This window comes from Narcine bancroftii, chromosome 6 (assembly GCF_036971445.1).
Source record: "Narcine bancroftii isolate sNarBan1 chromosome 6, sNarBan1.hap1, whole genome shotgun sequence".
Classification (NCBI taxonomy): Eukaryota; Metazoa; Chordata; class Chondrichthyes; order Torpediniformes; family Narcinidae; genus Narcine; species Narcine bancroftii.
The window spans coordinates 87308242-87380330 of NC_091474.1; positions in this window are offsets into that span (position 1 = coordinate 87308242).

The following is a 72089-nucleotide window of genomic DNA, read 5'->3' on the forward strand; positions in this document are numbered from 1 at the left end:
GATTTAACCCACACTGAGGGGTAATTCACCCTGCAGATTTAACCCAAACTGAGGGGTAATTCACCATGCAGATTTTACCCACACTGAGGGGTAAATCACCCTGCAGATTTAACTCACACTGAGGGGTAATTCACCCTGCAGATTTAACCCACACTGAGGGGTAAATCACGCTGCTGATTTAACCAACCCTGAGGGGTAATTCATGCCGCAGATTTAAGCCACACTGAGGGGTAATTCACCCTGCAGATTTAACTCACACTGTGGGGTAATTCACCCTGCAGATTTAACCCACAGTGAAGGGTAAATCATCCTGCAGATTTAACCCACACTGAGGGGTAATTAACCCTGCAGATTCAACCCACACTGAGGGGTAATTCACCCTGCATATTCAACCCACAGTGTGGGGTAATCCATCCTGCAGGTTTAACCCACACTGAGGGGTAATTCACGCTGCAGATTTAACCCACACTGAGGGGTAAATCACCCTGCAGATTTAACCCACACTGAGCGGCAATTCACCCTGCAGATTTAACCCACACTGAGGGGCAATTCACCCTGCAGATTTAACCCTCGGTGAGGGGTAATTCACTCTGCAGGTTTAACCCACACTGAGGGGTAAATCACGCTGCAAATTTTCCCCACACTGAGGGGTAATTCACGCTGCAGATTTAACCCACACTGATGGGTAAAACAAGCTGCAGATTTAACCCACACTGAGGGGTATTTCACCCTGCAGATTTAACCCACATTGAGGGGCAATTCACAGTGAAGATTTAACCCACACTGAGGGGTAATTCACCCTGCAGATTTAACCAACACTGAGGTGTAAATCACGCTGCAGATTTAACCCACACTGAGGGGTAAATCACCCTGCAGATTTAACCCACAGTGAGGGGTAATTCACCCTGAAGATTTAACCCACATTGAGAGGCAATTCACAGTGAAGATTTAACCCACACTTAGGGGTAATTCACCCTGCAGATTTAATCCACACTGAAGTGTAATTCACGCTGCAGATTTAACCCACACTGAGGGGTAAATCACGCTGCAGACTAAACCCACATTGAGGGGTAATTCACTCTGCAGATTTAACCCACACTGAGGGGTAATTCACCCTGCAGATTTAACCCACACAGAGGGGTAATTCACCCTGCAGATTTAACCCACGCTGAGGGACAATTCACCCTGCAGATTTAACCCACACTGAGGGACAATTCACCCTGCAGATTTAATCCACACTGAGGGACAATTCACCCTTCAGATTTACCCCACACTGAGGGGTAATTAACAGTGAAGATTTAACCCACACTGAGGGGTAATTCACCCTGCAGATTTAACCCACACTGAGGGGTAATTCACCCTGCAGATTTAACCCACACTGAGGTGTAATTCACCCTGCAGATTTAACCCACACTGAGGGGTAAATCAAGCTGCAGATTTAATCCACACTGAAGAGTAATTCACGCTGCAGATTTAACCCACACTGAGGGGTAAATGACGCTGCAGATTTAACCCACACTGAGGGGTAATTCACCCTGCAGATTTAACCCACACTGAAGGGTAATTCACCCAGCAGATTTAACCCAAACTGAGGGGTAATTCACCCTGCAGATTTAACCCACACTGAGGGGTAAATCAACCTGCAGATTTAACCCACACTGAGGGGTAATTCACCCTGCAGATTTAACCCACACTGAGGGGTAATTCACGCTGCAGATTTAACCCACACTGAGGGGTAATACACCCTGCAGATTTAACCCACACTGAGGGGTAATTCACCCTGCAGATTTAACCCACACTAAGCGTTAATTCACCCTGCAGATTTAACCCACACTGAGGGGTAATTCACCCTGTAGATTTAACCCACACTGAGGGGTATATCACCCTGCAGATTTAACCCACACTGAGGGGTAATTCACCCTGCAGATTTAACCCACACTGAGGGGTAATTCATGCTGCAGATTTAACCCACACTGAGGGGTAATTCACCCTGCAGATTTATCCCACACTGAGGGACAATTCACCATGCAGATTTAACCCACACTGAGGGACAATTCACCCTGCAGATTTAACACACACTGAGGGACAATTCACCCTTCAGATTTACCACACACTGAGGGGTAATTGACAGTGAAAATTTTACCCACATTGAGGGGCAATTCACAGTGAATATTTAACCCACACTGAGGAGTAAATCACCCTGCAGATTTAACCCACACTGAGGGGTATTTCGCCCTGCAGATTTAACCCACACAGAGGAGTAATTCACCCTGCAGATTTAACCTACAAAGTTGGGGTATTTCACCCTGCAGATTTAACCCACATTGAGGGGCAATTGACAGTGAAGATTTAACCCACACTGAGGGGTAATTCACCCTGCAGGTTTAACCCACACTGTGGGGTAATTCACCCTGCAGATTTAACCCACATTGAGGGGCAATTCACAGTGAAAATTTAACCCACACTGAGGGGCAAATCTCCCTGCAGATTTAAACCAAACTGAGGGGTAATTCCCCCTGCAGATTTAATCCACACTGAGGGGTAATTCACCCGGCAGATTTAACCCACACTGAGGGGTAATTCATGCTGCAGATTTAACCCACACTGAGGGACAATTCACCATGCAGATTTAACCCACACTGAGGGACAATTCACCCTGCAGATTTAACACACACTGAGGGACAATTCACCCTTCAGATTTACCACACACTGAGTGGTAATTGACAGTGAAGATTTAACCCACATTGAGGGGCAATTCACAGTGAATATTTAACCCACACTGAGGAGTAAATCACCCTGCAGATTTAACCCACACTGAGGGGTATTTCGCCCTGCAGATTTAACCCACACAGAGGAGTAATTCACCCTGCAGATTTAACCTACAAAGATGGGGTAATTCACCCTGCAGATTTAACCCACATTGAGGGGCAATTGACAGTGAAGATTTAACCCACACTGAGGGGTAATTCACCCTGCAGGTTTAACCCACACTGTGGGGTAATTCACCCTGCAGATTTAACCCACATTGAGGGGCAATTCACAGTGAAAATTTAACCACACTGAGGGGCAAATCTCCCTGCAGATTTAACCCAAACTGAGGGGTAATTTCCCCTGCAGATCTAACCCACATTGAGAGGCAATTCACTGTGAAGATTTAACCCACACTGAGGGGCAATTCACCCTGCAGATTTAAGCCACACTGAGGGGTCATTCACCCTACAGATTTAACCCATATTGAGGGGCAATTCACAGTGAAGATTTAACCCACACTGAGGGGTAATTCACCCTGCAGATTTAACCCACACTGAGGGGTAAATCACGCTGCAGATTTAACCCACACTGAGGGGTAATTCACCCTGCAGATTTAACCCACACTGAGGAGTTATTCACAGTGAAGATTTAACCCACACTGAGGGGTAATTCACCCTGCAGATTTAGCCCACATTGAGGGGCAATTCACTGTGAAGATTTAACCCACACTGAGGGGTAATTCACCCTGCAGATTTAACGCACAGTGAAGGGTAAATCATCCTGAAGATTTAACCCACACTGAGGGTTAATTAACCCTGCAGATTCAACCCACACTGAGGGGTAATTCACCCTGCAGATTTAACCCACACTGAAGGGTAATTCACCCAGCAGATTTAACCCAAACTGAGGGGTAATTCACCCTGCAGATTTAACCCACACTGAGGGGTAAATCAACCTGCAGATTTAACCCACACTGAGGGGTAATTCACCCTGCAGATTTAACCCACACTGAGGGGTAATTCACGCTGCAGATTTAACCCACACTGAGGGGTAATACACCCTGCAGATTTAACCCACACTGAGGGGTAATTCACCCTGCAGATTTAACCCACACTAAGCGTTAATTCACCCTGCAGATTTAACCCACACTGAGGGGTAATTCACCCTGTAGATTTAACCCACACTGAGGGGTATATCACCCTGCAGATTTAACCCACACTGAGGGGTAATTCACCCTGCAGATTTAACCCACACTGAGGGGTAATTCATGCTGCAGATTTAACCCACACTGAGGGGTAATTCACCCTGCAGATTTATCCCACACTGAGGGACAATTCACCATGCAGATTTAACCCACACTGAGGGACAATTCACCCTGCAGATTTAACACACACTGAGGGACAATTCACCCTTCAGATTTACCACACACTGAGGGGTAATTGACAGTGAAAATTTTACCCACATTGAGGGGCAATTCACAGTGAATATTTAACCCACACTGAGGAGTAAATCACCCTGCAGATTTAACCCACACTGAGGGGTATTTCGCCCTGCAGATTTAACCCACACAGAGGAGTAATTCACCCTGCAGATTTAACCTACAAAGTTGGGGTATTTCACCCTGCAGATTTAACCCACATTGAGGGGCAATTGACAGTGAAGATTTAACCCACACTGAGGGGTAATTCACCCTGCAGGTTTAACCCACACTGTGGGGTAATTCACCCTGCAGATTTAACCCACATTGAGGGGCAATTCACAGTGAAAATTTAACCCACACTGAGGGGCAAATCTCCCTGCAGATTTAAACCAAACTGAGGGGTAATTCCCCCTGCAGATTTAATCCACACTGAGGGGTAATTCACCCGGCAGATTTAACCCACACTGAGGGGTAATTCATGCTGCAGATTTAACCCACACTGAGGGACAATTCACCATGCAGATTTAACCCACACTGAGGGACAATTCACCCTGCAGATTTAACACACACTGAGGGACAATTCACCCTTCAGATTTACCACACACTGAGTGGTAATTGACAGTGAAGATTTAACCCACATTGAGGGGCAATTCACAGTGAATATTTAACCCACACTGAGGAGTAAATCACCCTGCAGATTTAACCCACACTGAGGGGTATTTCGCCCTGCAGATTTAACCCACACAGAGGAGTAATTCACCCTGCAGATTTAACCTACAAAGATGGGGTAATTCACCCTGCAGATTTAACCCACATTGAGGGGCAATTGACAGTGAAGATTTAACCCACACTGAGGGGTAATTCACCCTGCAGGTTTAACCCACACTGTGGGGTAATTCACCCTGCAGATTTAACCCACATTGAGGGGCAATTCACAGTGAAAATTTAACCCACACTGAGGGGCAAATCTCCCTGCAGATTTAACCCAAACTGAGGGGTAATTTCCCCTGCAGATCTAACCCACATTGAGAGGCAATTCACTGTGAAGATTTAACCCACACTGAGGGGCAATTCACCCTGCAGATTTAAGCCACACTGAGGGGTCATTCACCCTACAGATTTAACCCATATTGAGGGGCAATTCACAGTGAAGATTTAACCCACACTGAGGGGTAATTCACCCTGCAGATTTAACCCACACTGAGGGGTAAATCACGCTGCAGATTTAACCCACACTGAGGGGTAATTCACCCTGCAGATTTAACCCACACTGAGGAGTTATTCACAGTGAAGATTTAACCCACACTGAGGGGTAATTCACCCTGCAGATTTAGCCCACATTGAGGGGCAATTCACTGTGAAGATTTAACCCACACTGAGGGGTAATTCACCCTGCAGATTTAACGCACAGTGAAGGGTAAATCATCCTGCAGATTTAACCCACACTGAGGGTTAATTAACCCTGCAGATTCAACCCACACTGAGGGGTAATTCACCCTGCAGATTTAACCCACAGTGTGGGGTAATTCACCCTGCAGGTTTAACCCACACTGAGGGGTAATTCACGCTGCAGATTTAACCCACACTAAGGGGTAAATCACCCTGCAGATTTAACCCACACTGAGGGGTAAATCACCCTGCAGATTTAACCCACACTGAGGAGTAATTCACCCTGCAGATTTAACCCACACTGAGGGGTAATTCACCATGCAGATTTAACCCACACTGAGGGGTAATTCACCCTTCAGATTTAACCCACACTGAGGGGTAAATCACGCTGCAGTTTTAACCCACACTGAGGGGTAATTCACCTTGCAGATTTAACCCACACTGTGGGGTCAATCACACTGCAGATTTAATCCACACTGAGGGGTAATCACCCTGCAGATTTAACCCACATTGAGGGGTAATTCACCCTGCAGATTTAACCCACACTGAGGGGTAATTCACCCTGCAGATTTAACCCACACTGAGGGGTAATTCACTCTGCAGATTTAACCCACACTGAGGTGTAATTCACCCTGCAGATTTAACCCACACTGAGGGGTAAATCACCCTGCAGATTTAACCCACACTGAGGAGTAATTCACCCTGCAGATTTAACCCACACTGAGGGGTAATTCACCATGCAGATTTAACCCACACTGAGGGGTAATTCACCCTACAGATTTAACCCACACTGAGGGGTAAATCACGCTGCAGTTTTAACCCACACTGAGGGGTAATTCACCTTGCAGATTTAACCCACACTGTGGGGTCAATCACGCTGCAGATTTAATCCACACTGAGGGGTAATCACCTTGCAGATTTAACCCACATTGAGGGGTAATTCACCCTGCAGATTTAACCCACACTGAGGGGTAATTCACCCTGCAGATTTAACCCACATTGAGGGGCAATTCACAGTGAAGATTTAACCCACACTGAGGGGTAATTCACACTGCAGATTTAACCCACACTGAGGGGTAATTCACCCTGCAGATTTAACCCACACTGAGGGGTAATTCACCCTGCAGATTTAACCCACACTGAGGGGTAAATCACGCTGCAGATTTAACCCACACTGAGGGGTAAATCACCCTGCAGATTTAACCCACAGTGAGGGGTAATTCACCCTGAAGATTTATCCCACATTGATGGGCAATTCACAGTGAAGATTTAACCCACACTGAAGGGTAATTCACCCTGCAGATTTAATCCACACTGAAGAGTAATTCACGCTGCAGATTTAACCCACACTGAGGGGTAAATCACGCTGCAGATTTAACCCACATTGAGGGGTAATTCACCCTGCAGATTTAACCCACACTGAGGGGTAATTCACCCTGCAGATTTAACCCACACTGAGGGGTAATTCACCCTGCAGATTTAACCCACACTGAGGGACAATTCACCCTGCAGATTTAACCCACACTGAGGGACAATTAACCCTGCAGATTTAATCCACACTGAGGGACAATTCACCCTTCAGATTTACCCCACACTGAGGGGTAATTGACAGTGAAGATTTTACCCACACTGAGGGGTAATTCACCCTGCAGATTTAACCCACACTGAGGGGTAAATCACGCTGCAAATTTAACCCACACTGAGGGGTAAATCACCCTGCAGATATAACCAACAATGAGGGGTAAATCACGCTGCAGATTTAATCCACACTGAGGGGTAAATCACCCTGCAGACTTAACCCACACTGAGGGGCAATTCACCCTTCAGATTTAACCCTCAGTGAGGGGTAATTCACCCTACAGGTTTAACCCACACTGAGGGGTAATTCACGCTGCAGATTTAACCCACACGGAGGGGTAAATCACCCTGCAGATTTAACCCACACTGAGGAGTAATTCACCCTGCAGATTTAACCCACACTGAGGGGTAATTCACCATGCAGATTTAACCCACACTGAGGGGTAATTCACCCTACAGATTTAACCCACACTGAGGGGTCAATCACGCTGCAGATTTAATCCACACTGAGGGGTAATCACCTTGCAGATTTAACCCACATTGAGGGGTAATTCACCCTGCAGATTTATCCCACACTGAGGGGTAATTCACCCTGCAGATTTAACCCACATTGTGGGGCAATTCACAGTGAAGATTTAACCCACACTGAGGGGTAATTCACACTGCAGATTTAACCCTCACTGAGGGGTAATTCACCCTGCAGATTTAACCCACACTGAGGGGTAAATCACACTGCAGATTTTACCCACACTGAGGAGTAATTCACCCTGCAGATTTAACCCACACTGAGGGGTAATTCACCATGCAGATTTAACCCACACTGAGGGGTAATTCACCCTACAGATTTAACCCACACTGAGGGGTAAATCACGCTGCAGTTTTAACCCACACTGAGGGGTAATTCACCTTGCAGATTTAACCCACACTGTGGGGTCAATCACGCTGCAGATTTAATCCACACTGAGGGGTAATCACCTTGCAGATTTAACTCACATTGAGGGGTAATTCACCCTGCAGATTTAACCCACACTGAGGGGTAATTCACCCTGCAGATTTAACCCACACTGAGCGGTAATTCACCCTGCAGATTTAACCCACACTGTGGGTAATTCACCCTGCAGATTTAACCCACATTGAGGGGCAATTCACAGTGAAGATTTAACCCACACTGAGGGGTAATTCACACTGCAGATTTAACCCACACTGAGGGGTAATTCACCCTGCAGATTTAACCCACACTGAGGGGTAATTCACCCTGCAGATTTAACCCACACTGAGGGGTAAATCACCCTGCAGATTTAACCCACAGTGAGGGGTAATTCACCCTGAAGATTTAACCCACATTGATGGGCAATTCACAGTGAAGATTTAACCCACACTGAAGGGTAATTCACCCTGCAGATTTAATCCACACTGAAGAGTAATTCACGCTGCAGATTTAACCCACACTGAGGGGTAAATCACGCTGCAGATTTAACCCACATTGAGGGGTAATTCACCCTGCAGATTTAACCCACACTGAGGGGTAATTCACCCTGCAGATTTAACCCACACTGAGGGGTAATTCACCCTGCAGATTTAACCCACACTGAGGGACAATTCACACTGCAGATTTAACCCACACTGAGGGACAATTAACCCTGCAGATTTAATCCACACTGAGGGACAATTCACCCTTCAGATTTACCCCACACTGAGGGGTAATTGACAGTGAAGATTTTACACACACTGAGGGGTAATTCACCCTGCAGATTTAACCCACACTGAGGGGTAAATCACGCTGCAAATTTAACCCACACTGGGTAAATCACCCTGCAGATATAACCAACAATGAGGGGTAAATCACGCTGCAGATTTAATCCACACTGAGGGGTAAATCACGCTGCAGATTTAACCTACATTGAGGGGCAATTCACAGTGAAGATTTAACCCACACTGAGGAGTAATTCACCCTGCAGATTTAACCCACACTGAGGGGTAATTCACCCTGCAGATTTAACCCACGCTGAGGGACAATTCACCCTGCAGATTTAACCCACACTGAGGGACAATTCACCCTGCAGATTTAATCCACACTGAGGGACAATTCACCCTTCAGATTTACCCCACACTGAGGGGTAATTGACAGTGAAGATTTAACCCACACTGAGGGGTAATTCACCCTGCAGATTTAACCCACACTGAGGGGTAATTCACACTGCAGATTTAACCCACACTGAGGGGTAATTCACCCTGCAGATTTAACCCACACTGAGGGGTAATTCACCCTGCAGATTTAACCCACACTGAGGGGTAAATCACGCTGCAGATTTAACCCACACTGAGGGGTAAATCACCCTGCAGATTTAACCCACAGTGAGGGGTAATTCACCCTGAAGATTTAACCCACATTGATGGGCAATTCACAGTGAAGATTTAACCCACACTGAAGGGTAATTCACCCTGCAGATTTAATCCACACTGAAGAGTAATTCACGCTGCAGATTTAACCCACACTGAGGGGTAAATCACGCTGCAGATTTAACCCACATTGAGGGGTAATTCACCCTGCAGATTTAACCCACACTGAGGGGTAATTCACCCTGCAGATTTAACCCACACTGAGGGGTAATTCACCCTGCAGATTTAACCCACACTGAGGGACAATTCACCCTGCAGATTTAACCCACACTGAGGGACAATTAACCCTGCAGATTTAATCCACACTGAGGGACAATTCACCCTTCAGATTTACCCCACACTGAGGGGTAATTGACAGTGAAGATTTTACCCACACTGAGGGGTAATTCACCCTGCAGATTTAACCCACACTGAGGGGTAAATCACGCTGCAAATTTAACCCACACTGAGGGGTAAATCACCCTGCAGATATAACCAACAATGAGGGGTAAATCACGCTGCAGATTTAATCCACACTGAGGGGTAAATCACCCTGCAGATTTAACCCACACTGAGGGGCAATTCACCCTTCAGATTTAACCCTCAGTGAGGGGTAATTCACCCTACAGGTTTAACCCACACTGAGGGGTAATTCACGCTGCAGATTTAACCCACACGGAGGGGTAAATCACCCTGCAGATTTAACCCACACTGAGGAGTAATTCACCCTGCAGATTTAACCCACACTGAGGGGTAATTCACCATGCAGATTTAACCCACACTGAGGGGTAATTCACCCTACAGATTTAACCCACACTGAGGGGTCAATCACGCTGCAGATTTAATCCACACTGAGGGGGTAATCACCTTGCAGATTTAACCCACATTGAGGGGTAATTCACCCTGCAGATTTATCCCACACTGAGGGGTAATTCACCCTGCAGATTTAACCCACATTGAGGGGCAATTCACAGTGAAGATTTAACCCACACTGAGGGGTAATTCACACTGCAGATTTAACCCACACTGAGGGGTAATTCACCCTGCAGATTTAACCCACACTGAGGGGTAAATCACACTGCAGATTTTACCCACACTGAGGAGTAATTCACCCTGCAGATTTAACCCACACTGAGGGGTAATTCACCATGCAGATTTAACCCACACTGAGGGGTAATTCACCCTACAGATTTAACCCACACTGAGGGGTAAATCACGCTGCAGTTTTAACCCACACTGAGGGGTAATTCACCTTGCAGATTTAACCCACACTGTGGGGTCAATCACGCTGCAGATTTAATCCACACTGAGGGGTAATCACCTTGCAGATTTAACTCACATTGAGGGGTAATTCACCCAGCAGATTTAACCCACACTGAGGGGTAATTCACCCTGCAGATTTAACCCACACTGAGCGGTAATTCACCCTGCAGATTTAACCCACACTGTGGGTAATTCACCCTGCAGATTTAACCCACATTGAGGGGCAATTCACAGTGAAGATTTAACCCACACTGAGGGGTAATTCACACTGCAGATTTAACCCACACTGAGGGGTAATTCACCCTGCAGATTTAACCCACACTGAGGGGTAATTCGCCCTGCAGATTTAACCCACACTGAGGGGTAAATCACCCTGCAGATTTAACCCACAGTGAGGGGTAATTCACCCTGAAGATTTAACCCACATTGATGGGCAATTCACAGTGAAGATTTAACCCACACTGAAGGGTAATTCACCCTGCAGATTTAATCCACACTGAAGAGTAATTCACGCTGCAGATTTAACCCACACTGAGGGGTAAATCACCCTGCAGATTTAACCCACACTGAGGGGTAATTCACTCTGAAGATTTAACCAACATTGAGGGGCAATTCACAGTGAAGATTTAACCCACACTGAGGGGTAATTCACGCTGCAGATTTAACCCACACTGAGGGGTAATACACCCTGCAGATTTAACCCACACTGAGGGGTAATTCACCATGCAGATTTAACCCACACTGAGGGGTAAATCACGCTGCAGTTTTAACCCACACTGAGGGGTAATTCACCTTGCAGATTTAACCCACACTGTGGGGTCAATCACGCTGCAGATTTAATCCACACTGAGTGGTAATCACCCTGCAGATTTAACCCACATTGAGGGCTAATTCACCCTGCAGATTTAACCCACACTGAGGGACAATTAACCCTGCAGATTTAATACACACTGAGGGACAATTCACCCTTCAGATTTACCCCACACTGAGGGGTAATTGACAGTGAAGATTTTACCCACACTGAGGGGTAATTCACCCTGCAGATTTAACCCACACTGAGGGGTAAATCACGCTGCAGATTTAACCCACACTGAGGGGTAAATCACCCTGCAGATATAACCAACAATGAGGGGTAAATCACGCTGCAGATTTAACCCACACTGAGGGGTAAATCACGCTGCAGATTTAACCTACATTGAGGGGCAATTCACAGTGAAGATTTAACCCACACTGAGGAGTAATTCACCCTGCAGATTTAACCCACACTGAGCGGTAATTCACCCTGCAGATTTAACCCACACCGAGTTGTAAATCACGCTGCAGATTTAACCCACATTGAGGGGCAATTCACAGTGAGATTTAACCCACACTGAGGAGTAATTCACCCTGCAGATTTAACCCACACTGAGGGGTAATTCACCCTGCAGATTTAACCCACACTGAGGGGTAATTCACAATGCAGATTTAACCCACACTGAGGAGTAATTCACAGTGAAGATTTAACCCACACTGAGGGGTAATTCACCCTGCAGATTTAACCCACATTGAGGGGCAATTCACAGTGAAGATTTAACCAACACTGAGGGGTAATTCACCCTGCAGATTTAACCCAAACTGAGGGGTAATTCACCATGCAGATTTTACCCACACTGAGGGGTAAATCACCCTGCAGTTTTAACTCACACTGAGGGGTAATTCACCCTGCAGATTTAACCCACACTGAGGGGTAAATCACGCTGCTGATTTAACCAACACTGAGGGGTAATTCATGCCGCAGATTTAAGCCACACTGAGGGGTAATTCACCCTGCAGATTTAACTCACACTGTGGGGTAATTCACCCTGCAGATTTAACCCACAGTGAAGGGTAAATCATCCTGCAGATTTAACCCACACTGAGGGGTAATTAACCCTGCAGATTCAACCCACACTGAGGGGTAATTCACCCTGCAGATTCAACCCACAGTGTGGGGTAATTCATCCTGCAGGTTTAACCCACACTGAGGGGTAATTCACGCTGCAGATTTAACCCACACTGAGGGGTAAATCACCCTGCAGATTTAACCCACACTGAGGGGCAATTCACCCTGCAGATTTAACCCACACTGAGGGGCAATTCACCCTGCAGATTTAACCCTCGGTGAGGGGTAATTCACCCTGCAGGTTTAACCCACACTGAGGGGTAATTCACGCTGCAGATTTAACCCACACTGAGGGGTAAATCACCCTGCAGATTTAACCCACACTGAGGGGTAAATCACGCTGCAAATTTTCCCCACACTGAGGGGTAATTCACGCTGCAGATTTAACCCACACTGATGGGTAAAACAAGCTGCAGATTTAACCCACACTGAGGGGTATTTCACCCTGCAGATTTAACCCACATTGAGGGGCAATTCACAGTGAAGATTTAACCCACACTGAGGGGTAAATCACCCTGCAGATTTAACCCACAGTGAGGGGTAATTCACCCTGAAGATTTAACCCACATTGAGAGGCAATTCACAGTGAAGATTTAACCCACACTTAGGGGTAATTCACCCTGCAGATTTAATCAACACTGAAGAGTAATTCACGCTGCAGATTTAACCCACACTGAGGGGTAAATCACGCTGCAGACTAAACCCACATTGAGGGGTAATTCACTCTGCAGATTTAACCCACACTGAGGGGTAATTAACCCTGCAGATTTAACCCACACAGAGGGGTAATTCACCCTGCAGATTTAACCCACGCTGAGGGACAATTCACCCTGCAGATTTAACCCACACTGAGGGACAATTCACCCTGCAGATTTAATCCACACTGAGGGACAATTCACCCTTCAGATTTACCCCACACTGAGGGGTAATTGACAGTGAAGATTTAACCCACACTGAGGGGTAATTCACCCTGCAGATTTAACCCACACTGAGGGGTAATTCACCCTGCAGATTTAACCCACACTGAGGTGTAATTCACCATGCAGATTTAACCTACAATGAGGGGTAATTCACCCTGCAGATTTAACCCACACTGAGGGGTAAATCAAGCTGCAGATTTAATCCACACTGAGGGGTAAATCACCCTGCAGATTTAACCCAAACTGAGGGGTAATTCACTCTGAAGATTTAACCCACATTGAGGGGCAATTCACATTGAAGATTTAACCCACACTGAGGGGTAATTCACGCTGCAGATTTAACCCACACTGAGGGGTAATACACCCTGCAGATTTAACCCACACTGAGGGGTAATTCACCATGCAGATTTAACCCACACTGAGGGGTAAATCACGCTGCAGTTTTAACCCACACTGAGGGGTAATTCACCTTGCAGATTTAACCCACACTGTGGGGTCAATCACGCTGCAGATTTAATCCACACTGAGTGGTAATCACCCTGCAGATTTAACCCACATTGAGGGCTAATTCACCCTGCAGATTTAACCCACACTGAGGTGTAATTCACCCTGCAGATTTAACCCACACTGAGGGGTAATTCACCCTGCAGATTTAACCCACACTGTGGGTAATTCACCCTGCAGATTTAACCCACATTGAGGGGCAATTCACAGTGAAGATTTAGCCCACACTGAGGGGTAATTCACACTGCAGATTTAACCCACACGGAGGGGTAATATCCCCTGCAGATCTAACCCACATTGAGGGGCAATTCACTGTGAAGATTTAACCCACACTGAGGGGCAATTCACCCTGCAGATTTAACCCACACTGAGGGGTAATTCACCCTGCAGATTTAACCCCTATTGAGGGGCAATTCGCCCTGCAGTTTTAACCCACACTGAGGGGTAATTCACCCTGCAGATTTAACCCACACTGAGGGGTAATTCACCATGCAGATTTAACCCACACTGAGGAGTAATACACAGTGAAGATTTAACCCACACTGAGGGGTAATTCACCCTGCAGATTTAACCCACATTGAGGGGCAATTCACAGTGAAGATTTAACCCACACAGAGGGGTAATTCACCCTGCAGATTTAACCCACACTGAGGGGTAATTCACCATGCAGATTTTACCCACACTGAGGGGTAAATCACCCTGCAGATTTAACTCACACTGAGTGGTAATTCACCCTGCAGATTTAACCCACACTGAGGGGTAAATCACGCTGCTGATTTAACCAACACTGAGGGGTAATTCATGCCGCAGTTTTAAGCCACACTGAGGGGTAATTCACCCTGCAGATTTAACTCACACTGTGGGGTAATTCAGCCTGCAGATTTAACCCACAGTGAAGGGTAAATCATCCTGCAGATTTAACCCACACTGAGGGGTAATTAACCCTGCAGATTCAACCCACAGTGTGGGGTAATTCACTCTGCAGGTTTAACCCACACTGAGGGGTAATTCACGCTGCAGATTTAACCCACACTGAGGGGTAAATCACCCTGCAGATTTAACCCACACTGATGGGCAATTCACCCTGCAGATTTAACCCACACTGAGGATCAATTCACCCTGCAGATTTAACCCTCGGTGAGGGGTAATTCACCCTGCAGGTTTAACCCACACTGAAGGGTAATTCACGCTGCAAATTTAACCCACACTGAGGAGTAAATCACCCTGCAGATTTAACCCACACTGAGGGGTAAATCACGCTGCAAATTTTCCCCACACTGAGGGGTAAATCACGCTGCAGATTTAACCCACAGTGGGGGGTAATTCACCCGGAAGATTTAATCCACACTGAGGGGTAATTCACGCTGCAGATTTAACCCACACTGATGGGTAAAACAAGCTGCAGATTTAACCCACACTGAGGGGTATTTCACCCTGCAGATTTAACCCACATTGAGGGGCAATTCACAGTGAAGATTTAACCCACACTGAGGGGTAATTCACCCTGCAGATTTAACCCACATTGAGGGGTAAATCACGCTGCAGATTTAACCCACATTGAGGGGCAATTCACAGTGAGATTTAACCCACACTGAGGAGTAATTCACCCTGCAGATTTAACCCACACTGAGGGGTAATTCACCCTGCAGATTTAATCCACACTGAGGGGTAATTCACCCTGCAGGTTTAACCCACATTGAGGGGCAATTCACAGTGAAGATTTAACCCACACTGAGGGGTAATTCACCCTGCAGATTTAACCCACACTGAGGGGTAATTCACCCTGCAGATTTAACCCACACTGAGGGCTAAATGACGCTGCAGATTTAACCCGCACTGAGGAGTAAATCACCCTGCAGATTTAACCCACAGTGAGGGGTAATTCACCCTGAAGATTTAACCCACACTGAGGGACAATTCACAGTGAAGATTTAACCCACACTGAGGGGTAATTCACCCTGCAGATTTAATCCACACTGAAGAGTAATTCACGCTGCAGATTTAACCCACACTGAGGGGTAATTCACCCTGCAGATTTAACCCACACCGAGTGGTAAATCACGCTGCAGATTTAACCCACATTGAGGGGCAATTCACAGTGAAGATTTAACCCACACTGAGGAGTAATCCACCCTGCAGATTTAACCTACACTGAGGGGTAATTCACCCTGCAGATTTAACCCACACTGAGGAGTAATTCACCCTGCAGATTTAACCTACAAAGATGGTGTAATTCACCCTGCAGATTTAACCCACATTGAGGGGCAATTGACAGTGAAGATTTAACCCACACTGAGGGGTAATTCACCCTGCAGGTTTAACCCACACTGTGGGGTAATTCACCCTGCAGATTTAATCCATATTGATGGGCAAATCACAGTGAAGATTTAACCCACACTGAGGGGTAAATCTCCCTGCAGATTTAACCCACACTGATGGGTAATTCACCCTGCAGATTTAACCCCTATTGAGGGGCAATTCGCCCTGCAGATTTAACCCACACTGAGGGGTAATTCACCCTGCAGATTTAACCCACACTGAGGGGTAAATCACGCTGCAGATTTAACCCACACTGAGGGGTAATTCACAATGCAGATTTAACCCACACTGAGGAGTAATTCACAGTGAAGATTTAACCCACACTGAGGGGTAATTCACCCTGCAGATTTAACCCACATTGAGGGGCAATTCACAGTTAAGATTTAACCCACACTGAGGGGTAATTCACCCTGCAGATTTAACCCAAACTGAGGGGGAATTCTCCATGCAGATTTTACCCACACTGAGGGGTAAATCACCCTGCAGATTTAACTCACACTGAGGGGTAATTCACCCTGCAGATTTAACCCACACTGAGGGGTAAATCACGCTGCTGATTTAACCAACACTGAGGGGTAATTCATGCCGCAGATTTAAGCCACACTGAGGGGTAATTAACCCTGCAGATTCAACCCACACTGAGGGGTAATTCACCCTGCAGATTCAATCCACAGTGTGGGGTAATTCATCCTGCAGGTTTAACCCACACTGAGGGGTAATTCATGCTGCAGATTTAACCCACACTGAGGGGTAAATCACCCTTCAGATTTAACCCACACTGAGGGGCAATTCACCCTGCAGATTTAACCTACACTGAGGGGCAATTCACCCTGCAGATTTAACCCTCGGTGAGGGGTAATTCACCCTGCAGGTTTAACCCACACTGAGGGGTAATTCACGCTGCAGATTTAACCCACACTGAGGGGTAAATCACCCTGCAGATTTAACCCACACTGAGGGGTAAATCACGCTGCAAATTTTCCCCACACTGAGGGGTAAATCACGCTGCAGATTTAACCCACACTGAGGGGTAATTCATCCGGAAGATTTAATCCACACTGAGGTGTAATTCACGCTGCAGATTTAACCCACACTGATGGGTAAAACAAGCTGCAGATTTAACCCACACTGAGGGGTATTTCACCCTGCAGATTTAACCCACATTGAGGGGCAATTCACAGTGAAGATTTAACCCACACTGAGGGGTAATTCACCCTGCAGATTTAATCCACACTGAGGGGTAAATCAAGCTGCAGATTTAATCCACACTGAGGGGTAAATCACCCTGCAGATTTAACCCACAGTGAGGGGTAATTCACCCTGAAGATTTAACCCACATTGAGAGGCAATTCACAGTGAAGATTTAACCCACACTTAGGGGTAATTCACCCTGCAGATTTAATCCACACTGAAGAGTAATTCACGCTGCAGATTTAACCCACACTGAGGGGTAAATCACGCTGCAGACTAAACCCACATTGAGGGGTCATTCACTCTGCAGATTTAACCCACACTGAGGGGTAATTCACCCTGCAGATTTAACCCACACAGAGGGGTAATTCACCCTGCAGATTTAACCCACGCTGAGGGACAATTCACCCTGCAGATTTAACCCACACTGAGGGACAATTCACCCTGCAGATTTAATCCACACTGAGGGACAATTCACCCTTCAGATTTACCCCACACTGAGGGGTAATTGACAGTGAAGATTTAACCCACACTGAGGGGTAATTCACCCTGCAGATTTAACCCACACTGAGGGGTAATTCACCCTGCAGATTTAACCCACACTGAGGTGTAATTCACCCTGCAGATTTAACCTACAATGAGGGGTAATTCACCCTGCAGATTTAATCCACACTGAGGGGTAAATCAAGCTGCAGATTTAATCCACACTGAGGGGTAAATCACCCTGCAGATTTAACCCACACTGAGGGGTAATTCACCCTGAAGATTTAACCCACATTGAGGGGCAATTCACAGTGAAGATTTAACCCACGCTGAGGGGTAATTCACGCTGCAGATTTAACCCACACTGAGGGGTAATACACCCTGCAGATTTAACCCACACTGAGGGGTAATTCACCATGCAGATTTAACCCACACTGAGGGGTAAATCACGCTGCAGTTTTAACCCACACTGAGGGGTAATTCACCTTGCAGATTTAACCCACACTGTGGGGTCAATCACGCTGCAGATTTAATCCACACTGAGTGGTAATCACCCTGCAGATTTAACCCACATTGAGGGCTAATTCACCCTGCAGATTTTACCCACACTGAGGTGTAATTCACCCTGCAGATTTAACCCACACTGAGTGGTAATTCACCCTGCAGATTTAACCCACACTGTGGGTAATTCACCCTGCAGATTTAACCCACATTGAGGGGCAATTCACAGTGAAGATTTAACCCACACTGAGGGGTAATTCACACTGCAGATTTAACCCACACTGAGGGGTAATTCACCCTTCAGATTTAACCCACACTGAGTGGCAATTCACCCTGCAGATTTAACCCACACTGAGGGGCAATTCACCCTTCAGATTTAACCCTCGGTGAGGGGTAATTTACCCTACAGGTTTAACCCACACTGAGGGGTAATTCACGCTGCAGATTCAACCCACACTGAGGGGTAAATCACCCTGCAGATTTAACCCACACTGAGGAGTAATTCACCCTGCAGATTTAACCCACACTGAGGGGTAATTCACCATGCAGATTTAACCCACACTGAGGGGTAATTCACCCTGCAGATTTAACCCACACTGAGGGGTAAATCACGCTGCCGTTTTAACCCACACTGAGGGGTAATTCACCTTGCAAATTTTCCCCACACTGAGGGGTAAATCACGCTGCAGATTTAACCCACACTGAGGGGTAATTCACCCGGAAGATTTAATCCACACTGAGGTGTAATTCACGCTGCAGATTTAACCCACACTGATGGGTAAAACAAGCTGCAGATTTAACCCACACTGAGGGGTATTTCACCCTGCAGATTTAACCCACATTGAGGGGCAATTCACAGTGAAGATTTAACCCACACTGAGGGGTAATTCACCCTGCAGATTTAACCAACACTGAGGGGTAAATCACGCTGCAGATTTAACCCACACTGAGGGGTAAATCACCCTGCAGATTTAACCCACAGTGAGGGGTAATTCACCCTGAAGATTTAACCCACATTGAGAGGCAATTCACAGTGAAGATTTAACCCACACTTAGGGGTAATTCACCCTGCAGATTTAATCCACACTGAAGAGTAATTCACGCTGCAGATTTAACCCACACTGAGGGGTAAATCACGCTGCAGACTAAACCCACATTGAGGGGTAATTCACTCTGCAGATTTAACCCACACTGAAGGGTAATTCACCCTGCAGATTTAACCCACACAGAGGGGTAATTCACCCTGCAGATTTAACCCACGCTGAGGGACAATTCACCCTGCAGATTTAACCCACACTGAGGGACAATTCACCCTGCAGATTTAATCCACACTGAGGGACAATTCACCCTTCAGATTTACCCCACACTGAGGGGTAATTGACAGTGAAGATTTAACCCACACTGAGGGGTAATTCACCCTGCAGATTTAACCCACAGTGAAGGGTAAATCACGCTGCAGACTAAACCCACATTGAGGGGTAATTCACTCTGCAGATTTAACCCACACTGATGGGCAATTCACCCTGCAGATTTAACCCACACTGAGGATCAATTCACCCTGCAGATTTAACCCTCGGTGAGGGGTAATTCACCCTGCAGGTTTAACCCACACTGAAGGGTAATTCACGCTGCAAATTTAACCCACACTGAGGGGTAAATCACCCTGCAGATTTAACCCACACTGAGGGGTAAATCACGCTGCAAATTTTCCCCACAATGAGGGGTAAATCACGCTGCAGATTTAACCCACAGTGGGGGGTAATTCACCCGGAAGATTTAATCCACACTGAGGGGTAATTCACGCTGCAGATTTAACCCACACTGATGGGTAAAACAAGCTGCAGATTTAACCCACACTGAGGGGTATTTCACCCTGCAGATTTAACCCACATTGAGGGGCAATTCACAGTGAAGATTTAACCCACACTGAGGGGTAATTCACCCTGCAGATTTAACCCACACTGAGGGGTAAATCACGCTGCAGATTTAACCCACATTGAGGGGCAATTCACAGTGAGATTTAACCCACACTGAGGAGTAATTCACCCTGCAGATTTAACCCACACTGAGGGGTAATTCACCCTGCAGATTTAATCCACACTGAGGGGTAATTCACCCTGCAGATTTAACCCACATTGAGGGGCAATTCACAGTGAAGATTTAACCCACACTGAGGGGTAATTCACCCTGCAGATTTAACCCACACTGAGGGGTAATTCACCCTGCAGATTTAACCCACACTGAGGGGTAAATGACGCTGCAGATTTAACCCGCACTGAGGGGTAAATCACCCTGCAGATTTAACCCACAGTGAGGGGTAATTCACCCTGAAGATTTAACCCACACTGAGGGACAATTCACAGTGAAGATTTAACCCACACTGATGGGTAATTCACCCTGCAGATTTAATCCACACTGAAGAGTAATTCACGCTGCAGATTTAACCCACACTGAGGGGTAATTCACCCTGCAGATTTAACCCACACCGAGTGGTAAATCACGCTGCAGATTTAACCCACATTGAGGGGCAATTCACAGTGAAGATTTAACCCACACTGAGGAGTAATTCACCCTGCAGATTTAACCTACACTGAGGGGTAATTCAACCTGCAGATTTAACCCACACTGAGGAGTAATTCACCCTGCAGATTTAACCTACAAAGATGGTGTAATTCACCCTGCAGATTTAACCCACATTGAGGGGCAATTGACAGTGAAGATTTAACCCACACTGAGGGGTAATTCACCCTGCAGGTTTAACCCACACTGTGGGGTAATTCACCCTGCAGATTTAATCCATATTGATGGGCAAATCACAGTGAAGATTTAACCCACACTGTGGGGTAAATCTCCCTGCAGATTTAACCCACACTGAGGGGTAATATCCCCTGCAGATCTAACCCACATTGAGGGGCAATTCACTGTGAAGATTTAACCCACACTGAGGGGCAATTCACCCTGCAGATTTAACCCACACTGATGGGTAATTCACCCTGCAGATTTAACCCCTATTGAGGGGCAATTCGCCCTGCAGATTTAACCCACACTGAGGGGTAATTCACCCTGCAGATTTAACCCACACTGAGGGGTAAATCACGCTGCAGATTTAACCCACACTGAGGGGTAATTCACAATGCAGATTTAACCCACACTGAGGAGTAATTCACAGTGAAGATTTAACCCACACTGAGGGGCAATTCACCCTGCAGATTTAACCCACATTGAGGGGCAATTCACAGTTAAGATTTAACCCACACTGAGGGGTAATTCACCCTGCAGATTTAACCCAAACTGAGGGGGAATTCTCCATGCAGATTTTACCCACACTGAGGGGTAAATCACCCTGCAGATTTAACTCACACTGAGGGGTAATTCACCCTGCAGATTTAACCCACACTGAGGGGTAAATCACGCTGCTGATTTAACCAACACTGAGGGGTAATTCATGCCGCAGATTTAAGCCACACTGAGGGGTAATTCACCCTGCAGATTTAACTCACACTGTGGGGTAATTCACCCTGCAGATTTAACCCACAGTGAAGGGTAAATCATCCTGCAGATTTAACCCACACTGAGGAGTAATTAACCCTGCAGATTCAACCCACACTGAGGGGTAATTCACCCTGCAGATTCAACCCACAGTGTGGGGTAATTCATCCTGCAGGTTTAACCCACACTGAGGGGTAATTCACGCTGCAGATTTAACCCACACTGAGGGGTAAATCACCCTGCAGATTTAACCCACACTGAGGAGCAATTCACCCTGCAGATTTAACCTACACTGAGGGGCAATTCACCCTGCAGATTTAACCCTCGGTGAGGGGTAATTCACCCTGCAGGTTTAACCCACACTGAGGGGTAATTCACGCTGCAGATTTAACCCACACTGAGGGGTAAATCACCCTGCAGATTTAACCCACACTGAGGGGTAAATCACGCTGCAAATTTTCCCCACACTGAGGGGTAAATCACGCTGCAGATTTAACCCACACTGAGGGTTAATTCATCCGGAAGATTTAATCCACACTGAGGTGTAATTCACGCTGCAGATTTAACCCACACTGATGGGTAAAACAAGCTGCAGATTTAACCCACACTGAGGGGTATTTCACCCTGCAGATTTAACCCACATTGAGGGGCAATTCACAGTGAAGATTTAACCCACACTGAGGGGTAATTCACCCTGCAGGTTTAACCAACACTGAGGGGTAAATCACGCTGCAGATTTAACCCACACTGAGGGGTAAATCACCCTGCAGATTTAACCCACAGTGAGGGGTAATTCACCCTGAAGATTTAACCCACATTGAGAGGCAATTCACAGTGAAGATTTAACCCACACTTAGGGGTAATTCACCCTGCAGATTTAATCCACACTGAAGAGTAATTCACGCTGCAGATTTAACCCACACTGAGGGGTAAATCACGCTGCAGACTAAACCCACATTGAGGGGTCATTCACTCTGCAGATTTAACCCACACTGAGGGGTAATTCACCCTGCAGATTTAACCCACACAGAGGGGTAATTCACCCTGCAGATTTAACCCACGCTGAGGGACAATTCACCCTGCAGATTTAACCCACACTGAGGGACAATTCACCCTGCAGATTTAATCCACACTGAGGGACAATTCACCCTTCAGATTTACCCCACACTGAGGGGTAATTGACAGTGAAGATTTAACCCACACTGAGGGGTAATTCACCCTGCAGATTTAACCCACACTGAGGGGTAATTCACCCTGCAGATTTAACCCACACTGAGGTGTAATTCACCCTGCAGATTTAACCTACAATGAGGGGTAATTCACCCTGCAGATTTAATCCACACTGAGGGGTAAATCAAGCTGCAGATTTAATCCACACTGAGGGGTAAATCACCCTGCAGATTTAACCCACACTGAGGGGTAATTCACCCTGAAGATTTAACCCACATTGAGGGGCAATTCACAGTGAAGATTTAACCCACGCTGAGGGGTAATTCACGCTGCAGATTTAACCCACACTGAGGGGTAATACACCCTGCAGATTTAACCCACACTGAGGGGTAATTCACCCTGAAGATTTAACCCACATTGAGGGGCAATTCACAGTGAAGATTTAACCCACGCTGAGGGGTAATTCACGCTGCAGATTTAACCCACACTGAGGGGTAATACACCCTGCAGATTTAACCCACACTGAGGGGTAATTCACCATGCAGATTTAACCCACACTGAGGGGTAAATCACGCTGCAGTTTTAACCCACACTGAGGGGTAATTCACCTTGCAGATTTAACCCACACTGTGGGGTCAATCACGCTGCAGATTTAATCCACACTGAGTGGTAATCACCCTGCAGATTTAACCCACATTGAGGGCTAATTCACCCTGCAGATTTAACCCACACTGAGGTGTAATTCACCCTGCAGATTTAACCCACACTGAGTGGTAATTCACCCTGCAGATTTAACCCACACTGTGGGTAATTCACCCTGCAGATTTAACCCACATTGAGGGGCAATTCACAGTGAAGATTTAACCCACACTGAGGGGTAATTCACACTGCAGATTTAACCCACACTGGGGGGTAATTCACCCTTCAGATTTAACCCACACTGAGTGGCAATTCACCCTGCAGATTTAACCCACACTGAGGGGCAATTCACCCTTCAGATTTAACCCACACTGAGGGGCAATTCACCCTACAGGTTTAACCCACACTGAGGGGTAATTCACGCTGCAGATTTAACCCACACTGAGGGGTAAATCACCCTGCAGATTTAACCCACACTGAGGAGTAATTCACCCTGCAGATTTAACCCACACTGAGGGGTAATTCACCATGCAGATTTAACCCACACTGAGGCGTAATTCACCCTGCAGATTTAACCCACACTGAGGGGTAAATCACGCTGCCGTTTTAACCCACACTGAGGGGTAATTCACCTTGCAAATTTTCCCCACACTGAGGGGTAAATCACGCTGCAGATTTAACCCACACTGAGGGGTAATTCACCCGGAAGTTTTAATCCACACTGAGGTGTAATTCACGCTGCAGATTTAACCCACACTGATGGGTAAAACAAGCTGCAGATTTAACCCACACTGAGGGGTATTTCACCCTGCAGATTTAACCCACATTGAGGGGCAATTTACAGTGAAGATTTAACCCACACTGAGGGGTAATTCACCCTGCAGATTTAACCAACACTGAGGGGTAAATCACGCTGCAGATTTAACCCACACTGAGGGGTAAATCACCCTGCAGATTTAACCCACAGTGAGGGGTAATTCACCCTGAAGATTTAACCCACATTGAGAGGCAATTCACAGTGAAGATTTAACCCACACTTAGGGGTAATTCACCCTGCAGATTTAATCCACACTGAAGAGTAATTCACGCTGCAGATTTAACCCACACTGAGGGGTAAATCACGCTGCAGACTAAACCCACATTGAGGGGTAATTCACTCTGCAGATTTAACCCACACTGAGGGGTAATTCACCCTGCAGATTTAACCCACACAGAGGGGTAATTCACCCTGCAGATTTAACCCACGCTGAGGGACAATTCACCCTGCAGATTTAACCCACACTGAGGGACAATTCACCCTGCAGATTTAATCCACACTGAGGGACAATTCACCCTTCAGATTTACCCAACACTGAGGGGTAATTGACAGTGAAGATTTAACCCACACTGAGGGGTAATTCACCCTGCAGATTTAACCCACACTGAGGGGTAATTCACCCTGCAGATTTAACCCACACTGAGGTGTAATTCACCCTGCAGATTTAACCTACAATGAGGGGTAATTCACCCTGCAGATTTAATCCACACTGAGGGATAAATCAAGCTGCAGATTTAATCCACACTGAGGGGTAAATCACCCTGCAGATTTAACCCGCACTGAGGGGTAATTCACCCTGAAGATTTAACCCACATTGAGGGGCAATTCACAGTGAAGATTTAACCCACGCTGAGGGGTAATTCACGCTGCAGATTTAACCCACACTGAGGGGTAATACACCCTGCAGATTTAACCCACACTGAGGGGTAATTCACCATGCAGATTTAACCCACACTGAGGGGTAAATCACGCTGCAGTTTTAACCCACACTGAGGGGTAATTCACCTTGCAGATTTAACCCACACTGTGGGGTCAATCACGCTGCAGATTTAATCCACACTGAGTGGTAATCACCCTGCAGATTTAACCCACATTGAGGGCTAATTCACCCTGCAGATTTAACCCACACTGAGGTGTAATTCACCCTGCAGATTTAACCCACACTGAGTGGTAATTCACCCTGCAGATTTAACCCACACTGTGGGTAATTCACCCTGCAGATTTAACCCACATTGAGGGGCAATTCACAGTGAAGATTTAGCCCACACTGAGGGGTAATTCACACTGCAGATTTAACCCACACTGAGGGGTAATTCACCCTTCAGATTTAACCCACACTGAGTGGCAATTCACCCTGCAGATTTAACCCACACTGAGGGGCAATTCACCCTTCAGATTTAACCCTCGGTGAGGGGTAATTTACCCTACAGGTTTAACCCACACTGAGGGGTAATTCACGCTGCAGATTTAACCCACACTGAGGGGTAAATCACCCTGCAGATTTAACCCACACTGAGGAGTAATTCACCCTGCAGATTTAACCCACACTGAGGGGTAATTCACCCTGCAGATTTAACCCACACTGAGGGGTAAATCACGCTGCCGTTTTAACCCACACTGAGGGGTAATTCACCTTGCAGATTTAACCCACACTGTGGGGTCAATCACGCTGCAGATTTAATCCACACTGAGGGGTAATCATCCTGCAGATTTAACCCACATTGAGGGGTAATTCACCCTGCAGATTTAACCCACACTGAGGGGTAATTCACCCTGCAGATTTAACCCACACTGAGGGGTAATTCACCCTGCAGATTTAACCCACACTGTGGGTAATTCACCCTGCAGATTTAACCCACATTGAGGGGCAATTCACAGTGAAGATTTAACCCACACTGAGGGTAATTCACACTGCAGATTTAACCCACACTGAGGGGTAATTCACCCTGCAGATTTAACCCACACTGAGGGGTAATTCACCCTGCAGATTTAACCCACACTTTGGGGTAAATCACGCTGCAGATTTAACCCACTCTGAGGGGTAAATCACCCTGCAGATTTAACCCACAGTGAGGGGTAATTCACCCTGAAGATTTAACCCACATTGATGGGCAATTCACAGTGAAGATTTAATCCACACTGAGGGGTAATTCACCCTGCAGATTTAATCCACACTGAGGGGTAATTCACCCTGCAGATTTAACCCACACTGAGGGGTAATTCACCCTGCAGATTTAACCCACACTGAGGGACAATTAACCCTGCAGATTTAATACACACTGAGGGACAATTCACCCTTCAGATTTACCCCACACTGAGGGGTAATTGACAGTGAAGATTTTACCCACACTTAGGGGTAATTCACCCTGCAGATTTAACCCACACTGAGGGGTAAATCACGCTGCAGATTTAACCCACACTGAGGGGTAAATCACCCTGCAGATATAACCAACAATGAGGGGTAAATCACGCTGCAGATTTAATCCACACTGAGGGGTAAATCACGCTGCAGATTTAACCTACATTGAGGGGCAATTCACAGTGAAGATTTAACCCACACTGAGGAGTAATTCACCCTGCAGATTTAACCCACACTGAGCGGTAATTCACCCTGCAGATTTAACCCACACCGAGTGGTAAATCACGCTGCAGATTTAACCCACATTGAGGGGCAATTCACAGTGAAGGTTTAACCCACACTGAGGAGTAATTCACCCTGCAGATTTAACCCACACTGAGGAGTAATTCACCCTGCAGATTTAACCCACACTGAGGTGTAATTCACCCTGCACATTTAAACTACAATGAGGGGTAATTCACCCTGCAGATTTAACCCACACTGAGGGGTAAATCACGCTGCAGATTTAATCCACATTGAGGGGGTAAATCACCCTGCAGATTTAACCCACACTGAGGGGTAATTCACCCTGAAGATTTAACCCACATTGAGGGGCAATTCACAGTGAAGATTTAACCCACACTGAGGGGTAATTCACGCTGCAGATTTAACCCACACTGAGGGGTAATACACCCTGCAGATTTAACCCACACTGAGGGGTAATTCACCCTGCTGATTTAACCCACACTAAGGGGTAATTCACCCTGCAGATTTAACCCACACTGTGGGGTAATTCACCCTGTAGATTTAACCCACACTGAGGGGTATATCACCCTGCAGATTTAACCCACACTGAGGGGTAATTCACCCTGCAGATTTAACCCACACTGAGGGGTAATTCATGCTGCAGATTTAACCCACACTGAGGGGTAATTCACCCTGCAGATTTAACCCACACTGAGGGACAATTCACCATGCAGATTTAACCCACACTGAGGGACAATTCACACTTCAGATTTAACCTACACTGAGGGACAATTCACCCTTAAAATTTACCACACACTGAGGGGTAATTGACAGTGAAGATTTAACCCGCACTGAGGGGTAATTCACCCTGCAGATTTAACCCACACTGAGGGGTAAATCACGCTGCAGATTTAACCCACACTGAGGGGTAATTCACCCTGCAGATTTAACCCCTATTGAGGGGCAATTCACCCTGCAGATTTAACCCACACTGAGGGGTAATTCACCCTGCAGATTTAACCCACACTGAGGGGTAAATCACGCTGCAGATTTAACCCACACTGAGGGGTAATTCACCATGCAGATTTAACCCACACTGAGGAGTAATACACAGTGAAGATTTAACCCACACTGAGGGGTAATTCACCCTGCAGATTTAACCCACATTGAGGGGCAATTCACAGTGAAGATTTAACCCACACTGAGGGGTAATTCACCCTGCAGATTTAACCCACACTGAGGGGTAATTCACCCTGCAGAATTAACCCACACTGAGGTGTAATTCACCCTGCAGATTTAACCTACAATGAGGGGTAATTCACCCTGCAGATTTAACCCACACTGAGGGGTAAATCAAGCTGCAGATTTAATCCACACTGAGGGGTAAATCACCCTGCAGATTTAACCCACTCTGAGGGGTAATTCACCCTGAAGATTTAACCCACATTGAGGGGCAATTCACAGTGTAGATTTAACCCACACTGAGGGATAATTCACGCTGCAGATTTAACCCACACTGAGGGGTATAACACCCTGCAGATTTAACCCACACTGAGGGGTAATTCACCATGCAGATTTAACCCACATTGAGGGGTAAATCACGCTGCAGTTTTAACCCACACTGAGGGGTAATTCACCTTGCAGATTTAACCCACACTGTGGGGTCAATCACGCTGCAGATTTAATCCACACTGAGTGGTAATCACCCTGCAGATTTAACCCACATTGAGGGCTAATTCACCCTGCAGATTTAACCCACACTCTGGGGTAATTCACCCTGCAGATTTAATCCATATTGAGGGGCAAATCACAGTGAAGATTTAACCCACACTGAGGGGTAAATCTCCCTGCAGATTTAACCCACACTGAGGGGTAATATCCCCTGCAGATCTAACCCACATTGAGGGGCAATTCACTGTGAAGATTTAACCCACACTGAGGGGTAAATCTCCCTGCAGATTTAACCCACACTGAGGGGTAATATCCCCTGCAGATCTAACCCACATTGAGGGGCAATTCACTGTGAAGATTTAACCCACACTGAGGGGCAATTCACCCTGCAGATTTAACCCACACTGAGGGGTAATTCACCCTGCAGATTTAACCCCTATTGAGGGGCAATTCACCCTGCAGATTTAACCCACACTGAGGGGTAATTCACCCTGCAGATTTAACCCACACTGAGGGGTAAATCACGCTGCAGATTTAACCCACACTGAGGGGTAATTCACCATGCAGATTTAACCCACACTGAGGAGTAATGCACAGTGAAGATTTAACCCACACTGAGGGGTAATTCACCCTGCAGATTTAACCCACATTGAGGGGCAATTCACAGTGAAGATTTAACCCACACTGAGGGGTAATTCACCCTGCAGATTTAACCCACACTGAGGGGTAATTCACCCTGCAGATTTAACCCACACTGAGGTGTAATTCACCCTGCAGATTTAACCTACAATGAGGGGTAATTCACCCTGCAGATTTAACCCACACTGAGGGGTAAATCAAGCTGCAGATTTAATCCACACTGAGGGGTAAATCACCCTGCAGATTTAACCCACACTGAGGGGTAATTCACCCTGAAGATTTAACCCACATTGAGGGGCAATTCACAGTGAAGATTTAACCCACACTGAGGGGTAATTCACGCTGCAGATTTAACCCACACTGAGGGGTAATACACCCTGCAGATTTAACCCACACTGAGGGGTAATTCACCATGCAGATTTAACCCACACTGAGGGGTAAATCACGCTGCAGTTTTAACCCACACTGAGGGGTAATTCACTTTGCAGATTTAACCCACACTGTGGGGTCAATCACGCTGCAGATTTAATCCACACTGAGTGGTAATCACCCTGCAGATTTAACCCACATTGAGGGCTAATTCACCCTGCAGATTTAACCCACACTGAGGTGTAATTCACCCTGCAGATTTAACCCACACTGAGTGGTAATTCACCCTGCAGATTTAACCCACACTGTGGGTAATTCACCCTGCAGATTTAACCCACATTGAGGGGCAATTCACAGTGAAGATTTAACCCACACTGAGGGGTAATTCACACTGCAGATTTAACCCACACTGAGGGGTAATTCACCCTTCAGATTTAACCCTCGGTGAGGGGTAATTTACCCTACAGGTTTAACCCACACTGAGGGGTAATTCACGCTGCAGATTTAACCCACACTGAGGGGTAAATCACCCTGCAGATTTAACCCACACTGAGGAGTAATTCACCCTGCAGATTTAACCCTCACTGAGGGGTAATTCACCATGCAGATTTAACCCACACTGAGGGGTAATTCACCCTGCAGATTTAACCCACACTGAGGGGTAAATCACGCTGCCGTTTTAACCCACACTGAGGGGTAATTCACCTTGCAGATTTAACCCACACTGTGGGGTCAATCACGCTGCAGATTTAATCCACACTGAGGGGTAATCATCCTGCAGATTTAACCAACATTGAGGGGTAATTCACCCTGCAGATTTAACCCACACTGAGGTGTAATTCACCCTGCAGATTTAACCCACACTGAGGGGTAATTCACCCTGCAGATTTAACCCACACTGTGGGTAATTCACCCTGCAGATTTAACCCACATTGAGGGGCAATTCACAGTGAAGATTTAACCCACACTGAGGGTAATTCACACTGCAGATTTAACCCAAACTGAGGGGTAATTCACCCTGCAGATTTAACCCACACTGAAGGGTAATTCACCCTGCAGATTTAACCCACACTGAGGGGTAAATCACGCTGCAGATTCAACCCACTCTGAGGGGTAAATCACCCTGCAGATTTAACCCACAGTGAGGGGTAATTCACCCTGAAGATTTAACCCACATTGATGGGCAATTCACAGTGAAGATTTAACCCACACTGAGGGGTAATTCACCCTGCAGATTTAACCCACACTGAGGGGTAAATCACGCTGCAGATTTAACCCACACTGAGGGGTAAATCACCCTGTAGATATAACCAACAATGAGGGGTAAATCACGCTGCAGATTTAATCCACACTGAGGGGTAAATCACGCTGCAGATTTAACCTACATTGAGGGGCAATTCACAGTGAAGATTTAACCCACACTGAGGAGTAATTCACCCTGCAGATTTAACCCACACTGAGCGGTAATTCACCCTGCAGATTTAACCCACACCGAGTGGTAAATCACGCTGCAGATTTAACCCACATTGAGGGGCAATTCACAGTGAAGATTTAACCCACACTGAGGAGTAATTCACCCTGCAGATTTAACCCACACTGAGGAGTAATTCACCCTGCAGATTTAACCCACACTGAGGTGTAATTCACCCTGCACATTTAAACTACAATAAGGGGTAATTCACCCTGCAGATTTAACCCACACTGAGGGGTAAATCACGCTGCAGATTTAATCCACATTGAGGGGTAAATCACCCTGCAGATTTAACCCACACTGAGGGTTAAATCACCCTGCAGATTTAACCCAAACTGAGGGGTAAATCACAGTGCAGATTTAACCCACACTGAGGGGTAAATCACGCTGCAGATTTAACCAACATTGAGGGGCAATTCACTGTGAAGATTTAACCGACACTGAGGAGTAATTCACCCTGCAGATTTAACCCACACTGAGGGGTAATTCACCCTGCAGATTTAACCCACACTGAGGAGTAATTCACCCTGCAGATTTAACCCACATTGAGGGGCAATTGACAGTGAAGATTTAACCCACACTGAGGGGTAATACACCCTGCAGGTTTAACCCACACTCTGGGGTAATTCACCCTGCAGATTTAATCCATATTGAGGGGCAAATCACAGTGAAGATTTAACCCACACTGAGGGGTAAATCTCCCTGCAGATTTAACCCACACTGAGGGGTAATATCCCCTGCAGATCTAACCTACATTGAGGGGCAATTCACTGTGAAGATTTAACCCACACTGAGGGGCAATTCACCCTGCAGATTTAACCCACACTGAGGGGTAATTCACCCTGCAGATTTAACCCCTATTGAGGGGCAATTCACCCTGCAGATTTAACCCACACTGAGGGGTAATTCACCCTGCAGATTTAACCCACACTGAGGGGTAAATCACGCTGCAGATTTAACCCACACTGAGGGGTAATTCACCATGCAGATTTAACCCACACTGAGGAGTAATACACAGTGAAGATTTAACCCACACTGAGGGGTAATTCACCCTGCAGATTTAACCCACATATAGGGGCAATTCACAGTGAAGATTTAACCCACACTGAGGGGTAATTCACCCTGCAGATTTAACCCACACTGAGGGGTAATTCACCCTGCAGATTTAACCCACACTGAGGTGTAATTCACCCTGCAGATTTAACCTACAATGAGGGGTAATTCACCCTGCAGATTTAACCCACACTGAGGGGTAAATCAAGCTGCAGATTTAATCCACACTGAGGGGTAAATCACCCTGCAGATTTAACCCACTCTGAGGGGTAATTCACCCTGAAGATTTAACCCACATTGAGGGGCAATTCACAGTGTAGATTTAACCCACACTGAGGGGTAATTCACGCTGCAGATTTAACCCACACTGAGGGGTATAACACCCTGCAGATTTAACCCACACTGAGGGGTAATTCACCATGCAGATTTAACCCACATTGAGGGGTAAATCACGCTGCAGTTTTAACCCACACTGAGGGGTAATTCACCTTGCAGATTTAACCCACACTGTGGGGTCAATCACGCTGCAGATTTAATCCACACTGATGGTAATCACCCTGCAGATTTAACCCACATTGAGGGCTAATTCACCCTGCAGATTTAACCCACACTCTGGGGTAATTCACCCTGCAGATTTAATCCATATTGAGGGGCAAATCACAGTGAAGATTTAACCCACACTGAGGGGTAAATCTCCCTGCAGATTTAACCCACACTGAGGGGTAATATCCCCTGCAGATCTAACCCACATTGAGGGGCAATTCACTGTGAAGATTTAACCCACACTGAGGGGTAAATCTCCCTGCAGATTTAACCCACACTGAGGGGTAATATCCCCTGCAGATCTAACCCACATTGAGGGGCAATTCACTGTGAAGATTTAACCCACACTGTGGGGTCAATCACGCTGCAGATTTAATCCACACTGAGTGGTAATCACCCTGCAGATTTAACCCACATTGAGGGCTAATTCACCCTGCAGATTTAACCCACACTGAGGTGTAATTCACCCTGCAGATTTAACCCACACTGAGTGGTAATTCACCCTGCAGATTTAACCCACACTGTGGGTAATTCACCCTGCAGATTTAACCCACATTGAGGGGCAATTCACAGTGAAGATTTAACCCACACTGAGGGGTAATTCACACTGCAGATTTAACCCACACTGAGGGGTAATTCACCCTTCAGATTTAACCCTCGGTGAGGGGTAATTTACCCTACAGGTTTAACCCACACTGAGGGGTAATTCACGCTGCAGATTTAACCCACACTGAGGGGTAAATCACCCTGCAGATTTAACCCACACTGAGGAGTAATTCACCCTGCAGATTTAACCCACACTGAGGGGTAATTCACCATGCAGATTTAACCCACACTGAGGGGTAATTCACCCTGCAGATTTAACCCACACTGAGGGGTAAATCACGCTGCCGTTTTAACCCACACTGAGGGGTAATTCACCTTGCAGATTTAACCCACACTGTGGGGTCAATCACGCTGCAGATTTAATCCACACTGAGGGGTAATCATCCTGCAGATTTAACCAACATTGAGGGGTAATTCACCCTGCAGATTTAACCCACACTGAGGGGTAATTCACCCTGCAGATTTAACCCACACTGAGGGGTAATTCACCCTGCAGATTTAACCCACACTGTGGGTAATTCACCCTGCAGATTAAACCCACATTGAGGGGCAATTCACAGTGAAGATTTAACCCACACTGAGGGTAATTCACACTGCAGATTTAACCCAAACTGAGGGGTAATTCACCCTGCAGATTTAACCCACACTGAGGTGTAATTCACCCTGCAGATTTAACCCACACTGAGGGGTAAATCACGCTGCAGATTCAACCCACTCTGAGGGGTAAATCACCCTGCAGATTTAACCCACAGTGAGGGGTAATTCACCCTGAAGATTTAACCCACATTGATGGGCAATTCACAGTGAAGATTTAACCCACACTGAGGGGTAATTCACCCTGCAGATTTAATCCACACTGAAGAGTTATTCACGCTGCAGATTTAACCCACACTGAGGGGTAAATCACGCTGCAGATTTAACCCACATTGAGGGGTAATTCACCCTGCAGATTTAACCCACACTGAGGGATAATTCACCCTGCAGATTTAACCCACACTGAGGGGTAATTCACCCTGCAGATTTAACCCACACTGAGGGACAATTCACCCTGCTGATTTAACCCACACTGAGGGACAATTAACCCTGCAGATTTAATACACACTGAGGGACAATTCACCCTTCAGATTTACCCCACACTGAGGGGTAATTGACAGTGAAGATTTTACCCACACTGAGGGGTAATTCACCCTGCAGATTTAACCCACACTGAGGGGTAAATCACGCTGCAGATTTAACCCACACTGAGGGGTAAATCACCCTGTAGATATAACCAACAATGAGGGGTAAATCACGCTGCAGATTTAATCCACACTGAGGGGTAAATCACGCTGCAGATTTAACCTACATTGAGGGGCAATTCACAGTGAAGATTTAACCCACACTGAGGAGTAATTCACCCTGCAGATTTAACCCACACTGAGCAGTAATTCACCCTGCAGATTTAACCCACACCGAGTGGTAAATCACGCTGCAGATTTAACCCACATTGAGGGGCAATTCACAGTGAAGATTTAACCCACACTGAGGAGTAATTCACCCTGCAGATTTAACCCACACTGAGGAGTAATTCACTCTGCAGATTTAACCCACACTGAGGTGTAATTCACCCTGCACATTTAAACTACAATAAGGGGTAATTCACCCTGCAGATTTAACCCACACTGAGGGGTAAATCACGCTGCAGATTTAATCCACATTGAGGGGTAAATCACCCTGCAGATTTAACCCACACTGAGGGGTAATTCACCCTGAAGATTTAACCCACATTGAGGGGCAATTCACAGTGAAGATTTAACCCACACTGAGGGGTAATTCACGCTGCAGATTTAACCCACACTGAGGGGTAATACACCCTGCAGATTTAACCCACACTGAGGGGTAATTCACCCTGCAGATTTAACCCACACTAAGGGGTAATTCACCCTGCAGATTTAACCCACACTGTGGGGTAATTCACCCTGTAGATTTAACCCACACTGAGGGGTATATCGCCCTGCAGATTTAACCCACACTGAGGGGTAATTCACCCTGCAGATTTAACCCACACTGAAGGGTAATTCATGCTGCAGATTTAACCCACACTGAGGGGTAATTCACCCTGCAGATTTAACCCACACTGAGGGACAATTCACCATGCAGATTTAACCCACACTGAGGGACAATTCACACTTCAGATTTAACCTACACTGAGGGACAATTCACCCTTCAGATTTACCACACACTGAGGGGTAATTGACAGTGAAGATTTAACCCACACTGAGGGGTAATTCACCCTGCAGATTTAACCCACACTGAGGGGTAAATCACGCTGCAGATTTAACCCACACTGAGGGGTAAATCACCCTGCAGATTTAACCCAAATGAGGGGTAAATCACGGTGCAGATTTAACCCACACTGAGGGGTAAATCACGCTGCAGATTTAACCAACATTGAGGGGCAATTCACTGTGAAGATTTAACCGACACTGAGGAGTAATTCACCCTGCAGATTTAACCCACACTGAGGGGTAATTCACCCTGCAGATTTAACCCACACTGAGGAGTAATTCACCCTGCAGATTTAACCTACAAAGATGGGGTAATTCACCCTGCAGATTTAACCGACATTGAGGGGCAATTGACAGTGAACATTTAACCAACACTGAGGGGTAATACACCCTGCAGGTTTAACCCACACTCTGGGGTAATTCACCCTGCAGATTTAATCCATATTGAGGGGTAATTCACCCTGCAGATTTAACCCCTATTGAGGGGCAATTCACCCTGCAGATTTAACCCACACTGAGGGGTAATTCACCCTGCAGATTTAACCCACACTGAGGGGTAAATCACGCTGCAGATTTAACCCACACTGAGGGGTAATTCTCCATGCAGATTTAACCCACACTGAGGAGTAATACACAGTGAAGATTTAACCCACACTGAGGGGTAATTCACCCTGCAGATTTAACCCACATTGAGGGGCAATTCACAGTGAAGATTTAACCCACACTGAGGGGTAATTCACCCTGCAGATTTAACCCACACTGTGGGGTAATTCACCCTGCAGATTTAACCCACACTGAGGGGTAAATCACCCTGCAGATTTAACCCACACTTAGGGGTAATTCACCCTGAAGATTTAACACACACTGAGGGGTAATTCACCCTGCAGATTTAACACACATTAAGGGGCCATTCACAGTGAAGATTTAACACACACTGAGGGGTTATTCACCCTGCAGATTCAACCCCCACTGAGGGGTAATTCACCATGCAGATTTAACCCACACTGATAGGTAATTCACACTGCAGATTTAACCCACACTGAGGGGTAATTCACCATGCAGATTTTACCCACACTTAGGGGTAAATCACCCTGCAGATTTAACTCACACGGAGGGGTAATTCACCCTGCAGATTTAACCCACACTGAGGGGTAAATCACGCTGCTGATTTAACCAACACTGAGGGGTAATTCATGCCGCAGATTTAAGCCACACTGAGGGGTAATTCACCATGCAGATTTAACTCACACTGTGGGGTAATTCACCCTGCAGATTTAACCCACACTGAGGGTAAATCACGCTGCAGATTTAACCCACACTAAGGGGTAATTCACCCTGCAGATTTAACCCACACTGAGGGGTAATTCACCCTGCAGATTTAACCCACAAAAAGGGGTAAATCACGCTGTAGATTTAACCCACACTGAGGGGTAAGTCACCCTGCAGATTTAACCCACACTGAGGGGTAATTCAACCTGCAGATTTAACCCACACTGAGGGGTAAATCACGCTGCAGATTTAACCCACACTGAGGGGTAAATCACGCTGCAGATTTAACCCACACTGAGGGGTAAATCACCCTGCAGATTTAACCCACACTGAGGCGTAAATCACGCTAAAGATTTAATCCACACTGAGGGGTAATTCACCCTGCAGATTTAACACACACTGAGGGGTAATTCACCCTGCAGATTTAACACACACTAAGGGGCCATTCGCAGTGAAGATTTAACCCACACTGTGGGGTTATTCACCCTGCAGATTCAACCCACACTGAGGGGTAATTCACCCTGCAGATTTAACCCACACTGAGAGATAATTTACCCTGCAGATTTAACCCACATTGAGTGGCAATTCACAGTGAAGTTTTAATCTACACTGAGGGGTAAATCACCCTCCAGATTTAACCCACACTGAGGGGTAATTCAACTTGCAGATTTAACCCACATTGAGGGGCAATTCACAAATAAGATTTAACCCACACTGAGGAGTAATTCACCCTGCAGATTCAACCCACAGTGTGGGGTAATTCACCCTGCAGGTTTAACCCACACTGAGGGGTAATTCACGCTGCAGATTTAACCCACACTGAGGGGTAAATCACCCTGCAGATTTAACCCACACTGAGGGGCAATTCACCCTGCAGATTTAACCCACACTGAGGGGCAATTCACCCTGCAGATTTAATCCTCGGTGAGGGGTAATTCACCCTGCAGGTTTAACCCACACTGAGGGGTAAATCACGCTGCAAATTTTCCCCACACTGATGGGTAAATCACGCTGCAGATTTAACCCACACTGAGGTGTAAATCACGCTGCAGATTTAACCCACACTGAGGGGTAATTCACGCTGCAGATTTAACCCACACTGAGGGGTAAATCACGCTGCAGATTTAACCCACACTGAGGGGTAATTCACCCTGCAGATTTAACCCACACTGAGGGGTAATTCACCCTGCAGATTTAACCCACACTGAGGGGTAATTCACCCTGCAGATTTAATCCACACTTAGGGGTAAATCACCCTGCCGATTTAATCCACACTGAGGGGTAATTCACCCTGCAGATTTAATCCACACTGACGGGTAAATCACCCTGCCGATTTATTCGACACCGAGGGGTAATTCACCCTGCAGATTTAATCCACTCTGACGTGTAAATCACCCTGCAGATTTAACCCACACTGAGGGGTAATTCACCCTGCAGATTTAATCCACACTGAGGGGTAAATCACACTGCAGATTTAACCCACACTGAGGGGTAATTCACCCTGCAGAGTTAACCCACACTGAGGGGTTAATCACGCTGCAGATTTAACCCACACTGAGGGGTAATTTACCCTGCATATTTAACCCACACTGAGGGACTATTAACCCTGCAGATTTAACCCACACTGAGAGACAATTCACCCTGCAGATTTAACCCACACTGAGGAGTAATTCACCCTGCAGGTTCAACCCACACTGAGGGGCAATTCACCGTGTAGATTTACCTATAATAAGAAGTAATTCATAGTTCCAATGAATTAACCAAAACCATGTGGCATTCCTCCTCAATCTTCTGTTTGTACCCACATTTCAAAGCCATATGTCTGTGTCAATTAATTGGTCACATTGGTGTAATTGGGTGTGCATGTCCTTGTGTCGTTGTATCTCTAAATTTAAAGTTGACGGACACCTTCTTGGACTTCAGGGAAATCCCAAGCAGTCAGTGGAAACACCCCACCACTGTGTTAACAGAGGAAGTGCATACAATGCACTCGAGTTTACAGTCTATCTCGGTTACCTGGCACTGATATACAGCAGCACCACCTTTTCAGGCCTGAGTTGGAGAGAATGTTGAACAATAGGGGTACTGTGGTTTTCAAGGTTGCACAGGAAATTGAGCTAAGACTTTCTTGAATGGCCATTGGGCCACATCCTCCTCCTTGTACTTGCAACAAAAAAATCAGGAAAAGTATCAGACAAGCAAAATGATGATGAGTGGAAGAGATGGGAGAAGGACAGAGAGATCAAAGTATGTTCATCACAGAAAGTGTAAGTTATAATTGTAGGTTGGTGATTCCATGGTCCATTGAAATGTAACAAGATTAATGTGATGTGACAGACAGAAGGGATAATGTACTTTAAATGGAATTCCATTTCTTCAAGGCCAGGTAGTCCTAAGACCTTGGAGCAAGAAAACAAGATTTGCAGTTTAAAGATAAGGGAGACAAAGCAAATTTTGGTCATGTCAGAGAGAGCACAGAACAAAGAGAAGCCAAAGAAACAACTGATAACAGCCAGCAGAGACAGATTAGCTACACTTCGAAACTTGACCTTGGAGGGCTGGGCTGTCAGCTGCGAAGACATGACAGTTGAGCAGGAGAAACCATTTGGGCCTATCATGTGAGAGCCCTGTTGGCTGACAATGCAATGATAAGGTAGGAAAACTAATGGTGAGAGAGATAAGAAATTAATTTGCAGAGGGAAATAGGTATGTGGGCAAGGATGATATAGACAGAAAGAATAGAAATGGAATTTTTTTTAAATAGAGAAAGGCTATAAATCTCTTTTTTATAAATATACACTTAATTCACAATAAATTATTTACAAAAAAGAAATCTTTTCATGTCATAGTTATACCTTCCCATCAATGTACATATGTTCTCTAATTACACCACTGTGGAACCTTGTCATTACTGTCCCCTCTGTTATTTGAGGGCTTCTCCTCAGACTCAACCACTCAATGCCTGGTAATGGAGGACTCTAGACTGGGGTCTTTCCCCACAGCGCCCTCATATTGGCTGTGCCAAGCCTCAGTGAGTCCCTCAGCATGTACTCATGCAGCCTGGAATGTGCTAGTTGCAGCATTCCTTCACCACCATCTCAGTGTGCTGAAAGACTGGTAAGTTTCGGGAAGACCAAAAAGCACTTTTCACCGAGTTGATGGTCGTTCCAGCAGTTCTGGATGTTTGTCTCTTTGTGCGTCCCCAGGAACAGCTCGTAGATCAGGGAGTCCTCTGTCAGGCTGCTGTTGTGGATTCACTGTGAAAGGACACTTAAATCCTTTTCAACTCACCTTTAGCAAACCTGCAACCTGCAAAGAGGTGGGTGATTGTCTCCACTCCACCTCAGTCATCTCGGAGACAGCATTGCATTTTGGGTGACATTTTTGTTGTTCAGGAAGGATCCGACCACAAAGTCTTCTCTCACCACCAGCCAGGCCAAGTCCTGACGCTTCTCAGTGAGCACTGGCAACGACGTATTCTGCCAGATGACCTGGACAGATCATACTGGAGATGGCTCAGTTCTATCTGCCTCTACCTTGCTCTCTGAATACCTTTGAGGATAAAGAACCTCTTGATGTTCTCCTTTGTCATCTCCCACCAGTTCACTGGGAAATTAAAGAAGGATTACATGGTTTTCCAACCAGCATGCTCCTTCCTTAGTTCCACTACATTCTCTAGGGTCAGCAACTTCACATTCAGCTTCAACGCTCCCCTGCCCATCTTCTGGTCTTCCTGTTGAAGACAGGAAGAGCAAAGGAGGCAGTGGTCAGAGAAGAACTCCGGAGTGATAATCGAGTTTCTAAGTCTTGACAGCCTTCAACATGGACTCAGAGAGATTTCCTCTTCAAGGTGAGCCATCCAATCTCAATCAGGTGGGCTGTGGCTGTGCTCTACCTAAAGGGTTGCAGAAGGCATCACACAGCTGTATGTTTTTAACCATCTCCATCAAGAATCTGGAGGAGCTGACCAGCCTACTGTTGGCTCTGCCAGATCGTCCAGCCGCATTGATGGTGCAGTTGAACTCACCAGCCAGATCAACCGTCCTGAATTTTGCCAGCAATGGTGGGAACTTCTGGAAGACTGCCAGTCTCTCGCTCAGCATGGTTGAGGCATTCATGTTGGTCAACTGGAATGGCTTACCATGGTATGTTAGATCCACCATGAGATGCCCCCCAAACACCTCAATCTCGGTGGATGTGTGGCAATGTTGACCATTGAGGTTCTTTATCCTCAAAGGTATTCAGATTGCCACACCTCCAACCATACTGATAATCCATAGAGCCCTCATTGCGACCTCTTGCATTAGTTTCTGAGGTGTGGCAGCCCACACACACTCATGTGTGAACATCACAACTGCCATGACTTTGGTGTGTGTGTATGACACTGCACAAGTTGATGGTTTCTAGTTGTTTATTGGAGTCTCCGGTTCGCAATTGTTACACTCCAGTGTCAATCAGCCTGAGCCCTCATGCCCACTGCTTTGGTGAACTGTTTTTGCACACAGATACATTCAAATAACAAGGCAAATAAAATGTTAACCTTAAATTCACAGAGGATTGATGGAAATGTATGGATATGTCTCTGGGAATGTGAAAAAGACTTTGAATAGTTTTCCTTTATGTAAACAAATTTATTATGAATAAAGTTTATTTTGGGGAAATGAGGGATATATTATTCAGTGCTTCCTTAATCTTTGGCTTGGCTTCGCGGACGAAGATTTATGGAGGGGGTAAAAAGTCCACGTCAGCTGCAGGCTCGTTTGTGGCTGACAAGTCCGATGCGGGACAGGCAGACACGATTGCAGTGGTTGCAAGGGAAAATTGGTTGGTTGGGGTTGGGTGTTGGGTTTTTCCTCCTTTGCCTTTTGTCAGTGAGGTGGGCTCTGCGGTCTTCTTCAAAGGAGGTTGCTGCCCGCCAAACTGTGAGGCGCCAAGATGCACGGTTTGAGGCGTTATCAGCCCACTGGCGGTGGTCAATGTGGCAGGCACCAAGAGATTTCTTTAGGCAGTCCTTGTACCTTTTCTTTGGTGCACCTCTGTCACGGTGGCCAGTGGAGAGCTCGCCATATAATACGATCTTGGGAAGGCGATGGTCCTCCATTCTGGAGACGTGACCCATCCAGCGCAGCTGGATCTTCATAAGCGTGGACTCGATGCTGTCGACCTCTGCCATCTCGAGTACTTCGACGTTAGGGGTGTAAGCGCTCCAATGGATGTTGAGGATGGAGCGGAGACAACGCTGGTGGAAGCGTTCTAGGAGCCGTAGGTGGTGCCGGTAGAGGACCCATGATTCGGAGCCGAACAGGAGTGTGGGTATGACAACGGCTCTGTATACGCTTATCTTTGTGAGGTTTTTCAGTTGGTTGTTTTTCCAGACTCTTTTGTGTAGTCTTCCAAAGGCGCTATTTGCCTTGGCGAGTCTGTTGTCTATCTCATTGTCGATCCTTGCATCTGATGAAATGGTGCAGCCGAGATAGGTAAACTGGTTGCCCATTCAGAGCCAGCTCTTCAGCGCTTGACGTCCTGCTTTGCGGAAACTGCCAAAATGTTTGGCCTGGAAGTCAGCCTGAAGAAAATTGAGGTCCTCCATCAGCCAGCTCCCCACCATGACTACCAGCCTCCCCACATCTCCATCGGGCACACAAAACTCAAAACGGCTTCCTTAATACAGCTTTCACATATGCCTTCAGTTTCTTTAGTTTCAGACCAAAAAGAAGTAATTGATAATAATAGGTCTGGGTGACTGGAGTGCAACGCTGGGCCTATTAGGTGATTGTCCCTGATCAAGCGTGAGATCTGCTTATTATTTTGCCCCATTGTGATGAATCGGATTATCTTATAATGACAACAGGAATCAGGTGCAAGGTTGTGGACTTGAAATGAAACAGGTCTGCTTCACACAACTGAAGCATGATTTTGTTATTTGTGTGTGAGAGAGAGAGGGGGGGGGGAAAGATGGATATAGAGGGATGGGTAAAATACAAAATCTGCAGATGCTGTGATAATAGTAAAAAATGTTGGAGGAACACATAAAGGGAGGAAGAAAAGAGAGAATAATTTTAGCTAATTAACATAGACAATTAGTTCACCTGCAAATAATTTTTTTGTTGCATGCTTATCTTACACAGCTCACATAATAAAAACACAGAAATCAAAACACAGAAATGCTGGAGAAACTCAGCCAGTCTCACAAGGTTCATAGGAAGTAAAGATATATTACCATATTACTTACATTTTGGGTCTGAGCCCTTCCTCAAGATATGTAGGAACCTTGAGGAGGGGCTCAGGCCCAAAATGTCAGAAATATCTATTTAGTAAAAACAGAATGGTAGAAAAACTCAGAACATTAAACAGTGTACTTAAAATAACAAAAATAAAGATGCATAACCAATGTCTCAAGCTTGAGCCCTCATTAAGGTATGAGGGACAATGTAGGCAGATGCCTGAACAAAATGGCAATATAGCTCCATCTCCTATGGACGCTGTGAGACTGGCTGAGTCTATCCCGCATCTGTCTTATGACTACAATCACTTCCGTGTTTCACTCGAATTATGTACTTGAGGTCATCCATTGACTGTAAAACCAAATTTTGTATGTCTCTTGCTGAAAATGATTGGTGTCTATAGAGGGAGAGGGTCAGAATTGGAGTTCTAGGAGCCACATCCATTGCTGTGGTTAATGTACAGGCAGTCCCTGGTTAAAAGCTTGGATAATTTACAAACATCCTATAGTTATGAACCGACAAGCCGACCAGAAGTAGAATGGTGTCAACTTCCAGCTTGAGCATGGGTGAGTCATAATTCAAATAGTAATGGCCAACCCCCCCCTCTCCCCAACAGCCTTCCCCCCAGCCCCCACACTAATCCCACTGCCCCGCTCCCACCCGACAGCCCGCCACCTGCCCCCACACCGATCTTAGGGGAGGAGAAGAAGCAGCAACTGCATGTGCCATCAGGATGCCTTTGCCATGCTATGCCGCACATGCCCTGAGCAAAGCAGCAGGCAGGTGAGGGGACAAGCAGCTCGGTAGAAGGGAGGGGGGAGAAGAAGAAGCAGCAGTAGTGAGGAGCGAGTGAAGTAGCTGGACACGGAATAGAAGGAGAAAAGTTGCGAGAGGGTCGTGGGGTACTTGTACTGTAGCCATCTCTCCATCATCTTCTCCTGTAAGAGTTAACATTTTATGTAGTTACTTCATTTATTGCACACAGTACTGTATTATTACCTGTATTATTATGTACAGTATCATTATGTTTAAGATGTTTTAGTGTATTGACAGTAAATAAGGACCATGTGTGCCTGTTCTGACTTGCATACAAATTCAAATTAAAGACAGACCAAGGTAACAGAACTAGTTTTTAACTCGGAGACTGCCTGCAATTGATTGATGAAATAGCTGATGATGTAACAACACATTCAGCTCTGTCATTCTTAGTTAATTGTCCACTTATAAACTATGATCCAAATATCTGCAAATATAACAAATCTCAGTGTTGGAGTTTCATTACCCAACTAGCCAAATATTTTATTTTTGTTTGTGTGAGAAGACATGTGTGGAGTGGAATGAACTATTTTGCATTACATGTGCACATCCTTTCGGTGAGAGTTGTACTCCTGCCTGATAATACACAGATGTCAGGCTGACATCAGTGCTGTCATGTCTTACAAACTACCCAAGAAATGAATGACAAAGATCTGAAATCTCCATAACAAAGCCAGTAGTTCCGAGTGGAATGGCTCCAACTTTCGACTTCCAGTTTTTTAAAATTTTTATTTTTCACACTATGAACCATATTAACCAAAATACACACAAACATTTCCCTCTTGAATATACACAGTGTCATTTTCTCTCCTTTTTCCCCCCTCCCTTCCCTCCCTCCTTCCCACCCCCTCCCCACCCACTAAACGTTCAACATATACAATGCAATAAACCCATTAAACAATGTCATCACACAATGAAAATAAACAAGAAAATTGTGTCATCTACTTTTACACACTGGGTCAGTTCATTTCGTCTTCTTCTCATTCTATCATTTTAGGGGATGGAGGTCTGCGGTAGGCCCTCTCTGTTGTGTTCCATGTACTGTTCCCAAATTTGTTCGAATACTTTATTTTTAAAATTATATGTTATTTTTTTCCAATGGAATACATTTATTCATTGCCATGTACCATTGCTGTATTCTTAGGCTCTCTTCTGATTTCCAGGTTGACATTATATTTTTTTTTGCTACTGCTAAGGCTATCATAATGAATTTTTTTTTGTGCTTCATCCAGTTTAAGGCCTAGTTCTTTACTTCTTATATTACTTAGAAGAAAGATCTCTGGATTTTTTGGAATGTTGCTTTTTGTGATTTTATTTAATACCTGATTTAGATCTTCCCAAAACTTTTCCACTTTCTCTCATGCCCAAATTGCATGTACTGTTGTTCCTGTTTCCTTCTGACAGTAAAAATATCTATCTGATAATGTTGGATCCCATTTATTTAACTTTTGGGGCGTGATATATAGACTATGTAACCAATTATATTGTATCATGCGTAACCTCGTGTTTATTGTATTTCTCATAGTTCCGGAGCATAGATTTTCCCATTTTTCATTTGTTATCTTTATGTTTAGATCTTGTTCCCACTTTTGGGCTACACCTTATTTCATCATTCTCTTTCTCTTGCAGCTTGATGTACACGTTACAGCTACCAAACTTTAAGAATATTTACAGAGCAGCACAATTAAGATAACTATCAGATTTTTATCAAACAAGGGAAAAGCCAGATTGGACCAGGTTAGAGCTAGATAAAATAGGGGAGAAGGTACCTGAACATATACTATATAAGTGGGATGAAAAGCTGGTGCAACATAGAAGTTCACCAGTACTGCACCATCTGCTCAACATTTGGAAGAAGATTCACGTAGAAAGGAAAAAAAAACAAATCACCAACTACCAAAATTATTATTGACGCAAAATCAACTAATCCCTTTCACAATAGATAACCTTTCCTTTAGAGAATGGGAGAGAAAAGGGATCAAAAGAATAGAAAATTGTATTTTGGGAAATAATTTATTATCTTTTGAACAAATGAAGTACAAATATGGTATAACTCATGGTACAATGTTTGCATTGAAACTGAAAACCTACTTAAAGGACAAATTGGGAAGCAGACTGAGATTACCAGAAGGAAGCAGCTTTGAACATCTGATTACAGACACAATGATAATTAAAAGATTTATAACAAACATGGAGTTGCACAATGTTGAAACATGATTCTCTGTAGATTTCCTGGTACTTATACCAGGAATCTGATGTCCATTTTATATAAGTAATTTACACTATATATTTTAATTTATTTTAGTTAACTTAGAAGTATTTGAATGGCTTTAAGAATTTTCTGGTATTTTCATGTTTCAAAAAATAATTTAATATCCTTTTTAAATTTTTCAGGTTTAATTTTTAATGATCCTTTAATAGTTTTGATTTTCTTTGTCAAAGGTACTCAGAAGCATGTGAATTGAACTTTGATGGCCAGTTCTGCCTTAGCTGTGACTTTGTTGGTGTTAATGGATTGAGTGGATATAAAGTCAGTGGTGTGCCACCTGAGACCCTCACTAATAAAGAGAGACCTGAATTTCTTGTTGAAGGTCTTCCTGAGGTACAGGAGGTGAGCGCCTTAGTGGGGATTGGTTATCTATAAATCATTGTTGACTGGATACGAGCAAAGCAAGCTTCCTTGCATAGCATTGCAAAGTCACACTTCTATTACTCCTACCTGCTCTTTTTTTTAAATTTTTTATTTTTCACACTATAAACCACACTGACCATGATACATACATTTTCCTTTTCAAATATATACAGTATCATTTTCTCCACCCCCTCCCTCCTCCCATCCCACCCTCCCTACCTCCCCCCCATCCTTTTAAAGTACAAAATCTAAGATACATTAAACCAGTCAAACAATGTTGTCATTCAATAAAAATAAACAAGAAATTCCACTGAGTCAATTCTTTTCATTTCCTTCTCCTTTCGTTAATTTAGGTAGTGAATGTCCCCGGTAGGTTTTCTCTATTGTGTTTCATGTAAGGTTCCCATATTTGTTCAAATATTTCAATATTATTTCTTAAACTATATGTTATTTTTTCTAATGGAATACATTTATTCATTTCTATATACCATTGTTGTATTTTCAAATTATCTTCCAATTTCCAGGTTGACATAATACATTTTTTTGCTACGGCTAGAGCTATCTTAACAAATCTTTTTTGTGCATCATCCAAATCAATTCCAAATTCTTTGTTTTTTATGTTACTTAGGAGGAAGATCTCTGGATTTTTTGGTATATTGTTTTCTGTAATTTTATTTAATATTTGGTTTAGATCTTCCCAAAATTTTTCTACTTTCTCACATGTCCAGATTGCATGAATTGTTGTTCCCATTTCTTTTTTACATCGAAAACATCTATCAGATACTGTTGGGTCCCATTTATTTAACTTTTGAGGTGTAATGTATAGCCTGTGTATCCAGTTATATTGTATCATACGTAACCTCGTATTTATTGTATTTCTCATCGTTCCAGAACATAATTTCTCCCATGTTTCCTTTTTTATCTTTATATTTAAATCTTGTTCCCATTTTTGTTTAGTTTTACCATTTGTTTCCTCATTCTCCTTTTCTTGCAGTTTAATATACATATTTGTTATAAATCTTTTGATTATCATTGTATCTGTAATCACATATTCAAAGTTACTTCCCTCTGGTAACCTCAGACTGCTTCCTAATTTGTCCTTCAAGTAGGATCTCAATTGGTAATATGCCAGCACTGTATCTTGAGTTATATTGTATTTATCTTTCATTTGTTCAAAGGATAATAATCTATTTCCTGAAAAACAATTTTCTATTCTTTTGATCCCTTTTTTCTCTCATTCTCTAAAGGAAAGGTTATCTATTGTAAAAGGGAGTAACTTATTTTGCATCAATATTAGTTTTGGTAATTGGTAATTTGTTTTATTCCTTTCTACATGAATCTTTTTCCAAATATTGAGTAGATGATGTAATACTGGAGAACTCCTACGTTGTACCAATTTTTCATCCCATTTATATAATATGTGTTCAGGTATCTTTTCCCCTATTTTATCTAATTCTAATCTAGTCCAATCTGGCTTTTCCCTTGTTTGATAAAAATCTGATAAGTATCTTAATTGTGCGGCTCTATTATAATTTTTAAAGTTTGGCAGTTGTATACCTCCTTGTTTATACCATTCTGTTAATTTATCTAGTGCTATCCTCGGTTTCTCCCCTTTCCATAAAAATTTCCTTATTATTTTCTTTAACTCCTTGAAGAATTTCTCTGTCAAGTGTATTGGCAATGCCTGAAATAGGTATAATATCCTTGGGAAAATGTTCATTTTAATACAGTTTATCCTTCCTATTAGTGTTAATGGTAAATCTTTCCAATGCTCTAAATCGTCCTGTAATTTTTTCATTAGTGGATAATAATTGAGTTTATATAGATGGCCGAGATTTTTATTTATTTGTATACCTAGGTATCTTATTGCTTGCATTTGCCATCTGAATGGTGATTCCTTCTTAAATTTTGAGAAATCTGCATTATTCATTGGCATTGCTTCACTTTTATTTACGTTAATCTTGCAACCCGACACTTCTCCATATTCCTTCAATTTCTTATATAATTCTTTTATTGATAGTTCTGGTTCTGTTAAGTATACTATAACATCATCCGCAAATAAACTGATTTTATATTCCTTGTCTTTTATTTTTATTCCTTTTATATTATTTTCTGTTCTTATCAATTCTGCTAGTGGTTCTATAGCTAACGCGAACAATAAGGGTGATAGTGGGCATCCCTGCCGTGTTGACCTGCTTAAGTTAAATTGCTTTGATATATATCCATTTACTGTCACTTTCGCCAATGGCCCCTTATATAATGCTTTAATCCAATTAATATACTTCTCTGGTAAACTGAATTTTTGCAATACTTTGAATAAATAATTCCATTCTACTCTGTCAAAGGCCTTCTCTGCGTCTAAAGCAACTGCTACTGTTGGCGCTTTACTCCCTTCTACTGCATGAATTAAGTTAATAAATTTACAAATATTGTCTGTTGTGCGTCTTTTTTTAATAAATCCAGTTTGGTCTAGATTTACCATTTTAGGTACATACTCTGATAATCTGTTTGCTAATAGTTTAGCTATTATCTTATAATCTGTGTTAAGTAATGATATTGGTCTATATGACGCTGGTGCGAGTGGATCTTTCCCTTGCTTTAGTATTACTGTAATTATTGCTGTTTTGCATGAATCTGGTAAGCTTTGTATTTTATCAATCTGGTTGATTACTTCCAGGAGGGGAGGAATTAATAAATCTTTAAATGTTTTATAGAATTCTATTGGGAATCCATCCTCTCCTGGTGTTTTATTATTTGGTAATTTTTTTATTATCTCTTGTATTTCTACTATTTCAAATGGTTCTGTTAATTTATTTTGTTCCTCTATTTGTAATTTTGGTAGTTCAATTTTGGTTAAAAATTCATCTATTTTCCCTTCTTTCCCTTCGTTTTCAGTTTGGTATAATTGTTCATAGAATTCTCTAAAGTTTTCCTTGATCTCCGTTGGATTATATGTGATTTGTTTGTCTTTTTTCCTTGATGCCAATACCATTTTCTTAGCTTGTTCTGTCTTAAGCTGCCATGCTAGAATTTTGTGCGTTTTTTCCCCTAATTCATAATATTTCTGTTTTGTCTTCATTATGTTCTTCTCCACCTTATAAGTTTGTGGTGTTTCATATTTTATTTTTTTATCTGCCAATTCTCTTCTTTTAGTTGTATCTTCTTTCATTGCTAATTCTTTTTCTATATTTACTATTTCCCTTTCCAACTGCTCTGTTTCCTGATTATAGTCCTTCTTTATCTTGGTTACATAACTTATTATTTGCCCTCTAATGAACGTTTTCATTGCATCCCATAGTATGAACTTATCTTTCACTGATTCCGTATTTATTTCAAAGTACATTTTAATTTGTCTTTCAATGAATTCTCTAAAATCCTGCCTTTTAAGTAGCATGGAGTTTAATCTCCATCTATACATTCTTGGAGGGATGTCCTCTAACTCTATTGTCAATATCAAGGGTGAATGGTCCGATAATATTCTAGCTTTATATTCTGTTTTTCTTACTCTATCTTGCATACGAGCTGATAACAAAAATAGGTCTATTCTTGAGTACGTTTTACGTCTACCCGAGTAATATGAATATTCCTTTTCATTTGGGTATTGCTTCCTCCATATATCCAAAAGTTGCATTTCTTCCATCGATTTAATTATAAATTTGGTTACTTTATTCTTTCTGTTAATTTTTTTCCGAGTTTTGTCCATATTTGAATCCAAATTCAGGTTGAAATCCCCTCCTATTAATATGCTCCCTTGCGTATCTGCTATCTTCAAAAAAATATCTTGCATAAACTTTTGATCTTCTTCGTTAGGTGAATATACATTGAGTAGATTCCAAAACTCCGAATATATCTGACATTTTATCATTACATATCTCCCTGCTGGATCTATTATTTCCTCTTCTATTTTAATTGGCACATTTTTACTAATTAATATAGCTATTCCTCTTGCTTTTGAATTATACGACGCTGCTGTTATGTGTCCTACCCAATCTCTCTTTAATTTCTTGTGCTCCAATTCAGTTAAATGTGTTTCTTGCACAAATGCTATATCAATTTTTTCTTTTTTCAGTAAATTTAGCAGTTTCTTCCTTTTAATTTGGTTATGTATTCCATTAATATTTAAAGTCATATAGTTCAGCGTAGCCATTTCATACTTTGTTTATTTTCCCTTTCCGTTTCTCCATCATCACCTTTCCTTCTTATCCATTTCTGCTTTCTTGTTTTGAACACTATAAGACAACATTTCTAAAACATCAAACATTTTCCTTATTCTCCTATTTAAAACTTCTTTAACCCCATTCTCCTCTCCCCCTCCTGAGTTGCCCTTTATCCCTTGTCGGGCAACCATATCTCCCCTCTCCATTTGGATTTGCGAATTCACTCGCAAACGTCAACTGATTTTGTAGTGACCGTAACTCCTCCCCACCCAGCCCCCCCCAGAAAAGATTTCAATGTTCATATGTAACAAAGGTCACTCTTTTAATTCCCTCCTTATTCCCTCTATTCCCTTTCCCTCCCTTATTAATTCTTGTGTATACTCTATATATTTTCCTCTAAATATGGATACATTCATGTATACACACTATATATATATATATACATATGTATATATACATATATACACACATATATCTCTTTACACACATACATATAGTTCGTGGTCATTTTTACTCTCATTACATGTCTTCATCTCTCTGCTTGTTTTGTAGTTGTTCTGCAAATTTCCTTGCTTCCTCTGGATCCGAGAATAGTCTGTTTTGTTGCCCTGGAATAACTATTTTAAGTACTGCTGGGTACTTTAACATAAATTTATATCCTTTTTTCCATAAGATCGTTTTTGCTGTATTGGACTCCTTCCTCTTCTTCAGGAGTTCAAAACTTATGTCTGGATAGAAAAATATTTTTTGACCTTTGTATTCCAGTGGCTTTTTGTCTTCTCTTACTTTCTTCATTGCTTTCTCCAATATATTTTCTCTTGTTGTATATCTTAAGAATTTTACTAAAATGGATCTTGGTTTTTGCTGCGGTTGTGGTTTCGGGGCTAATGTTCTATGTGCCCTCTCTATTTCCATTTCTTCCTGTAATTCTGGTCTTCCTAAGACCCTGGGGATCCAATCTTTTATAAATTCTCTCATATTCTTGCCTTCTTCATCTTCCTTAAGGCCCACTATCTTTATATTATTTCTTCTATTATAGTTTTCTATTATATCTATCTTCTGAGCTAACAGCTCATGTGCCTCTTTAACTTTTTTATTAGATTCTTCTAATTTCTCTTTTAATTCCTCTACTTCCATTTCTACAATTATTTCTCATTCTTCCATATTTTCCACTCTTTTTCCTATCTCTGACATGATCATTTCCATTTTATTCATTTTTTCTTCTGCATTCTTAATTCTTCTTTTTATCTCATTAAATTCTTGTAATTGCCATTCTTTCACTGATTCCATATATTCTTTAAAAAAAGATACATCCATTGTCTTGCCTTTCTCTTCTTCTTCGACTTCTTTCTGTTCTTCTTCTTCTTCTTCCTCTGGGTTGACCATCTGTTGTTTCCTTGTTTTCTTTTTACCCTCTTCTTTCTTGTTGTCGTTATTGTCTGTGTTCTGCACCTGCTGCTGTGCTGCAGGTGTCTCTCTCAGCTGTGGAGATCGACTCCGCACCTGTTCCCCCCCTCCCGTCAGTATGTTTTTTTCATGCGCACCGCGCATGCGCGAGGAGTCGCGCATGTGCGGTTGCGCACTTTTACTCGGCTCTGCAAGCCATTTTTGTAGTCCCGAGCCCGGGACTTCCACTGACCTGCGGGAGCGGGCTTCTCTCTCCGCGGCGGGCCTCTTCGGACAGGTAAGGCCTTCACCTTCTTCTTCCGACATTCTTTCTTCCTCTTTTCTTCCCGTTGTTTTTGTCTTTTCTCTCTTCACTGCCATTTTCTTCTCACCTTTATTTTTACTTTATTATAAATTTTAATCTTGTACCTTTGTGCTTTGTGTGGTTTTTTTAAACTTTTTGGGAGAGGGCTGGAATTCCCTGACCGGCCACTACTCCATCACGTGACTCCCCCTACCTGCTCTTTAATGTTAGATCACAAGCATTCAGTACAGTCCTCAATGTGGTTAAACAAGAAAGTCTGTAGATGATGGAGTCGAGTGAATTACACAAAGGAAGGTACAACAGTGACTGCACTTCCTGAGAAAAGTGGTGGATAAGGCTTCCATCATGTCAACCTTTTACAGAAGCTCTATCGAGAGCTCCCGGCCAGCTACATCACAGTGTGGTAGGGTTGCTGCAGAGAAATGGATCGGAGGTCAATCCACAGGATGATAAGAGTGGCAGAGAGGATCACAGGAGTCTCCTCCCCCCCCCCCCCCACCACCCCATCAACGTGATCTACCAGGATCATTGTCTGAAGAAGGTGTGCAAAATAGTTGAAAACCTCTTCCACCCTGCACACAGCATCTTTCAACTGCTCCTGTTGGAAAAGAGATACAGGAGTATAAGAGCCCACAGCACCAGGCAGAAGAACAGGTTCTTCCTACGGGCAGTGGGAATGCTGAAGGACCAAAGGAACTGTTCACACTAACCTTCCGAGACTCTTACATTCACAAAACAGTACTTATTTATTTATCTGTATGGATGAACACTGGTCCTACATATATATTGTTTGTCTGTATGTGTGTTATGTCTGGTGTGTATATGCATGTTTTGCACCGAGGACCTGAGAACAATCTTTTATTGGATAACTTGTACAATCAGATGACAATGAACTTGACTTGACGAAGGTACTGGAGAAACTCAGCAGGTCATGCAGCATCCATAGGAAGCAAAGGGTAACCCAAATCTATGGATGCTTGAATGTATTTTATGGGCTACTGATCACAAAAATCACTTTAAAAATGTTCTATCTTGTAATGTTTTATTTAGATATAATCTATTTTTGTGATTTCCTGTCATGTTTTAAGTCTACTTCAAGCATTCATTTTCTGCATTTTCCCTGCTGATCTCGGTGCCGTTAGTGACAAACATGGTGAAAGGTTTCACCAGGACATTGCGACCATAGAAAGGCGTTATCAGAGCAACTGGGATTCATCAATGCTGGCCGACTATTGTTGGACACTGACCCGAGAAGCTTCAGATTCTGAGTACAAACGAAATTCAGCGGCAAAATATTTTTAGGTCAGTTGAATGAACGTAATGTGTCAGCGTCATTCTTGATTATATGGGCTAAATTGAATAAAAGTTAATTTAATGTTTCTCCAACTTTCTATGTGATACAGCAAATCTGAAGTGATCTTTGTGTTCAACTTGAAGTTGTCAATCATAATCCCCAATTTTGCTTTTAGGAAGCAAACCTTTGAAAAATTTTGTTATGCAGTGTTATCTTGGAACAGATTGATATTGTCCAACTTTGTTCTGTTGACGACAATATGGATTTAACTATTATTTTCCTTTGTCTACATGATATTACCTTTGGTTATTTCCATATTTTTGTTTACATTCAAATCCTGAAGCTGGAATTGGAATGTGGTCCATTGGTTGACTGATGTATGAGTAAGACAAGTTTTCATGACCTCATGTTATGAGTTTCTGACCAACTAATTAATCTTTACAGAAACTTTAATTATAGCATGTCAATGCTTTTGAGAATAAAATATTTCCGCACATTTATCTATGATTGGTTAGGTTTAGAGCTGTGAGTGTGTGTGCCAAAATAAGTGATTCATTGAAAATAGTAGGCAACCGTGGAAAGGTACAAGGCACAAAGACGTCCCTCTCCTGTTCATAAAATCTTTGCACAATTAATGTTCCAACTCAGTAAACTTTTAGGTCTTGAGATCGTGTTTTGGATTTTTGACAGAACAGAACATTTTCATCTTTGAATCCAATCAGCTGCCAAAATGATATCAGCTTTTTTTGAAAGAATACAATTAAATATGTTGACACTGCCAGAGGGCGAGTATGAATGAGCAGGGGGCTGTGTACTACAAGCAGTAAAGGGGCTCTATTTTTTGAGAGGTCGTACTCAGAGTGTTATATATAACTGAAGAGGTAATATTAAGGAGAACTTTGCTTTAAAAGTGCCAGAAAGAGGGAGGTGCTGCTCAACTATAAGGGTAGGAATGAGGAAGCCCTACATGTCTGGAGAGGAAGTACCCAACAGAATGCTAGAAGAACTCAAGCACTCAGCAGCTCAAACGGCATCAGAGAAGGCAAAAGCTACATGTTGAGACCTTACATCACACATGTCAAACTCTAGCCCGTGGGCCAGATTTGGCCCGTGATATAATTATATTTGGCCCGCAAGATCATATTAAATATATATTAGAGTTGGCCCGCTGGCCGCCGCGCCAGTATAGCGCATGCACACTGAAGGTGAAAATGAAGATGCCGGAGGTGTGGAGGGATCTCAGAGTCCCGAATCCCGGGGATCGGAGCGCCGCACTCAGCCCACCCGGCTCCCGGACACACAGACGCGGCTGGAGTTGGGGACCATCCTCTCTGGGTCTGCGCTTCAGCGGCGACGCCGGACCGAACGTCTCATTGGCGATGCCTTCCCCCTCGCTCCGTGCGTGGCGGACCCTGCCTCCCGCTCCTTTTGTTGGAGATGAGCCCGTCGCCGTGAGATCGCAGTTTAATCCCTCTCCAACCATGGGAGAGGGGAGGGAGCAACGCGCTCTTCTCAGCCAATTCCTCCACCGCCCCGGATGCCGGCGTTTCAACGGGGGGTTCGGGTGCCTTCGTCAGGCGACTGACCTGTCGGTCCAAGACATGGGGAGAGCGTACAAACTCCACACAGACAGCACCTGAATTCGGGTGAACGTGGAGCTGCCACCCCACATTCCACATCAGGACTGTGTGTAAGATTGGGAGCAGTGAGACAGAAGCTTATTTTGTTCCTGTGATTTAAGCCTTTCTTGGGGTGGTGGGGGGTCCTTCTCTGACCACTTGCCTAACAATTAACCTAATCAGATGTGGAGTTACCACAATACAACAGTTCTCAACCTTTTTCTTTCCACTCGCGTCCCTGTGCCATTGGTGCTCTGTGGTTAGTAAGGGATTGCTTAAGGAGGTCTGTGGGTGGGAAGAAAAATTTGAAGACCACTGCTTTAATCATCCCTCATTGACTCGTCATGTGCACGGTTTCAGACGCTAAAGGAAATGGGCCAACGACAATGACAATGACAATGAAAGAGTTTATCCAAAACTATTATTAAACATTTATTTTAATAAGAAAAAGTTTAACATTACATATGTTGAAAGAAGAGAAAACATGCAGATGTTGTTGAAAATTTTCAATAAATATTTAGTTCGGCCCTCGACTTAGTCCAAGTTTTTAATTTTGGCCCTCCATGAATTTGAGTTTGACACCCCTGCCCTACATCATGACTTGCTTCAGTTCCTGACGCCGTCCGAAATGTCGACAAACACCTTTGTTGTGTTTGATCCACTAAGTGCTTCCAGCGTCAGTCTTTTGTTCCAGTTTCCAGTTTCATTTGTCTTCATAGTACTGAGTGAGTGTTGCACTGTGGGAGAGACAGTACTGATGGAAGTCTATACTGTGGAAGAGACAATACTGAATGAAATCTATACCATGGGAAAGAGAGTGCTACACTGTGGGAGAGACAGTACTGAGGGAGGTCTATACTGTATCGCAGGGGTGTCAAACTCAAATTCACGGAGGGCCAAAATTAAAAACTTGGACTAAGTCGAGGGCCGAACTAAATATTTATTGAAAATTTTCAACAACATCTGCATGTTTTCTCTTCTTTCAACATATGTAATGTTAAACTTTAGGAGGATAATGTTACAGGTCAGGAGTAGGTAGCTCAAGTTCACCCTTTGCTTGACCTGAGGGAAACCTATTTGGTCCCTGTGGAGATGTAGTCAGCATTCACAGGCTGTGTCCATTTTGGCCTGCATCAGGACTCAGCATTTCCAGCTCACTCCTCAGGCTCTAGGCCTCTATTCACCCTCGACCCACCATCCCTCTACCTGACCAGTCCTTTACCAAACCTCTACTCACCCCTCACTCCACTCTCTCTGCCTCTACCCACCCCATCCTATACACGCCCCTCTACTGCCTCTCCCCTCAACCTGTTCCTCCCTCTACCCATCTCTCACCCTCTAATCACCCATCCCCTACTCACCCTGCCCCTCCCCTTTTACCTCTTCCCTATCCACCCCTCCTTCTACTCATCCCTCCCTCTAACTGCCCCTCGCACCACCATAACTTCCCCTGCCCATTACTCCTCACCTACACTCTCTGCCCACCCCTGCTTACCCACCCACTCAGGCCCAGCGCGCTGCCGATCAGCCTTTGTGGACAGCCACCATCTCTCTCTTCATGTGCAGGGCCGAACCAGCCGTCCCTGGGGTCCGCGCGGGTGCAAGCACTGAAGGCCATGGCGACCGGGATAAGTGCGCTCGTGCTGTGGAAGGCCGTCCGGTGCCAGTTGCGCAGGGCTCGCGCTGCCCGGGGGCCTTGCGCAGCCTGCCATGCCCGTCGCTCCGACAGGAAATCACAGGCGCTCGCCAATCCGCCGCACCGCTCGACAGGTGGGAGAAGTGACTGGTTGTGCGGGGAGCCTTCCAACTGGCTTGCCGGCTGATGACATCGACAGACTTCTCATTACAATTTCTCGTGTTACAATGGGGAAGGATGTGCAATGAAGGGGGAGGATGGTGGGGGTGACATTACCAAAAAACAGCATCGGCTCTCGCTGCAGGACAGGCCACCTCTAATACATTTTTGAAATGATCTTGCGGGCCAAATATAATTATATCGCGGGCCAAATTTGGCCCGCGGGCCAGAGTTTGACATGTGTGCTGTAGAGAGACCGTACTGATGGAAGTCTATACTGTGGAAGAGACAGTACTGAATGAAATCTATACCATGGGAAAGAGAGTGCTACACTGTGGGAGAGACAGTACTGAGGGAGGTCTATACTGTAGAGAGAACGTACTGATGGAAGTCTATACTGTGGAAGAGACAGTACTGAATGAAATCTATACCATGGGAAAGAGAGTGCTACATTGTGGGAGAGACAGTACTGAGGGAGGTCTATACTGTAGAGAGAACGTACTGATGGAAGTCTATACTGTGGAAGAGACAGTACTGAATGAAATCTATACCATGGAAAAGAGAGTGCTACACTGTGGGAGGGACAGTACTGAGGGAGGTGTATACCGTGGGAGAGAGAGTACTGAGTGAAATCTATACCATAGGAAAGACAGTACTACACTGTGGGAGAGAGTGCTGAGGGAGGTCTATACCATGGGAGAGCAAATACTGAGAGAGTTCTACACTGTGGGACAGAGTACTGAGGGAGGTCTACACTGTGGGGGAGAGAGAGTACTGAGGGTGTTCTACACCGTGGGGGAGAGAGAGTACTGAGGGACGTCTACACTGTGGGGAGAGAGTACTGAGGTAGGTCTACACTGTTGGAGGACAGTACTGAGAATGAGTTGCCCTGTGCAGGGTGTTGGGGATGTTGGCGGAACTGAGGGAGGTCTACACTGGAAGAGACAGTACTGAGGGAGGTCTACACTGTGGGAGGACAGTACTGAGAGGGGTCTGCATTGTGGGAGAAAGTACTGAGGATGAGTTGCCCTGTGCAGGGTGTTGGCGGTACTGTCTACACTATGGAAGGGATCGATCACACTGAGAGAGGTCTGCACTGTGGAAGAGTACTGAGGATGTGTTGCCCTCTATGTGTGTGTGGTGGGTGGGGGGGGGGTGAGTGGCGATACTGAGAGTGTCGTACTGGGAGAGGCAGTACTGAATTTGTGAGGTGCAATACCCAGCCAGTGCCACACTATGGGAGCAGCGGTGCAGAAGTCCCATTCTGTACAGCCGATAAGATAGAGAAAGATAAATGATTTAAATGGCAGAAATAGGATTTGAATTGAAAGGAGGTTTTGTGTGTGTGGTGTGGAGTATTCAGGCAGAAAAAGTCTGCTGCTTGTGAGTAAACTTCTGCTATCTCCAACTTTGCAGTTCGAGGAATGAACTGGCAGTTTACCAGGGTCAATTTACTCCACCACGGAACTACTATCTTTCATCTAATTTGTTCATTAAAAGTTTAACATCATTAACTCCACCACCAGTTCATCATTGATTAGCTCGGTGGTCGGTTGTTGATGACTCTTTGACAGCATGTTGAAGGCCTGGAAGCCTCAGCTTGAAGGAGCTCGTGCGGCTTTGGTGGATTGCCAGGAAGCCAGTTTACCAAGTATCTGGGGATTCCTGTTCATCTCTCTGTTATCTCATCATCTAGATAAAGTACTCACATCTCATTTAGACTTGGAAATAAGGGATGGCGTGGTCTGAAGAGGACTGAGTTAGTGCGACTTCAGTCAACATGAGACTTACCTTCTATTTTTGAGGACTATTGTTTTATGCTATAGTAGACTAGTTTGCTTCTCGTAAATATGCCAGACCCATCTACCCTGGGCCCTATGGGAGGTGCACTGGACCCAGTGACCCCTGTGGCCAGAAATTCTTTCACATCTCTGGAAGACTAGAATGATAGTTGTCTCCAACTATCACATTTGAAAAATGGGGATGATTGCCCATTACAGCAAATGTGAAAATGAAGACGGAATGCATGATTTGCCTGTGAAACACAAGGCAGTGGGTCTTGTCATGAGTTGAATCAATTCATGGACTCACCAGTCATCTGTCTCTTCAACTACTTGGTTGAGACCATGTTTCACGGAGAAATGTATTGGTCAAGGATGCAGCCCCTGCTCTTGTGCTTTAAGGGGTTGCTCCTCAAGTTCTGGCCTCAAATCAGCCTCACACTCCTGATCTTTGAGCACCCAGTATGGAGGAGGAAGAGTCAGTCAAGGGTTGTCCTCGTCGATCAACTGGGCCTGGCCAAGATGGTTATCCGTGGGCCCAGGCAGTGGGCAGTCAAGGGTTCAGCTTGGGCTGACTACCTGCCCCTCTTCTGAGGACACATGTGTATCCCCAGAGAAGGAACTCTCAGTGCTCACGAGCAGTTTGGAGGGTCTCTGGGAACAGTTAGCCCCCTCAAGGGTTTGATGGTATTGACGGAGATAATCATGTTTTCATTTGTAACTTGATTTTATGTGACGAGCCTGAATTGTAGACTAATGAGTTCGCTTGTAACTTTTGGATTAAGAACAATAAAGAGGTGGTGTTGACTTGAGAATGCAAGTTTTAAAATGTTGACTGGAAGAGATAAGCTAGTTGCATTCCTTTCTTTCTTATTGTGAGCTAGAGCTGATAATGAGCTCCTTATTTGATAAGATAGTAAAAGACTATTAACCATTGGGTAAGGGATTGGCACTGATTAATGAATCCCAAGAGAAGAAATGGAGCAGTCTGTTTGAATATTCTAGAAACCTGACTTGTAGGCCATAAGGCAGACGCTCTTGGGGTGAGACGAGCTGCTTGTGGCAGGGCTTTTGCAGTGAATGGGTTCTCACGCTTTGCAAAGTGATTAAAAATCTGTGCAGCTCTTTTGGTGTTTGGTTTCAAATGACCAAAGGGCCATTTTAAAGGATTTGCTGCTAAAAAGGCAAAACAAAAAGGAGGAGTACAAAGGAAGCAGTACTCTGTGGGAGACCAATGTTATATGCTGAATGTTAAATTGTGTAAATATATGTTTTAGCTTTCTGATTACAGACCACCTGTTACAACTCCCCCAGACCACCAGGAGGTTCTGATGAACTCACATCCCTTCCCAGACCAATATGGGACTTTTGTACTGGCGGGGGCAACTTCTGAGTTGCAGATCACCGATCAGACCCACAGACCTCTTGTCTGCAGGCCACAGGTTTAGAAGTTCTACAGTAATGTATTCATGGCCTTCCTCTTTTGAGAAGTAATAATTTAAATGGAGACCAACTGGTAACAATGATTTAATTTAGTTCAGTTCAAGCTGAGGTATATGCAAGTTGTCTGTTTATTTCCAGCTGTTACTGAGACTCTGCTTTAATTGCTGCCAATATTAATCTCACTCCTCTGGATTCTGGTTTGATCTATGATGGGGCACAAGAATCTGTGTGGCAGCCACCCTGTCTGCCACAAGACATTTTCAGACACCAATCGATAGCCAGTCAAGAAAGGACAGGCTGTGGTAATGTAGAACAAGATGTTAAAGGACATTCCTTCGGAGGTTCGAACATCACCACAAGAAGAAAATGTGGATCAGCAAATATACCCAGGTCCTCTCACCCTTCTCTCCAAGCCCTACCCTCTTTCACCTAGTTCTTTCCCCTTATCCAAGCTATAGGGCACTAGTGAGAGCTCACTTAGAATACTGTGTACAGTTTTAGATGGTTTATTTGAGAAAGATGTGTTGGAGAGGGTTCAGAGAAAATTTACTAGAATGATACCAGGAATGAAAGGGTTCTCCAATTTAGAACGTTTGTTGGCTCTTGAACCACTGGCGTCACTAGGGGGTGCAGGGAGTGTGGACCACATCGAGTGACACCATCAGAGTGGGTGACACCAAAATGACAGTCTGTAAATTTTTTTGTGCAGTTTTTCAGCAGAAATTTATTATTTTTTATAAAAATATCCTTGCAGTTAGTTGTAACAACAAAAGCATTGTTCGTTAAGCTCAGCTTACATGTATCACTGCACCTACAATGCTAAAACGATGCTTATTTACTTTTTGAACCTTCTAATGTGCTCCGGGAGTTACCACACTGGGTGACACCAACCCTAGAGATGCCACTGTCTTGGACTATACTCGTTGGACAGAGTAGATGTGGAAAGGATGTTTCCTGTGGTAGGGGATTCTAGGATAAGAGGGAATAACCAGGATAAAAGGGCGTCAATTTAAACCAGAGATGCTCTAAAAAATTTTTAGTCAGAGGGTCGCGAGTCTGTGGAACTTATTGCCACAGGCGGCTGTGGAAGTGAGGTCGTTAGATATATTTAAGGCAGAGATTTACAGATATTTGATCAGTCACGGTATCAAGGGTTACAGGGAGGAAACTGGGAGGTGGGGCTGAGTGAGTGGATGGATCAGTTCTTGATTGGAATGGCAGAGTAGATTCGATGGGCCAGAAGGCCAACTTCTGCTCCTATATATTGTGATCATCGATTCCATTTACTCATCATCCACACATTTCTCCCACTCCCATCCCCCTGCACATGAAAGCATCTGAAGATACAAAGTTTCAACGCTTTCTTTGTGAATGTTTTCAATTTAATGAAAATTAGCTGTTGGAGAGCAGATTGATTACCCTGTAGACCAGTGGTTTTCAAACTTTTCTTTCCACTCACATCCCACTTTAAGTAATCCCTATGCCATAGGCGCTCTGTGATTAGTAAGGGATTGCTTAAGGTGGTATGTGAGTAGAAAGAAAAAGTTTGAAAACAACTGCTGTAGAGCAATGACTGCACCTCAGCATTATTCACTGAATGAAGACATCTTAATTATTTTTTTCTTTCAATATTTTTATTAGTTTCATCGCATAAATGTTGCATAGGTACATGAGAAGAAAATAGAATATTAACAAATCATAGAATAATACAGAAACCCCATCTCAAATTACATTAAAAAGAAAAAAAAAACCATTAAACGACTATTTTACTTATCGAACCCCATCCTACTGAGGCTAATGGCTTAACACAGACAGGCCACTACTGATAACAAAAAAATAAGGTAACCAATGGGGTCATAAACCAGAAACTAGTTAATCTTACAAATTTTGAAAATATTTGAGAAAAGAACCCCATAAAGAAACAAAATTAAGATTAATTTTAGTGGTGGAACAAATTTTTTTCAAAGTCAGACATGCCATCATATCAGACAAGCATTGAGTGTGAGTATGGCCCTTCTATCGATAAGGGCCAGATTCATCCTCTCTTTGTGCTCGACACTCATTAAAAGGTAGTACAGTTATTCCACAGTTCAATTGGCTAAATGTGACAAATGTATAACTGAAAAAGGTTCATTGTTCTGGTTATGTCCTTCTCTTTCAATTTTTGGGAAAGGTTACTTTGTACTTTGTCTCTAGCTCTTATTATTACTTTAACTCGAAATCCTTTTCTCACTCTCTTTGGAATAAGTGGGCCAACAGGTTTGATAATGAATGCATCACAATCCCATGTAGTTGCCCTTGCTTCCCTTATCACTAGTCTTAACTATTTTTAAAATCATCATCCACCAAATAGACAGGTAACAATGTCGGATGGGGAATTTGAGTGGGAATTTTGATTAATATTAACCTTAAAGAATGATCTGGAGTTCGCTTTCTGCAAGGTTGGTGAGATAGAATCAATCAGTGTATTCAGGAACAATTTGGGTAGATGCTAAGGAGAATAATTTACAGGGGAGAGCAGGTGAATGAGCTTTACTCAAATTAGTGAATGACCTCGTATTGTTCTATTGCACTTTTACAATCCTGAGCTTTCTTTTTGATCTCTAATGTTATGTGGATAATGTGAAGATGATTCAATAATAATTTTCAAAAGAAATAAATACTTGTAAAGGGAGTGCTTTGAGCCAACAGGGGGGACTAAAACTAATTGGATATCTCTTTTCAGACACAGTGGGACAATTTGACTCTTTGATCCTGGATGATTCGACACAGTTTCAAAGATTGATATACTAATTATGAGGGCAATTTAAATTATTATACAGGTAACAGACTTTGCATTCATGAGCTATCTGGATTTTTTTCCGTCCCTTCTTTCTCATTCCCAGCCGTAAGCCCTGATCTATACAGTGGTTGAATCTACAGTGATTGGCTCATAGTGGTCTGGTCTCCTCCCCCAGCCAGTGTGTCTCAATTCTGAGATTTTCTATTTTTTCTTATTCTGCTTATTCTTTGCTTGTTCCTTGAAGAAGGGCTCAGACCTGAAAAAAACGGTAATATATGTTTGTCTCCAGTGGACACTGAAAGACTGGAATTCCTCTGGCGTTTTGGTGTGTTTTTACAGCAATCACAGTGTTTTGTGTTTCACTTGAATCTGGTTCACTCAGGGAATTTGAATCCCTTCAACTTTTGGACATTTTGGGAGGAATTTGAGATGGGGGTTTCTGTTAAATTTAAATTCTGATCTTTATTTCCTAACCTAATCAGCATCTGACTGTCACCTTAACTTCCTTGTTCATTCTCTCTGAATAATTTGACAATATTGTAAATCTTACTTCACTGCATCTTGGTGTAAATGACAAAAAAAAAACATTCACAGGGGTTTTTGACTGAGTGGATGCTGTCTTCTCTCTCAGAATAAGTGAGCTATGTGGAGACACATCTTCTCACATGTCAGGAAAGACTTCACTTCCTGAAAGGATTGAAGCAGGCAAGGCTACTGGACACCTTTATGCCAACCTTCTACAGGAGCTCTATCGAGAGTGACCTGGCTGGCTGCATCATAGTGTGGTACAGTTGCTGTTGAGAATTGGATTGGAGGTCAATTCACAGGACTATAAGAATGGCAGAGATGATCACTGGGGTCTCCCTCCCTCCCCACCCCCCCCGCCTCATTGACATGATTCACTGGAATAATTGAAGAGGGCATGCAAAACCATGGAGGGCCCCTGTCACCCCACATCCAGCATCTTTCAACAGCTCCTGTCTGGAAAGAGATACAGGAGTATCAGAGCCATCACCACCAGGCTGAGAAACATAGGCAGTTAGAATGCTCAATGACCAAAAGAACTGCTCACACTAATCATCTATTACTTTAATATTTACTGAACAATGTTCATTTATTTATTTTTCTATACATATATTTGTCCTGCATGTGTATTGACGTCTGTATGTGTTTTATGTGTATGTTTTGCACCGAGGACTGGAGAACGCTGTTTTGTCAGGTTGTACTTGTGCCATCAGATGACAGTAAACTTGAACTTGAAACCACTCATTTAAAATGGAGAAAATCTCTTCTCTTGGAGGGTTATGGAATTTGGCATTTACAACCCCCAGAGTTTTGAAAGGAAAATCACTAATTTTTCCAGTGCTCTTTATAGGTAAATGAGGGATTGCAGGAAAGTAGAAATGAAGCCAATATCAGACCAGTTCTGGAACACATCTGCACTAGTTCCTCTTTCTCACATTGTTTGTATAAACCAGTGCTTCTCAACATTTTTCTTTCCACTCAAATACCACTTTACGTAATCCCTATGCCATAGGTGCTCTGTGATTAGTAAGGGATTGCTTAAGGTGGGATGTGAGTGGAAAGAAAAAGTTTGAAAACCACTGTTTTAATCCTACCTCATTGACTCGTTATGTGTACGGTTTCATAACTCCAAAGGAAATGGGTCAATGATAATTTTTCTCAAGCAAAATATTTCAGTAACAAATGGGTCCAGAGCAGTGATTCTCAACCTTTTCTTCCCACTCACATACCACCTTAAGCAGTCCCTTACTAATCACAGAGCACCGATGGTATAGGGATTACTTAAAGTGGTATCTGAGTGGAAAGAAAAAGGTTGAAAACCACTAGTTTAAACCTTCATGTTTTCAGTGCCAGAAGATATTTTTGTAAACTCCAAAACTTGAGCATGAAAGTTATATTTATTGCAATTGAAGTACTCCATATATATTCCTTGGATTAGGGATATTCCAGGATGTTTTAAATTGAATCTAATGTTGTTTGCAGGTGGAATGGATTCAGTTTAACAACATAACATGAAGACAGTTCATACTGGAAACTTAGAGAAACATGAAAATTACATAAAATGCAAGAAATATTGTCAAATTAGTGGCTGGAAAGTTGCACAATTCTTCAAATAATAGGGATGCTTTGAGCACACTTTAATCCTGGTCTCTCCCAAGAACATCAATCCTCATTCTCTTGTCATTTAGAAAAATGACTGGACAAAGATGTACTTTCCCCTGTCACATGCTCACCTTTTAGCTAATTTAAAGTAAATGAGACAGGAGATTTGAGTGATGGTTCTTTGCTTGCTTTAAGTTGGTGTGTGCCAAAGTTTCTGGCTCTCTGTCGCTTTAATTCACCACTCTGATTCCCTCTCACTTCATTTTCTCTGCACTCATGATAGCTTGATATTCCTCTTTCATCTAGGAACATTACGATCTTATGGATTGAATCATTAAGTGTATCCATTTCAGATAACAATTCTGCTATTTCCAACAATGCCTCCTCCAGATACTTTCTTCACTTTTTCAATTATCACCCTTTTAGTTTTGTATCATCACTCCTCTGCTCTTTTAAACCATTTTTGCTTCCCACACGATCAGGATGTTCTCTCCTTCCCCCTCATCTCAAGGTCCTGGTAAATTAAAAGTTGGTTTGCTCTCCTGGTGGTCAGACCCCTGAGGATCGAGTAGGACATGCTTCCATTGCAGATTTATGGTTTCAGAGATGGCTGATGATCTCAATGTGGGAGTTGTAGTCTCTGCCACGGGTGAGGTAGGAGGTATCTGATAAGATGGAGAGCAAGGTATTTTAGGAGATGATGCACCCTTTCTGCTATTTACCCGAGGCTTCATGTGTTTCCAAATCATACACTTGAGGTTAAACACTTTGTCTGCATTCATGGAGAAGAGACTCACGAGAAATTGGGAGTGTTTTACATTTTTAAGGGTTATGTCATGGTCCTTTATTGTTTGTCAAGTAAAACCAAGGTGGTGTTTATTGTCATCTGATTGCACAAGTACAACCTGATGAAACAGCATTTTCTAGTCCTCAGTGCAAAACATGCAGATGTAACACACATATGGATAAACAATTCATATACAGGACAAGTATTCATATATACAAATAAATAAATATTGTTTCATGAATATGAGAGTCTCAGATGGTTAGTGTGAACAGTTCCTTTGGTTGTTCAGCATTCTCACTGCTCGTGGGAATAAGCTGCTCCTCAGCCTGACTTTAATACTCTATATCTCTTTACAATGGGAACAACTGAAAGATGCTGCGTGTGGGGTGGGAGTAATCCTCAATGATCATGCGTCCCCTCTTCAGGCAACTTTCCCGGTAGATCACGTCAATGGGAGAAGGAAGACATTAGTGATCCTCTCTGCCACTCTTATGGTCTTGTGGATGGATCTCCAATCCATTTCTCTGCAGAAACTGTTCCACACTATGATACAGCTGGTCAGGGTGTTCTTGATAGATGTTCTGTATAAGGTTGGCATAATGGTGGCTGGTATCCTTGACTGCTTCAGTCATCTCAGCAAGTGCAGTCACTGTTGCACCTTCCTGACAAATGAGGAGATGCTGGGTGTCTACGATAGGTCACTAGTTAAGGAACTTAGTGCTCTCCACGACAGAGTTGTCGATATGTAGTGGAAGATAGTCATTCCTGGATCTCCTGATCCACAAACATCTCTTTTGTCTTGTCCATGTTGAGACTCAGATTGTTAATCTTGCACCATATCACGATATTTTCCAACTCTTCTCTGTAGTATGACTCACCACTGTTGCTAATGAGGCCAACTACTGTTGTGTCATCTGCAAACTTGATGACATTGTTGGATCTGGTGATGCACACCTAAGTCAGTAACGTGAACAGGAGTAGGCCGAACACACAGCCCTGTGGTGCACCAGTGCTCAGGGCTGGACGTTCTGCTCCCGACCCAGACAGACTGTGGTCTTTCTGTCTGGAAGCCCAGAATCTAGTTGCAAATAAGGGTGTTGAGTCCCAGTGAGGACAACTTCTCCACCAGCCTCTGGTTTGGAGGTGGTGTTATACAGAGGGGGCTCTTTATTCAAGGTTCCTTCTATTGGCTTACTAGAGGCAATACCTCGCAAGGAGCTTGAGGAAATTTGGTATGTTACCAAGGACTTTTGAAAATTTGTACAGGTGTAGAGCATTCTGACAGGTTACATCACTGAATAGTATGGAGGTGCCAATGCACAGGACAACAAAAAACTACAGAGTTGTGAACACCGTCATGGCATCTGCCTTCACTCCTTTGAGGATATCTACAAGAGGCAGTGTCTCAAGAAAGCAGCTTCTATCATCAAGAACCCTCACCACCCTTTTCTCACGGTTACCATTAGGAAGAAGGTACAGGAGCCTGATGATAAAACATCCAACAGTAGAGAAACTTCTTCCCCTCTGCCATCAGATTTCTGAATGGACAATTAACTACAGACAATAACTCACTTTGCATTAATTAATTAATGTTTTCTATATATATATATATTGATTTACTTCAACTTTTGTCTACCTTAGGACAAATAAAGAGTCACCATGACTATTGGTTGGTGCCTCAATGATAAGAGAAGCAGAAGCAAATGTGAGTCCTTTCAGAGACACTGAATGTCTGTGGATGTGAGAATGTTATCTAAAGTCCATCTTCTCATTTACTTCTGTCAACAAATCACTGACAACTTGTGTTTGGCTACTGTAGGCACTTTTACACAGCCACTGAGCAGTAGAAAATTTTGGGATGGAATTTTTAATGCAAATTCCATCCAGTAATTTTTCCACTCTTACCCCTACACATTTTTATGGAGCCGCTGCAGTGTAAATTGACTGCTGATACTCTGTAAGAAATAGGCCTGTAATGAATATGATTTCCCCCTCTGACAAGCTGTGAAACACAGGAAAGCTGTGTAAAAGTGTCCTAAACGTTGTAAGATAAAACATCATGAGATGGGAATGTGTAAGGAGTTACCCTGTACAGGGCTGTAACAAGATGTGAATGCATCCTTGTACTTACAAGATAAGAGAGACATTGATGGATTGAGAGGCAGGAAGCTAGCAGGGAAAGGATAGCAACAGTTTTAGTCATTGGACAAGTAATGATATGATGATGTTCTAAGCATGTATCCAAGGGTATAAAAAATCACCATTTTGCTGATAACGGCAGAATGCATTCTCCGACTAACTTTGTTAGTCGCAAGTGTTACAATCCGGTAATAAAGAACAAAGAACCCTGATTTCGACTCAGTCTGGTGTTTGTCTCACTCATTCATGAACAAAGCAGACCTAACAACGTGCACCTGTGTAAATGACCACATTGAGACACACTGGAGGTAAGTATGCTAATTTTTTGGGGGGAATAATTCTGAAGTTTCTGTCTAAAAATGCCCAGTGTCTTGAAACTTAATATCTGAAGTGACTCCCTTTTTAACATGGAAGCAACATCAGTCGACCAATTTCTTCTGTGTCCAATGGGAAACCTACTAGCAATCAGGTGCAATAGTACAGGAAATGAAGGAATGGGTGCACAGTTAGCGTAGCGGTTAGTATGACCCTATTACAGTGCCGACAACTAGGGTTCGAATCAGTCGCTGTCTCTAAGGGGTTTGTTCATTCTTCCTGTGTCTGTGTGGGTTTCCTCCAGGTGCTCAGGTTTCCTCCCACCTTGCAAAAACCTATAGGCTTATGGGTTAATTTGGATGTAATTGGGTGGCACGGGTTTAAAAGGCCAGATTCAACTTCTACTGTGGTGTAAATAAAAATAAAATAAAATAAAGTAAGTTTGAGAGGAGCATCAGATTGACAGTGGGTGATAGTTCTCTGCCTGGCTCTGCCGTTCTGAGCAGTGAGAACATGTCCCCTGTACCTCTAAATAGTCAGAATTTGGGAAGTCTTCAGGAGGTGATCAAGGAGGATTCTGGTGATTTCAGATTCATTGCCAGAGAACATATGTGACATCACATACAGCCCTGAGATTCGTTTCCCTGTGGGTGTGGCAAAATTTTTGGTCATGCAAAAAATCTGTACTCAATATACACATGTAAACAAATAAAGAAATGTAAAGAAACTGCAATACAAAGAGGAAAAAAAATCAAAGTACAAAAATAAAGATAAGGTGGTACAGTTAGCATAGTGGTCAGTGCAATGCACCAGTGACTGGGACATGGGTTCAAAACCCATGCTGTCTGTAAGGAGTTTGCATGTTCTCCCCTTGTCTGCATGTATGTTTTGGTTTCATCCCACCGTTCAAATAATACTTGGGGTTGTAGGTCCATTGAGCAGCACAAAAGGGATGAATGTGAGTTGAAAGGGCCTGTTATGGTGCTATATGTCCACATTTAAATTTTAAATTTAAATAATCCTTAAATGAGTCTCTGATTGAGTTTGTTGTTGAGGAGTCTGATGGTGGAGGGGTAGCAGCTGGTTTTTAAAAAATATTTTATTTTGATTTTCAATCCGATATCAAATATACATCTTTTACATAAATATAGTAAAATAGTCTATATGCCGCTTACATACAAAATAAAAATCCTTCTTAAAAAATACAAATTTTCATGAATATTTGTAACAAAAATCAACCAAAAAAATAAAATTTCCAAGCAATAAACATTCAAGCCTCCCCCCCCCCCTTCCCTCTGCTACCCCCTTCCCCTTAACTTAAACAGGATAAACAGATACAGGTTATTTCCATCCACCACCGGAGCTTACAGTCTATTTTACTAAAAAAAAAGTACAAAATCGTGGAAAGACCATAAATTTACAAAAGCAATATTATACTTGTGCACCAATATAATGCAAATACAGTGGCCAGGCCTTGAGGAATGTATCAAGTTTGTTTTTGCAAATTATAAGTGATCTTTTCCATAGGAATACAACTGTCCATTTCTGATATTCATCTTGTCAAAGAGATCGGTATATTTGACTTCCATGTGACTGCCACACATTTCTTGGCTGCCGCCAGTGCAATCTTAGTAAAGATATTTGATACTCTGTAAGATGATTACTTATATATATAAAATTCCCCAAATTATATATATATAATATATACAATTCCCCAAATTATATATATATAATATATACAATTCCCCAAATTATATATATATAATATATACAATTCCCCAAATTATATATATATAATATATACAATTCCCCAAATTATATATATATAATATATACAATTCCCCAAATTATATATATATAATATATACAATTCCCCAAATTATATATATATAATATATACAATTCCCCAAATTATATATATATAATATATACAATTCCCCAAATTATATATATATAATATATACAATTCCCCAAATTATACATATATATATATATATATATATATATATAATTATATATATATATATAATTATATATAAAATTCACCAAATTATAGGAAAGATATAAACAAAATAGAGAGAGTACAGAGAAGGTTCACAAGAATGTAGACAGGATTTCAAGGTTTGAGTTACCGGGAAAGGTTGTGCAGACTGGGGCTTTTTTCTCTGGAGCGTAGAAGATTGAGGGGGGACTTGATAGAGGTGTTTAAGATTTTAAAAGGGACAGACAGAGTAAATGTGGATAGGCTTTTTCAATTAAGAGTGGGGGAGATTCAAACTAGAGGGCATGGTTTAAGATTGAAGGGGGAAAATTATAAAGGGAACATGAGGGGAAATTTCTTTACGCAAAGGGTGGTAGGGATGTGGAATGAGCTTCCGGCAGACATAGTTGAGGCGGGATCATTGGTTACATTTAAGGAAAGACTGGATAGTTACATGGAGAGGAGAGGACTGGAGGGGTATGGACCGGGTGCTGGTCAGTGGGACTAGGAGGGTGGGGATTTGTTACGGCATGAACTAGTAGGGCCGAACTGGTCTGTTCTGTGCTATAAGTGGTTATATGGTTAAATATAATTCTGGGTTATCAGGAAAATTAACCCCAGTAATCTTTGTTAAGACTTTGGACACTTCTTGCCAAAAAGAATTGAACATGGTACACTATTTTGCATCGAAAACATCTGTCTGATATTTCTTGATTTGATTTGTGCAATATTTGCGGGGTCAAATATAATTAATACAAAAAAATATATTGCACTAAACCAGACCTCGCATTGATAATCGAAGTTACTCCATCTTTACACCATTCAGCCCAAGAGTGTTCCGATATGTTCACTGCCAGATCTGCTTCCCAGTTTTCTCTCAACCTATGTATTCCCATCCATCTGCAGGGCATAATTTATTCAAGGAATGAATTTAGATATTCTACCCATCCATAATGTATGGGGTAGCAGCTGTTCTTGAATCTGTGGTGCAAGCCTTGTGGCACCTATACCTCTTTGGTGAGTTGGCAACGAGGACGAAGTGTGTACTAGGTGTAGATCATGAGATTTCTATTGTATGTCGGGCTTCATCTTCCTGTAAAGCCATTTCTTTACTCTTGAAGGAACGTGGGAATTTCAGTCTAACATATGTCATTAAATAGATATCCTGCTTATTCTCTTCTGGTGTTTCCAGTAGAGAAGCCAAGCGTATCTTCACAGGTGCTAATTATGGGGACACCTATGGCTAGCCAGACGTTGTGGACATTCTCGTATTGGGGATG